The 64,084-nt window shown below is 41.5% G+C and overlaps 3 protein-coding genes across 6 annotated transcripts in view; 1 reads left to right on the forward strand and 2 right to left on the reverse strand.

Moving 5' to 3' along the window:
• perm1 (PPARGC1 and ESRR induced regulator, muscle 1) overlaps positions 1–9,409 on the forward strand; it is an 11,849-nt gene extending 2,440 nt beyond the window's left edge. The window contains exons 2-4 of one of the 2 annotated variants that reach the window (XM_012850433.3): positions 1,035–4,597; positions 8,150–8,266; positions 8,594–9,409. In XM_012850433.3, the coding sequence (XP_012705887.3) occupies positions 1,057–4,597; positions 8,150–8,266; positions 8,594–8,709 (3,774 nt within the window). In that variant the 5' untranslated portion in view covers positions 1,035–1,056 and the 3' untranslated portion in view covers positions 8,710–9,409. Of the gene's footprint in view, positions 1–1,034; positions 4,598–7,140; positions 8,117–8,149; positions 8,267–8,593 lie in introns of those variants that run through there. The other variant, XM_036136788.1, reaches the window with a different exon arrangement.
• A 2,612-nt stretch (positions 9,410–12,021) lies between these two features.
• Positions 12,022–27,644, reverse strand: plekhn1 (pleckstrin homology domain containing, family N member 1). Its single transcript, XM_012850434.3, has 16 exons — positions 27,438–27,644; positions 25,506–25,596; positions 25,182–25,343; positions 24,384–24,464; positions 22,906–22,996; positions 21,283–21,416; positions 19,955–20,101; positions 17,795–17,875; positions 17,633–17,708; positions 17,272–17,417; positions 16,501–16,656; positions 15,095–15,337; positions 14,623–14,778; positions 14,161–14,406; positions 13,872–13,932; positions 12,022–12,478 (listed from the first exon to the last, which is right to left on the reverse strand). Exons 1-16 carry the CDS (start codon positions 27,509–27,511, stop codon positions 12,294–12,296), a joined length of 2,130 nt encoding a protein of 709 aa, XP_012705888.2. The 5' UTR covers positions 27,512–27,644; the 3' UTR covers positions 12,022–12,293.
• Positions 27,645–38,923: 11,279 nt separating this feature from the next.
• On the reverse strand, positions 38,924–59,578 carry klhl17 (kelch-like family member 17). 3 transcript variants are annotated; one of them, XM_036136797.1, is made up of 12 exons: positions 59,247–59,578; positions 54,266–54,530; positions 51,752–51,873; positions 51,438–51,659; positions 46,252–46,368; positions 45,924–46,137; positions 45,676–45,820; positions 45,098–45,265; positions 44,239–44,327; positions 44,037–44,110; positions 43,712–43,893; positions 38,924–41,108 (listed from the first exon to the last, which is right to left on the reverse strand). In XM_036136797.1, the coding sequence occupies exons 2-12, from the start codon at positions 54,477–54,479 to the stop codon at positions 40,880–40,882; spliced, it is 1,776 nt and encodes a 591-aa protein (XP_035992690.1). In that variant the 5' UTR covers positions 54,480–54,530; positions 59,247–59,578; the 3' UTR covers positions 38,924–40,879. The 3 variants fall into 3 exon arrangements, with proteins under 3 accessions (XP_035992690.1, XP_035992697.1, XP_035992700.1); XM_036136804.1 differs by lacking the exon at positions 59,247–59,578 and adding an exon at positions 58,477–58,887; XM_036136807.1 differs by lacking the exon at positions 59,247–59,578 and having other exon boundaries at positions 45,924–46,368.
• Between the last annotated feature and the right edge of the window lie 4,506 nt (positions 59,579–64,084).

The following is a 64,084-nucleotide window of genomic DNA, read 5'->3' on the forward strand; positions in this document are numbered from 1 at the left end:
AGGGTTTCTCATGGGGAAAAAACTTTTTGGGACGGGGCTTACAGTTCAAACTAAACTGTGCTCCGTTCGAATTTGTGCAGGATCAGTGATAGTCCATTTAAATCTATAATTTTAAGGCAAACACGTTCTCATTCTCAGCTCTAATATTATCTATTAACTTGCGTAGATTGCATCAAATGATTTTTGCTGTTTCCAACCATTATATTGCTTTCCGGAGTTGATTTTAATACTGTGTGTAAGGGTTTCAATCTGTTGTTGGACAGTTATGAACATAATGGAGGTTCACCGTCTTGAACACGTTGACATAATCCAGAGCAGGGGATCAACCGGTGGTCATTCAAATGGAAGATGATTCATTGCTGATCTCTTCCAGCAAAGCAATGATTTCTAAGTTTGCTGCAGTAAATGTCAACATTTAAGATGTTAGTGTTAAATGTTGACATTTTTTAAATGGCTCCCTTCTTAAATGTTTTCCACTTATGAAAAGTCTTTCTCTCTGTAGAAACGTGGAGCCCAATTTTCTTTTTAAATGTCTTCTTATCCTTCTCAAACATATAGGGACCATCTTTTCTAGGATCGCTGCTGACGTCTTTTCATCTTTGGCACTAAGATGATCCACGTCTTGTGCATCAGACCAGTAAACAGGAATAATTTCTGCCTTTGACAGCAGACTTGGTCAAAGCATTTGATTTGCAGCACCTTTTAGACGCACCATCCTTGTGTGTGAGAGCACACGACTTAGTGCTTGTAAACTTTTTTTTAGCATTTTTGATCACTTAAAAGTCAACGATTGTATGTTTTTGCTACTGCATCTGCAAGATTTTCTCTGGTATCGTAGTCAGCTCGTTTTAGGAAAGGGTCCACATATTTTTCTTGTTTGGTCCTCATGCAGAAAATACAAAAGACATTTATTTGCACTACAACTAAAGACTTGCAATTTGAAACTTTATAGAGACTTTATGGAGAACATCTAGTACATATACCGAGTGTAGTTGAAGTCATCATAAAGTACTCAATATGCTTTTGTATTGCAGGTTCTGCTGAGCCCAAAGCCAGATGGAGGACTTTGAATACAGCTTGGAGATCAGCGACCGAGACTGGGAGTGCTTTTTTGCAGAGTGTGAGGGGTGCAACCTTCTTCCTCCTTCTTTAGCAGGTGTGGATGATTCCGGCATGAGTGATTTCGATGAAGCTTTTCTCGCCCAGAGAGCCCGAAGAGTTGACCCCACACCAGAATCCCCAGTAAATGAGCATCCTGTCGAAGGCCCCCCAGAGTGTGGTGGCTCTCCTCCTGTGAAGCGGCACTTTGGGCAACATGAGACCGGTGAATTTGACAGTGTTCTCTCAGGCAGTGAGGAGGACATACACCTGCAGTCTGTCAACATATTTTTTGAAAGGCTGAAAGGTCTAAGAGAGGCCGAGCCGAGCCAAGAGAGAGTTGAAAACAACAAAGAGGCAAAACAAGAGGAGCAACAAGTCAGTGGCAGGACTCTATCAAAAAGCTGCCCTAAGCTGAACACGGTATCCGATAGGGTGGAAAGAGCACTTGGCAAAGAGACCGAGAGGCCGGTCGACACCATCTGGAACAGCGACACAATGAAAACAGTCACAGCTGAGTCTAACTTTTCCTCCGAACCTGAAACCTGCAGCACTTCTCCCCTCAGTTTTTGCAGATCACCCGGAACAGAGTTGTTCATAACAGAGGAAGACTTCACGGACAGCGCAGTGGACGAGGTGGCACAGTGGAGTCGGCTTCACGACTCGACAGAGAGCGTCGTTGGCTCAGACACAAAAGCTCAGCCCTACAGATTGGAAATGTGGAGAAGTATGGACGACATCAAGCGAGACGATCTGGTGACGAGTCCGGAAACCTTCTGCAAAAAGTGCAGCTCCAGAGAAGACCAGATGTCTACCCCAGAGGGCTCTCAGTTGGTCTCCATGAGGAGGAAAAGGAAAAAGAAGAGGCGGTTCAGTCTGGAGGCAGGTGACGGTGGGCATCTGTGTGAGAGGCACTCGAAGGAGAAGCAGTTAGCGGTAAAAGAGGGAAGACGTTTGTTTCTATCAACAGAGACACTAGATTTAAAAGAGCAGCAGAACAATCTCACATATGTTCTCACTCCGAACCCCGCCACCATCAAGTTCCCAGAGAATTTCTCTGCTCAGGAGATAAAAATTGAGCTCTCCCTTTCTGTTTCCCCAAGTGACAATCAATGCCAGCGACTGCAACAAAGAACACGTACAGATGGAAATTATCTAAGCGACCACACAGCCAGAGCCCCTCTGAGTCAGCGGGACAACACTGCTAATGATGCAGCAGATTTACAGCTAAACGGCGAGTTTCAGGTCGCAGAATCACCCGGTTCGATAGAAAATCCCTGCTTGACGGTTTCAGCTGCTGACGTGGAGACAGAAAAGTCAGAAAGTCAGAGGCAAGAATTAAAATCTGCCGTTCTTCAGCCGTGTGATGAAAGAAATGTGTCAGTCAGTGACTGCGAAAATGAGCAACATGTAAAACGTTCAGCAGCAGAGGTCAACTCCATCAGCCCCTTATCGAGCGCAGAGTCATGTGCTCCTCCCATGGACGTCGTCCAAAATGGTAAACTATCCGCTGCTAAGTCAGACCTGGCCACGGAGGCTGGAAATTGTGGCCCGGACAAACGCGCGGCGTGTCAATGTGATTGTGAGCGTGTGGAACAGCTGGAAAGTTATGGTCCAAACATACATCAAGGCGGCCCTGCAGTGGAGGAAACTCACCTTTCTGTAGACACAACTGGAGGGATCATTTCTCAGCCAAGGCCATTCCAGGATGAGACTCTGGATGAAGCTCTCAGTGCTAATTCAACATCGGAGCACGTTGATAAGTTACCTAACAAAAGCTGCTTGTCAGGAAATGTTTCTGGTCTAGATACAGAACAACAAACAGACCCTTCAGAGGTTCTAACTTCAAATATCTTCTCAGAGAAGACTAAAGAAGAGGAAAGCTCACTGATTTTGGAATCAACTAGCAACAGTCAGACGGATAATGAAGCTTCCCAAAGCGAAAACCTACAAGGAAGTTCTTCAGATGTTATCGATGAATCAACCTGTTATATTCTGGATTGTACTCCAGAGTCTGTCCTTTCACTTTCCAATGAAAACCACACAGACAAGTCTCCAGGTTTTTGTTCATCTGTGATTGGCCATGAATCTGTTCAAGAAGGAAAAGAGAAGCCGGATCTCTTGGCTGATAAAGAGGTAAACCATGTTTCCTATGGACCCAAAAGCCAAGAAGAATTAAAGTTTGACTTGGCGAGCGAAGCAGACGAAGTTATCGCTACGTCCGTAGAGACCGACAAACCAGAGAAGGCGCCGAATTCTGTGTTTGCCATGTCGTCGTTTTGGAGGGAGATGGAGAAGCTGACAATAAACGACATTTTGGGTTTACGAAGCGCGTGCGAATCCGCTCCACCTGGTCCACTTCCAGCTGTAAAGGAAAGTGAGGAAACGGTGGTCGATTCAAACAGTTTTACAGGAGAGAATGAGTTCAAGTTGGAAGAAGTCACAGAAGAAATAAGTGAGGTCGTTTCGCCATCTTCACAAGCTGTTACCTGGCAGAGTGAATCTGTGCCAACCAGCCTATGTCCAGAAATGTGTCCAGAGCGCACAGTGTTGGAATCTGAGACTTATTCCTCCCAACCTGTCCTCACTGAAAAGGCTCAAAAATACCTTAAAAAGATTTCTAAAACAGTCAGTGTGCACAACTTGCAGGCTCTAGAATCAGAGTCTTTTAGCTACACGTTCAAAGGTGATGCACTGCAAACCTTAGACGAGCAAGAAACTGGAAACTTGACCTATCTCACCGGGACTGCGGCAGCAAAGAAAGAAACAAATTTACCTTCATCCTCTGCAAACACCTACAGGATCTCGTTCGCAGACATATTTCAGTATTTCTTTGGAGAAAAACCGTCAGTTTCCAGCCAGTCAGCGATGGAAGATACAACCAGCATCAACACGGGTGGAAACTCTGTCCCTGAAACATACGATCATTTCTTTTCCGAGTTTGACAACGAGAGCTTCTTCTACCCGCTCGTAACGGCAGCAGAGAAAAGCAAAGACAAGCCAGTTCCCATATTCTCCTACTCTCGCTCAACCAGTAGAAACTACCAGTTCCCAGAGGCCTACGAGCATTTCTTTGCGTCCTCCTCATCTGACGATTCCTCCGCCGAATCCGACGAAGAAGAAAACTACCGCCCTGTGAAGGTGGTGAGCAGGTTCAGCCGCAAAGTCAGCTCCACTCAGGTTACCACCGACGTATACGAGAATTTCTTCACAGACGGCGACCTCACAGGGAGCCTCTTCTCTTTGAGTTCGCTCTCCTTCCGGAAGATTAGCTTCGCAAATCCTGCAGCCCGGGAGGAAGGGACGACCTCGCTGGTACCTGTGAGGCAGAGCTCCAGACACCAGCTTCAGAAAAGAGGTTTTCCAGTCAATGCGCTGGGCAATCCAGACGTGATGTTTCCCGATCCGCTGCTGTACCAGCTGGAGGAGAGGATCTCCAGACAGCTCGCTCTGCAGCCTTGCAGATACGAAGGCCTGGAGGTGGCTGTTTCTAACCCAAGTAAGCAAAATGGTTTACAGTACACTCAGTTAACAAAAAAATACTAATTACCCCCTTAATGTTTTCTGTGCTGATGTTATAGGGTGAATAAGTTTCAAGGACCCTTTAATTCTGTTAAAATAGGTCAATTTAGAATGCCTTAAGTGTCCAATGATAATCACAGTGGAAAACAGATATTTACATAAAATGCATATATTAAATCAGGATAAAGATTTTCCATGTTAGGTCAGTTACCATTATTAAACTTATTTCTATTAGCTAAATGGCAAAATAGTAAGAGAGAGAACATTTTTAGAGAATATTTCATTTTAACTGTTTGGCAATAATATCGATTTTTTAGTGCAAAAAGTGGGAATGTTGTGCCCTGAGAACGCCGTTCCACCTGTGGTGGCAGCGTCATGGTGCGTGGGTGTTTTACTGTAGGAGGGACTGGTGCATCTCATATAATAGGAGGCAGGGTCTCAAGACATCTGCGAGGAAGTTGAAGTTTGGTGCCAATGCGTTTTTCCAAATGATCAATGACTCTAATCATGCTCCCAGGTTAGCTACATAGTGGCTCATGGGCAACGGAGTCACAGTTGTGGACTGGCCTCAAAGCTCTGATCTCAGTCCTCAAAGAAGATTTGTGGGCTGAGCCGAAAAAGGCCCGCATTAACGGAGCGGACAACAAATCTGACTTAGTTACACCGGTTCTGTCTGCAGGAATGGGCCAAAAGTCCAGCAAACTGTTGAAAGAAGCTTAATGAAGGCTAACCTAAATGCAAATAATACAGTTTAAAAAGCAATACTACCAAATACTAAGTAAACATATTTTATTTAATGTCCTCACAAATAAAAGCAATGTTCAGTGTGATAGATTTTTCCCCCCCTTCAACCATCCCAATATATTATTTTCTATATTCTGGAAAAGGCAGCGCCTTGAAAAGGGCAGCAAGGCCACAATGACCTGTCTACCCTGGTTTATCTTTCTCTTGATGGGTTGTACTAAAATGTAATTTCCCCCACGGGGGGACAATAAAGCATAAGCTATTCAATTTAATTTCAGAAAGTGAGGAAAAGAAAGACAGTCTGAAGGGATGAATTGCTTTACTTAATCAAGGAGCAATCCTATTGTATGCTTAAAGAAACAAGGGTCTGCATACAATAAAAATCTATTTATTTTAAAAATCAAAGTTGTCACTGTAAGTGTAATTGAATAAGAAACGAACAAGGTGCTAAATTAACCTTGTTCGTTAATTATTATATTAATAATTTATTATAGCCAAATTATTAACCTCTATAATTGACTTTTACTAACTGACTAAAAGTAATAAACCAGTTTGACTAACAATAAACTGAAAAACGTGATATTTCAAGTCATTATAAGGGAAATTTCTGAGGCAAATGACCATTCAACATGCCCTTTAAACTGATTAAGTCTAACTTGATCAGAAAACTCTGTCATTCTCTGACTCAGAAATTTAAAGCAAGGTTTCACACATAATTATTGTTATTAAAGTTTTTAGCTGACTTATATCTGAAGGAAAGGTTTAGAGAGGAAAAAGTAGAGAATCCAAAGGAGGAGCGCCTTTTAACAGTGCACCCACCTTACTGTGAACTGGGTGTTTTTGGGTCAGTTCAATAAATCAGAGCTCAGGCAGAGGAGTGGGGGTGGTCAGAATCCATGATTTATTTCAGGGTAGCCTAAACTTGATCCATGTAAATGAAATAGTCAAGAACACTGCATTCATTTTGGGCTTTTACTGATGTTGTTGAATTGCTATTTTTTCCAGGATGGGATGATTATGTAACATATGCAGCTTACACAGAATTTGCAAACAAGGACTGAGTGCAGAAGTTTGAATTTACTGTTATTTTAAATGGATAAGCCAGTATAGATGATGGCTGGATAGATGAAAGAATTAGCTCCTGAATAGATTTCTTCTATTTTGCTTTGTTTGTCTCTCATACAGGTTCTATTTAAATTATTTCTTGATTCTGCAGGTCAGGCGTTTGTCGTATGTGGATGTAGCTAGAACAATGTAACCAAACAATGTGCTTATTGGGCAGTAGCATTTCAACATGGGGGCAGGTTGCTTGCTTTTTCTTGTTAATCAAATCATTGCTTAGTTTAAAAGTTACTTTAAAATGCTTTGCATTTCCTGTAATTTGTTGCTTTTCTGATATTAAATTAGTTTGATGATCTGAAACATAAATGTTCAACAAAAATGCAAAAACAGAAGAAACCTGTGCGGGGGTCAGATACCTTTTTATGGCACCGTACATTTGGATTTGGATGAATGTCTTCAGCAAATTACAACATTTAAAAAAATGTCCATTAACACTTTTTGATCTTAATGCAAGCAGGATGTTGAACTATTCCTCTTATTAAAAATGCTCCTTTATAGTGGTTGTTTTCTCTGGACCCAGTCCTGAACTTTCACTCAGATTGAGCCTCAGCCTCTTCCAACTGTGTCAACCTTCCAGCTGCTGCAAAGTTTTAACCTTCTGATTGGAGATGAATCTGAAAGTCTTCACCCTGAACATTTTTCTTCTCTTTTCAGTCACATAGCTCAGTCTTTGTCCAATCTGACGATAAAACTTCTGTCTGAAAGACAAAGCTGCTAAGTCCAGTTTGAAGGTGCTGAGCCGTGGAGCAGGAGCTTCTTTCTTGTCCAGCAGCCTCTCAGCTCTTGGATATTTAAAACCACCTTTACTGTGGGCAGTGACCACGGTGCTCAGGAACTTCAGTCCTATGATTGGCTGGAGCCTTGCTGCTTCTCAGGTGCTTTCTGAACCTCTCAATCACTTTTTTCCTCAGCTTTGAGGTTGGGTGTTTATGCAGGGCAATGATCCCAAGTAAAAATAGCATACCTAGTCCTCTGGAAAACGAGTGGTTTAAAACAAATCAATATAAAGCAAAAGTTTAATCTGCCATTTTTGCCCCTGAGAAGTGCCTCAAAGCTTCTCAACAGAAATGCATCTGACTATGCTGCTAAACCAGACCAAATTTAGTTTCATCCTCTGGACAACGCAGCAGTAACTTATCTGACCTCTGCAGTCAGTCTCTCTTTGTTTATGTCACATGTGGGCGGTTGTGATGCAGGAATGTCATCCACTCTGCCGTAGCATTGGCGGCCGGGACGGATTCTCTTTCCTCAGCTGTCAGATGACACCGAGAGAACGTCATGTCAGAGCCAGGAGGCATGGTCCTACGTGATAACTCGACTTCACTCAATGAGGGTCTGCTCTAAGCTGCCAAGACCTCCGTGATTTATGCTTGGAGGGGAAGTCAGAACACCTCCTCTTGGAGGAGAGTCTGTTTCAAAATCCCTCTTTTACAAACTCAAGTAGCCCTTGATGAATGTTTGGGTTCAAGTGTAAGTTTACAAAAAGTGCCATTTTTATGAAAATAAACTTGCATGTGAGAAATTAGTGCAGGTTTAATGGACTTCTCAGCCAACCTGCTGAGAATAATGTCCTTTCCTGGATTAATAAATAGCGTTTTGTAAACCTGTTGTGCTGCAGTTCTATAAATACTGCAGTTATTTAAAATTGCTTCTATTGTTTCAGGGTTAGATGCCCCCCTCCTGCCTCTGAAGCAGTCGGATATGTGTTTGGTTTGCATTGCGTTTGCCTCATGGGTGCTGAAGACTGCTAATCCTCAAGTCGGTGATGCCTGGAAGGCCGGTAGGTGTATTATTACTGTGTGAGGCACCAACGAGCTTTAAATGATTCCTCGGAAAGAAAAGAAAGGAAGAAAGGATGTTTTTTTTTCTGTTGGATGGTTGTGTAAATCAGTGAATGTGGTTTATGTTTTAGTGTTGGAGCTCCTGCAAACATTACTTTGTAAAGAACTCTAAATGTAAAGAATTTGCTTCTACTTTTCATGTAAAATGCAATGGAAAAATTAAAATACAGCTTAATGGAGATTGCGGAGACTCTTTTGCTGACACTGTTTTGAAATGAAATAATGAGTGTTGCTATGACCTTTATTCACTTTCTGCTTTCTTTCAGTTCTGCTGGCAAATGTAAGTGCTCTGTCCGCCATCAGATACCTGCGTAAGTACGTCAAAGTGGAGGCCCCGACCAGTGAGACGAAGTCCCGCTATCCTGCTCTGACAGAGTCTTGATCTTTCTGCGTCCAAACACGTTACCTTTATCTATAAATCACTTTGAACCTCTAAAGGAGATCAGCCCTAAAGCGTTTGTCGATGTCTCTACAAATTCATCTTCAGCTTCAGATTATTAAACTTTTTGATCAATCTTGTAGAGTCTTTGACCATTAAAAGCTGAGAGAATTCATGTGAGGTTTAAAATGACCAAACACAATAAAAAAAGTTTGTTTAATAAAAAAATAGAAGGTTTGAGAAATTTGTAAATAATATTAGTGAAGGGAGAGGAGAGGCAGGGTTTCTCTGAGCTGTACAGACTTGAGATGACCGATGAATGTGTGATAAATAAATGTGAATTTGAGGCACTTTAAAAATTCAGGAGAAAGTTTTTTGATCCTTTTTTTTTCCTATATGGGATTTTTTTTTTTTTTGTAGCAGCTGCTTTTATTTCAGTATGTAAAATATTCTCATTACCAAGTACTTGTTGAATTTAAAGGTGTGGGATCCAACGTTGTAATAAACATGGCGGTTTACCAAAAGGAAATAAATGTTTTGTTTTAGGAGCAGCATTTTGTGCCAGTGTCTGTTATATAATAAATCCCCTGAAGGGCATTTTGTTCCTGATAAACCAGCTGTAAAAACGTGAGCTGTTGTTTTGCTGCTGTGTTTGTCACTCTTAGCTGTTGGTTTATTTAAAAGAAGAAAAAAAAAGTGAAAACAGTGTCTCTGAGTTTTGTTCTGGTTCTTCTTCATTGAGCACTTGTACGTCTTGGGGGTTTAAACACTAGAGGGCATCACTGGTTCAAAAAAAAATGAATCACTATTTTAATTTGCAGTAGGTTGAGGGATTCAGATCAGCAAACAAGCTTGAATATTAGACAAAAATAATCCAAGTAAATAAAAAGGCAGGTTTCAAATTGCGGTTTAATTCAAAAAGGGGAAAAAACAAACATCCAAATCAACATGGCTTTCTATGGAGAACTCCCCTAAAACTAATAATTGGTTAGCCCCTGTTTGGTGACAAGAACTGCCTCAAAGCAGTGAAGCTATTACCGTGCTGATTCCCTGTTGAATCATTTTAGTCCACTTCTCATTGCAGAATTGCTTCAATAAGCCACATTGAAGGTTTTTTTTAGCATTAATGACCTGATTAAGAAGAAGAAGTAGCACCTTCTTGTAGTTATGATGATCTGAAATATTATGTGAGTTACATGAGAGACGCAGTGGGACGCTCCCCGTCCAAACTGTTCCCAAAAAAGATGTTTTGGGGGAAATATGAGACAATGCTCTGTGTTCCTTTTTTGGTCAGCAATAGTTCTGGCTCTGAAACTCTCCACAGAGCCCATCTTTATCCAGTCTTCTTCGTTAGGTGGACTCATGGACACTGACCTTAAGCAAGTTATGGTCTGAGTGTGTTAGATGTTATCCTGGGCTCTCTTCTTACCTCCTGCATGAAGCGGCATTGTACTGTTGAAGGAATTTTGGTTTTTTTTGGCTACCTAATGACTCTCACTGTGGTGCGGTGTAGTCACAATGCCTTGGGGATGGCTTTGTAACTCTTCCCAGACGGATAGATGGCAGGGACTTTTCCCCCTGATCTGTTGTTGAATTTCTGTAGATCAGAGCATGATATGTTTATTTTTCATTTAGCCTATTTCGTGTTATCAAACAGGTTCTGGTCAAGGGATTTCTTGATTCCAATAACCAGGTGGTAAACAGGCCTGGTTTTAGTCTTGGGAAAATTAAACAAAAATGGGGTAAAACACAGTCAGCTGAAGATTTAAGAAGAAGTAATTGTGCATTCACTCTTGGCCAGGTTGGTTTGGAAAGTGCTGTTCCCTTTCTGAAATCATAATTTGATCATAATTTCTCTCAGGTTATCGTTATTTGATATCATACTGATTCTTTTATTATATAAATGTAAAGTATAAAATAAAATGTATTATTATTATTATTATTATTATCATTGTTGTTGTTATTAACATTTGTTTGACAATGCAAAAATTTAGATATTTTTATTACCCTACACATGATGATGTTTCTTTTAAAAAAAAGTTTAGACCTAAATATGGAAATTAAACTACTGATTAATTATATGGTACTAAAAAAATTCTCCAGTAGATGGCAAGCTTGCTCCACCCAGACTTTGATTTATTTCATTTCAAGTAAGTAAATTTACTTGGAAAGGTGCATAATTTAACCACAGGAGTTGGTGATTCCAGATCTGCTGAGACTCAACTCAGTTCATTGTTTACCTATATAGAGCAATTCACAAAAACTGGTCCAATTTACTTCACGGATAGAAATATAATCAAATCAATCCAACACCAAATAATCTCATAGCCAGGTCCAAATTAATTTATAATTTGATCCTTGTTAAAATACAAGGCAGTCGAAATCAGTTCACAATGCTAATTGGTAGGAAGTAATGTATAAGCTGATTGTATCAAGCCCTTGGCTCTGCAGCAATCCCTCATCCCAAGGAAGGAGATGGACGGTTGATTGCAATTTTAATGAATAACAACACCGTATGCAGAAATTACCGTAATCAAAGGGATTTCTAGGGATGAAAAAGATACAATGCAACATGAGCACATCCACCACAGAAGCAAATGTCTTATAAGAGTTAATATTAACAACTGCATCCCCACGTCATGTTACCTGAAGGCTTAATGCTTGTAAACTTGGCAGAACATTTAGAACCAAACTTAAATATGTTTGTTACATCTGATAAAATAAAACTAACATCTGTCTCTAAAATCTGAATGTGACGATCTGTCAATCGGATTGAGAGCTTTTTTTTTTCATAAAAACTGAAATTTTTATCACTCATTTAAAATATTTGTATTAATTTTTATGTTTATTTTACATTTGTTAAAATAATTTTTGACTTAAGTAAAAGAAACACTGTTTCTAAATAATTAAACCCGTTACAACAGTTAAACACAAAAGAATATTCAAAACAAACAGGGATAAACTTTATAAAGTTTCCACTCTTTTTTATTTTCCAATATTAATAATAAAAATAAAAAAACACACCAAACAAAAAATAGAAAAGCCACACATTTACAGTGCAGGGATAATTACAATATTAGCACCTTTAGGACAATCGGTTCAAGCCGCATCTATTTCCATCAACAATGCAGCTAAATACATTTACAACATTTACACAACATACTCAAATACTTTGCACCAAAACGAGCTGTAATGGAATGCTTTTACAGATTTAATTTAAAAAAAACAAAACAAAATGAAACACAGAGAATCCTTTTAAAAAATGCAAACGAAACAGCAACAGTGCAGTTAAATAATACATGTAACAGTAATAATACATGTAATATTATTAATAAAGCTACATACAATGCACCGTGAGGTCCAACCTTAAATGCTACATAAGACCCGGACAAGTGCAGCACTGCTTTATATTCTTTCCCACTCTTCATTCGCTCCTCTGCTTGACTCTGTAACATCTGACCCAGCACTTCTTCACATTTATACACGCCGGCAGCAGCTCTGGCTGCGACTGTTGGCTTTTATTATCCCTCTGATAGCGATCTGATGTTTGCGCACGTCCAGACGAGTGCCGGGCCTTTTGTTCGATTTTATGACCATCTCTGCTGAGTTACCATGGGACCGAGGCCCCGGGCCCCAAAGTCTAATCCCGTCCACTGTTCTGAAATTCCACACGCCGGCTGAATCATTCCAGTCTCACCGTCGTACTCCCAAATGTTGTCATAGTCCACTTCCTGGTCATCTGGGTCCGCGGGTTCGAGGTACGAGTGCCGATCTGTAGAGGTGAGAGAAAATTTTCCCCAACGGTTTAGTTTCATGTGAACTCTTATCCTGGCTGTGAGAGAAGTTGGACAACAAAGTAACTTCTGTAGTGCAACATGCTGCTACACTCTCGTTATATAATACATAAAAATGCAAGTTGACAAAAGAGATCATGTGTCAAAAGGCTTTCTGAGGAATGTCTTTGTAATAAATTCCTGTCAGTCGGATCACTTGTGAGCTGTCAGTCACAGAGAACATGTAAATCCTTGTCTGAACGCTGATCTTCTTATTCTGGGACATCGCACCTATAGGCGCCCCCCTGTTCCAGAGGCACGTTCTGCACACTTAACGCATCTTTACTTCGGTAACCTTTCAGCCATCTGTCAACTCCCCGACAGAAGCAAGAGTTCAAACAATCCAACCCGAGTGCGTCCGTCGTTAAATTGGCCTTTTAAGTGAGTCTCAGCGATGTTCTGGGTAGTGCTGACATCCATAAATCACGTTTACCCGAGGTTTCGCTTTAAAAGGCGCCGATTACTGTGACTGTGCCAATCATCGAGAACAGGCCCTTCGTCAGGAGTACAGCCATTCATTGAACGCGTGTGCCTTGCAAAAGTATTCATACCGCTTGACATTTTTCACCTTCTGTGCCGTTTCTCCCAAAGGGTTTAATGTGATAGACCAACACAAAGTGGGGAACAACCGTGAGAGGGGGGGAGGGAGAAAACACATGGTCTTGAAAAGATTTTACATACAAAATGTGCAAAGTGTAGAGTGCTTTTCTACTGAGCCCCGTGGGGTTAATCCTTGTTTGACCTCTCGCTGTGATTGCACAGCTGTCAGGCCGTATTTGAGAATAAAACATGCTTGCGTTGTCCTGATATTTTTGCAAAGCTAGCGTCCCGGCTGTACCTGAACACAGCATGTGTCGCTGTTGGGAAAATCCTCCTCATGAAAGGAGATTCCATTTGGTCTTCTGACTTCTCTCCAGTGTCTGGGACCTTTAACATTCAGCTTCACCTCGTCTCATACGAGTAATTCAGGGCAAAGTGAGCTACTGTAGAGCAACGTGAATATTTACCATCACTAATTGTGTGCTCTCTGAAAGTAGGTGCTTTTACTGGATTTTATTCAGGGGTGTTAGAACATAGGGGCTGAATAGAACAGATTGAATGCTTTTCTTAAATGTATTGGTGGAAAATGTTGAAATCTTTTTTTCTTCCACTTTGCAATTATGCATCACTCTGTGTCGGCATATCACATAAAATCTTAATAAAACACATTGGAGTCTGTGCCTGTAACTAGACAAAATGGGTCAAAGTTCAAGAAGTTTGAATACTTTTGTACGAGCAGTGAGTTGAAACTGAAACAAAGCAAGCACAGAGGGACTTTCCATAACTTCTTACCTGGTGAGTAACCATATGGCATGTGAGAAGTGTTCCTCAGGGAGCACGGTGGGAGCGGCATCTGTCAGCAGATGTGAAAACAGAAATAAGTCAGTTCCTGTGAGGAACTACAACAAACAATCACCGCCGTCCTAAGCATGTCTTTCATATGCAGCATCTGGTTAAATATATCCCCTTCAGCACAAGTACATAAACTAGCTCTACTTTCTTGTAGCTTGCTGGTATTTCTCTTTGAAGCATTTCAGAAACTGGAGCATCCCGGGAAGAGTGGACCTCTGTGATCCCTCACCTGCTCTTGAACTTGGCTGGGCATGGGCAGGAGCTTCAGCCTCGCCACGGCCTCTGCTCTCTGCTCTGCTTGGCTTTGAGGCGTTTCCACGTCGAGGCCCGGAGCCTGCGCCTGCGCCTGGGTGTTGGCCAGGACCAGGCTCCTCCTGGTGCGCCTGCCCAGGGGGGGAGTGCGTAGCTGGAAAGAGGAGGGCAGGAGATGGGTTTCCTGATGGTGGTGCTGGATCGGTTCCTTCCACCGCTGCTGCTGAGAGGGACACAGAAGTCTAAATAAATGGGTTTCTTTGAACATAACGAGACAAAGCGTCTACAAATAAGGCTGCTAGCAGTTTTATCTGACTTTTCAGGGCAATTTATCCCAGCACAAACACGGTCCTCGGGTTTGTTGGAGGACTGCTTGACCTCAGACAGCCCATTCAGGTGTAAGCTGAAACTAAAGATCCAGTGTCACTGGCCCACTTACCGCTGGGCCGTTGTCCTCCAGGCTGAAGATCTCCGGGGAGCAAGGCTCGTCGTACAGGGGAGACAAGGGCTGACGCGGGGCACACAGGTCAGAGTGACGTTGGCTGGAGCTCAAGGAGTAGTTCAGGGATGTCTGCGGCGTGCTCCAGCTGTTAGACTGATCCAAACAGGTGAACAAGTGTGGGTTAAAGAAGCAGCTCTCAATCGGTAAAATAACCTCCGACTAATATCTAGAGACCAGACTAGGTTACACTTTTGTTTATGAACCATAATAGATATTAAATTCTATGCATCATTAAGCTGATCTGATCTTTCAACCCTAGTTTGTATTATTCCCATCTGCTAACACCATAAGTAGAACCCTCGCTGCTGACTGTTTCTATTTCAGTCACTGCACACATGGCATGTAAAGCGAGGCGACGGTCTCAAAGGGAGTATTCGGTTACGGAGATCGACGCACCAGACCGGCTTACCTTGATGAGCGGCGCTTTCTCCAGCCGGCGTGGGCTGGCGTGGTGCAGGGCGGAGTAGGGGGTGCTGTAGATCTGAGACAACGGGGCGCTGTCGGCAGGCTGCTGGCAGGAGCCGTGCTGCGGCGAGGAGTAGCGCAGCGACAAAGGTCTATGGTCGTAGTCCGGCCTGGTTTGGGAGGACACGCTGTTGGTCCTGCTGCCCAGTCGGGCGGTCTCGTTGGAGGACGGCCGGCTGGAGGTGTACTGTAAGCAACGACAATCACATCCAGGAGGGCGAGTCAGCCATGAGAGTTTCCCTGACACCATCATTGGTGTTACTGACTGGACTCTGTGCTGTCGTATTAGGTTTTTAGTAAACAAAGTCATTTGAGACTGGGAGAAAAAACATCTCCATTAAATTAATTGGAATAGCGCTGGTTAGGGTCAAAAGTTTAGCGGCAACGTTACTTCTGGGCACTCGGCCCTCTTTCTAAGCTAATTGGATGGGCAGGGAGGATGCACAACTCCTCTCCTGGGGGAGTTCGGTCAGACGTCCTGATAATGCAGAGAGCTTCCCCGCTTAAAAGGACTCAATAGTTTACAATCAAACTTGTTCTGCTGAATCAGAACTCTGAGAAGTACATTCATGGGTGATTTTGTTGTTTTGTTATACATGTTTGAGCTTAACTCAACTGACTCCAACCACATTATTTGTTTGATTAGCTTAAAATTTTGGAACGGATAGTCTAAGATTTATTCAGCGAGTTTTTATTAAAAGATAATAAGCAGTTAATATTTTACCTGCAGTAGATAACTCGCTCGGTTCCTTCATTTAGAACGAACATAGATTAATTGGCACTGGAGGCTGAAGCTGAAGCCTGAGAGGATCCAAGGCCAAAGTGGGACTTTTACCATCTTAAAACAACTCCAACATCAAAATCATCCTGGTGGTTCATGCCAGTGCTTTTTATTTCTGTTTTCACATTTGAGTCACATTTGCAGAAGCTGAAGAAGTGGATTATTTACACAGGAAATGGAGTTAAGAGATGACACATGTACAGCTTTTCTGCCGAAAATGTTTTTTTATATCTCTGAACTTTAATATTAGATCAGAACCACTCACTGCCTCCAACGTCTAAACCTCCAGCAAATAGTCATCATTTTCTCTATAATCACCATAAAAGGCAAACTTGATGGTAGTGTAAAGGTTGATAAAATAGCATAACATGACATTGTGTTTTTAGAATTGGAGCTGTTTTAAGATGGAAGAACCCCGCTATGGTTTTGGCCCCTGTCGGCACCAGCTGTTAGCTTCAGAGTCTGGGACCAACTAATGTGGATTTTCACAAAGTGGAGACACCAAGAGAGAACCTCGCTTCAGTAATTACTGAGCTATCGTCTGAATGACCAGGACAAGGTGTACTCACGCAGAGAGGTTCAGCGTATCCGGGGGACATCGGGTTTTCCTCATGAACTGGTACTTGAAGGTTTAGGGACCCACGTCCGCTTGCCGGCTGGCTGTATTTCAGAGACTCCGCTCTTCCCTGGCTGTTTCCACTCCATCTGTCAAACTTTGTTGTCTGCTGGAGATAACAGAACAGAAGATATCGCTGTTTATTAACACAAAGGTTTCTAGAGCTGGCACAGAAAATTGTGCCTTGGTGTGGTTTTCCTCCTCATCATTGACAATGTGACGTAGAAGTAAAGCCTCGGCTAATATAACCAGATCAGGAACTTTTTGAGCTTTCCGAAGGACTGATAAAGTCATTGGCGGTTTTGAAAAGTGTCCTTGAATCAAACTAATCCCACAGAGGGAAAAGTATTTCTTTACTCTGTAAAAACACACTTCTCTCCATGTCTGAAAATAATATATACATCTATTTTTTCCCAGATGAATTTGGTGACATGGGCTTTAAAGAAGATTTTATATCTGCATAATGCATTTCACTGTATACACATATTTCTTTATTTAATCAGTTATTTCTATTAATCTCTGCATTCTCTGTAGGAACTTTAATGGCCTGCTGAAGAACCTTTCTTTCGTGCATGTTTAAAGAGTCGACCGAGGTGAAAAAGCCTCACTACACAGCGCTCTTCCCCAGTCCGTGGCTCCATTTGTGCTACCATCAGCTCAGCAGGACACTGCTCTTTAAACCCCCCATCAGCTGTGGACACACACATGATCGAGCAGCCCTCACCTCTGTGCTTGTTGGCGTGTATATGATGTCATAGACGGGGGGCGGGGGGCTGACGACGGGGACGTCAGCAGCTTTGAAATGCTGGATCCAGTCGCAGAACTCTGTCCTGTCCAAACAGGACACCACTATGGGGTTGATCAGCTTGCCTGTGAGGAGAGGACGGAGGAACAAAGCCCGTCATTCGGTCTGCTTGCTCACTGGAATGTGCTACATTATTCACCAGGCACAAAAAAACCCTCTCATTCATTGAGGGGTTACGCTCTGTGACGCAAGACGATTCAAGGGGGCCGCTCGGCATAAAACACACGTTAAGAAGCGCACTTATCAACATGCCGCGGTGTTAGTGATTCAGCGCACCTACCTTCGATCATAAAGGTGTTGGGCTTGACGTCCTGACAGGGAGTGGTGACTGTAATCATGTTGAGTGGAAGTTTGCCCTGTAATCAGAAGGACACTTATTAACACAAGTCATTTATGCAAACACTTACAGACTAATGGGAGCACAATCTGAGGTGAACGGTACCTTGTAGAAGAGCCCGTCGCTCTCCTCTGATAAGATGATCAGGGTCGCAGGGTACATCACCAGCAATCTGTCGCTCTGTTCCTGTGAAGTTATCATAATAATGAAATATTTTTTATTCATCGTGTTTCCTGACGGTGACGGTGACGGTTTTAAAGGGATTGTTCCAGATTCTTAAAATAGGGTTCTATCAAAGGATTACATCGTTAATGTTGTACCTACAATAGCTAACTCTCTTGGTCTTTAGGTATAAAAGCTCCAAACTTTAACAAGAGAGTCAAAAAGCACAGCAGACTTCCACCATCTTAAACCAACCCCACGTCACAATTCTTTTTTAAATCTTGAATTAATATTCACACAGGCTGGAGTTAGGATGCAGTGCATCATCTACCTAAATGAAACATGCACTAAGAACAGAATATGTAAAGAATATGTAACTATCTGAACGCCATGTTAAAATCAATACAATACCCTTCACTTAAACCAATGTAATATTTTTATTTTACACTGCTTTACTTTCATATCAGACGACTACTCTGGCAGGAAATATTTTACATGTTCCATCCTCAGTATATGTTTCACACAGCAAGATCATTGGTGGTGCACTGCCTCCTCCGACCCTAATTTCTCTGACATACTCATAAACACTTGATGCAAACATCACAAAAGATTAAGTGTTTATAAAATCTTGTTATAATAAACCGGTCAGAACCTTTCTGGATTATAATTGTTTTAAGACGGTTGAGGCCTGCATTGGTCCCTTGGCACCTCTTGGACTAGCTGTTAGCTTGAGCTACCCGGGCAAACTAATCTGGATTAACACTAAACAAAGAAACCATAAGAGTACAATCGCTCTAACCTCTATGATTTATTTTATTTATGGTGTTAGCATAAACTGCTGCACTGTTTTAATGCTGCAGTTGTTTTAAGAAGATAGAGGTCTGCTATATGGCTAGCAGCTAGCTTCTGCTTCCACGACGGACTAATCCAGATTAATCCTAAATGAAGAAACCAGGGGAGTTACATAATGAGATATTAATTGCTAGTAATCTTGTTCTTAACAGAACCTCTCTAACCACCCAACAATACAACAAGTAGCAAAAGCATAAGGTGATTTGACGTTCTTGAGATGGAAGTTGTTTGAAGATTATAGTCTACTTTGGTCTTGACCCATCTCGGAGTAGCTGTTGGCCTTTAAGACCAATTTTTTTAATTTGTACTAAATTCAGACAGCAAAAGAGTTTTCTTCTGCAGGAAAAAAAAAGAAGTGCGTATGACTTTTCAAACAGAACTTTATTTTTAAAAGTCCTGAACCTGAGGTTTAAGAGTTCTGAAAGATAAACCGGTATCAAACTTATTCTCCAGGCGAGAAAGCAAACCCTGAGAACTCCACGAACGATAAGACCATGAGATCCGGTGCAAACAATTGAAAAAAAAAAGAAATACCAGGCATTATCTCTTAATTCTCCGCTGAGACGCTCTCAGAGAGATCTCAGGTCGAACCAGTTCATGGGGCATTCAAAGGTGCGGCAGACCGACAGAGTTTATGTTTCCTCTCCCTCGTAGAGGGAGTGTCTCTGGACAGACAGCTGACATTCCAGCTGTGAGGTGAGTCGAGTCGCTCTGTGAGCCGAGCGGATGCCTCTCACAAGCCCGGGCCCTAAATCACATCAAAAGAGCTGCCGCTGCTTCCCACGGAGAATTAACAGATATTCATGCAAGACGTGTCCGGACATCTTCTTCGATTAACTGCTGTGTGACGCTGCAGAAGCCGTATTCAAAGAGATCTCATCTGATCGTGATCGCTGGAGGCAGATATGTGTGGCAGCTGGTTGCATGTCACCAACTATAAGGCGCAGCTCTAAGTAGATATATTTTGTATGGATAGATTGAGGGAAAAATATGGACTCCTCCCTTTTGCTTCACCCCTTTGCATTGTTTTGAGGTAATGCGTCGTGTTGTGCAACTTGAAAACTATGTGAGTCACCTGGCTTCAGAGCTGATGTTATCCTGCTTTTTATTCGCCGTGAGAAAAAATCCCCACACTTTGGAAACTTGTTTGTGTAATGAGTTACAGTCTGCTGTACTGTACCCTCTGTTTCCAGAGACACATGGTGACCGGTAACGGTGATTCACCGCTGATATGGAGCGTCAGAGTCGTACCTGGCAGGGCAGGTGCTGCAGTCGGACTTTGGTGACGTAGGTGATGGGCCCGAGGCTGTCCCGCTGAGAGCCCTCCCACTCATAGATGGGCTCTCTGTTGATGGAGTTCCTCAGCTCCTCTCTTCCTTCCGACTTGTTGGGGTTCGACTGCAGAAAGCACACGATGGACAAGGAAAGTGAAACGGGGGTTATCACCAGCGTCAATTGTTGATATAAGGTGGAAAGAAAAATGTAGATCAAGATCTGACTTCTATTCTTGGAGTTTCACGTTTCTTCCACTGAGGTTTTACAAAACCAAAACAGCTCCCGCTCCGTTTATTAGTGCCCCCTCGTACCATGCCCAAAACATTTTAAAATAGATTCATTTATTACAGTATAATCTCAAAGAAATATTCGCTAGTATTTCTTTGGGAGAATTTTTTATCTCCTAAGCATCCTGCTTACTGTGCATGGCGGCAAGCCAAAGTTGGCACCTTGTCCAGTCTTGTTTTACACTTCCAGTTGTTACATTTTTTTTGATGGTGTGCCCTGATGGGCAAGCTTCAGCGAGTAACAATGGTCTTGTTGCCAAATAAGGGCCATGCCAGGTTAACCTGCCAGGTTTTTAAAAACTATAGGAAAAAAAGGTATATTTGTCATATTACTCTAAGGTTTTAAGTGCTTTTAATGAGATGCCAGTAAAAGTGCAGGAGCGACAGAGGCTTTGTTTTGATGTTTAGTGCCCTTCCCCCACCTGCTGCTGCCCATTGCCAGTCAGCTGGATAAAAGAAGCCCCTTGTGGTTTTTGTTTGACTAAAACTAGAGGGAAAAGTCCCAGCCACCCCTCTCATCGTGGCAGGCCTGTTTTCCAACTACAGTAGGCGAGCTATGGGCAGAAGATTGCTGGATCAGCAGCCGACAGCACTGATTATACTCTTGCAACAAAATATGGATTTACTTTTAGGCTTATTACACATCTTTACCATGGGTGCAAAATTATGGTACAGAGTGCTTCTGCTGTTTTCTTCTGTTATGACACATCCATGCTTGCGTGTTGAAGTCCTGTGAGTTATGGGCCGGCATTTAAACCTTAAAGTAGGCCATCCTGCGGACCAAGTCTCACCCTGTTATGCAGGGATTCAAGGGAATCCAGCAGCGGCCTTAAATGACTCACCCTATTTACACACTGCCACATCCTGTTTCATCAGGAGTGGCTGGAAACAATAGCTAATGTGCCTGGTAGATTAACATATAGAGTCAAGTAATGACTTTCAATTTGGAAACAGACGTTTTGATTTGTCAAAGTTTTAAAGTAGGGCACTGCTTAACTTTTTCCTTGTACGACTTACTCTCACTCTGGTGTAATTTTCAGGGTGGATGGCAGTGCCTCCATTCTGCTCGATGCTCTCTTTAAGAAACCCAAACCAAGTGTCCAATTCTTTTTGGTTGGAGCAGTAGACGACGATGGAGTTCAGGCTGACACCTGCAAGGCAATGAAAAGAAAACAGGTCACCCCGCGTCTTTCTTTCTGTCATATTAGCATAAAAAAATAAAGTAATTCCATCTCTGACTTTGTTTACTGCAGGTTAAGCAACAAATACAGTAAAAGTGAACACATGTAGACCACATGTAAGCCCATGAAAGCCCCTGTTGACCTGCTGTGTTTGGTATTTTTAAGATCGGAGCAAACGCTCCCTCCCACAGGCTGCTCTTACCCAGGGGGGGTTGTACATGGCCCAGGACGATCCAAGCAGCAATCTGCTTCTACCTATCAGTCCTACACATACCACAGATAACCACCAGAGATATTCTGTTTCATTCCAGCCTGTGGCTTTGTACTCTAATAGTCTGGAACCAAACCGCAGAACACTGACCCCTCCTCGATGAGCAGTGGCTCGGCTCGGGGGTTGTTTTACTTTTACTGGCTTACTGGCAAAGGTTAAGCCCTTTCACGTCTATTAAAAGTATGTTTTTCCTTCTAAATTACGGCAAGATGTGAGTATTTAAACCTTTGGTTAGTTTACAGAAGTTACAAGCGGCTGTTACGAGCAACTATCCGTCATCAGCTCACTTTCACAGCCACATTATGTTAAACCACACAGGGGCTTCCGGGAATTCTTCAACTTCCTACAGCGCCTCCGTTGCTTCGTCACTTTCTAGCTTCCCAACACTCATCTCACAGAGGAGCTCTGCATCATATCTTTACTCTGACTCAGATCTCCTCGTCCTCACATCCCTCTGCATGTTTCCTCCCAAATGGCAAAAAAAAAATAGGGTTCATGCAGAAAAATGTGAGCACTGAAACACGATACTGGAATGTGAGATGTTTGATCTGAGAGACTTCAGGCCTAATTTACGATAAGGCAACAGCCGAGAGATTAAATATTTTGACAGCGGAGCAGGCAGGTGAAAATGATGAGGAACTACAATAACAGAAACCTTACACCGTCATGACTGGGGTAGATTTTTGTTTGCTTATTTTGGTAAAAAGAAAAAACATTTGATTCATAATTCCAGCAGATATTAGCCTGAGCAGTTTTTGGACTGTGTCGTAGATCATCTGAAGTGACAAGGTTAAGAACTGTTGCCGGGCTTTTCTTGACGACAGCTGGGCTGACTGAGGTGCACCTGTTGTCTAACAAGCAAGGCTTTTAAGACCAGTTTACCCCCCCTGCTCCCTGACCGAGGGGTGAAGGGGTCCTGGCTCTAGTTAGTCTGGGGTTTGACTGGAGTTGAAGAGGTGAGGAGGGTCGCGGCACCTCTGAATCACCGGAACAGCATGAAGAAGGAAAGAGCGAAGCCTTAAAAATAGTGCGTTTTAAGCAACAACAACAACCAAAAAGTCCAAAAGATGTTCAAATTTCCGATTTTTCATTGGGAATGATGAGCAATAAAACATAACCGATGATTATAGGACACCAGTGCTATGTGCCAGCACCTGCCTGGATTGTTTCTGGTGAAGACAAACTTACCATTTATTTGGAAGGCATATTCCTCGGGTTGGCTGTGATTACAGTTCTGCTGCAGGTTGCAGATGGAAAGCTCCTTCAATGGCAGAGTTCCCTGCACGACACAAGAACACAACATGTTAATGCCGAAAGCCATAAAACAACCGTGCTGCATTTCTGCATGGAGCTGAAACGATCGTGAAACGTGATCCAGTTTAAAAAGCTGAACAAAGACATGTAATTCTGTAAGATATAGGGAAGAAGAAGGATGTTGATGGACTGTTCTAACTCACTATTTATACATCATTTACTGTATGTAAATGAATAAGGTCATGCACACATGCATATTCAAGCTCCCAGTATAGCAACAACAACACTACTATTACTACTGCTACTACTATTATTATTATTATTATAGACATTTTCAAAATAAACTTATACTAAGACTGAGTATAACAGCTGTACCAACAACAAGACCTGGGACTGCTGCTGCACCATTGGTTGAACATACAGAGTAACTATTGGCTCCAGTTTTATTTAGATGATGAGTTTTCCAAGCTTGACGTTGGAAAAGGGAGTATAAACGTCCCTCGAATTTGGCAATTGTAGTGTGAACAATCCCCCCCCCCACACACACACACACACACACACACACATACATACATAGATACACCACACAATTCCCTTTTTAAACACCCAACATGGCTGCCTTGCATCCAAAACCTCGTGATAGCCACATAAAAAAATAGCTTACAGTGGATGGTATAATATGTGGAGTGATGTCATAGTTTCAACCTGTGTTGCTAACAGTAGTTAATTTGCTCAGTGAGAAAATATTCATTATCTCAACAGTTTTTCAACTTGAAACTGAAACACGTCTGAGTTTGGTGTCCTTCCCAGATTCATGTTACAACAAAGGTACGTTTAACAACTTCCTTAGTATTCTCCAACACTTGTGCCTAATCAGCAACAGCTATTAGATTAGTATTCACCTTACATTTAATCAAGCCCAAGGATTTCCACTGAGTAAAACTAAGGGCAGCCCGAGTGGCACCACTGGTGACGGCACCACGGTAGGGAAGCCATGGCTGTGACACAGTCCCCTGCTCTGTTTGCAGTGTCGTTCACCTCAAATCCCCGTGATACTGAGGTCAGACTGTGCACATCAGGGATGAATCTCTGTCTGTCCTCTTGCTGAGCTCCTCTGCAGTCTGACTAACGCTGCATACAGGTGTGTAGCCGTCTGCTTTTGGCAGGGAGCTGACTTCTCAGAGAGCTCAGTAAACGGATGATTAATGGCCGCTAACGCTTTACGAGACAGCTGAAGTAACTCAATCATACTTTCTGTTTACCAACATTGTGCTGGTAGCCAGGAAAGGGGTGGGGGGGGGGCACATCACAATTTATGAATTCATAAAATCAAACTTGTAAATGTTGAAAAGATATGCATGCATAGCTGAGACATTTGGTCACTGTGGGTGTAGAATTTGAAAAGCCCTCACCTGATAGGTTAGTCCGGTCGTGTTGTTGGAGACGAAATGAAGATGCTTTTCGAAGAGATCCAGGTAGCAGTCGTGTATTTCCTGCAGGAGGGTTAGAAAGTCCAGAATGAATACATATCAAACAGAAGGAGAGCTATACAAATTAATTTAATGAACTATTTGAAACAAAAGCCAAACCAAAGACTGCGTCACAGTTTGTTCATTCGGCATTGGGCAATTCATGAGATGAATGAGCTTCGCAACCTGGACCCTACATGGTTTTTGGTTGAAAATACAACGTGTTCTTTTGCCATCGTGACGCTAGTCCTTGCATCAATCTTTTCCCTTTGCTTTCTGACAGTGTTGATGTGTCACAGCTCTGAAAAAATTACAGTTCCCACCGCAAGAAGCCGGCATGTCCTCTATCAGCCCGTGGGATCAGAGCAACTCTCTCTACCCCGAGGTTCTAACTCGGTTGGGGAGGTTTCACAACTGCAGCAGATGAGAGCATGTCCAAACACAGGCTTGCAATCTTGTTTTGAGGAAAGCTGACTGGATTATTCACAGCCAGCCACCCCGTCAAGACCGAAGAAGCGTGCGCTCAAAAGTCGTAGAGCAATATCCTGTTACTTTCCCATTGTTTTGTTCAGATCTGGACTTCCCAGGGTTTGAACAGATGACTGGGAGAATGCGTCATCCTGGGTTTGGTCATTGTTTCAGACCACGGTGAGGATTTCGAGGTGATGTTGGTTTTCTTCTGCAGTTGCTCTCCTGATATGTCATCATGCAGTCATTGCCACATGCCTTTGTTCCTCTCACCTGGCATTGCAGGAAGCGGAAACGGACTTTGGAGCTGTGAATCATCCGTCCGAAATTCTTCACATTGATGCTGCTCTTCTTCCACCCGCTGGCCGGGTCATAGGCAAACGCAGGGTCCCACTTGATGTTCTCTATCGCCTGTAGGTCCTTAGGAGACATTTCCTGCAACCAGTCGACGGTATTAGTGAAATATAAACATACAGAAAGTGCTTCAATGTTAAGATAACTGAGAAATGTTTGCATGTTGATTGTTTTTTTTTTTATGTTGAAGGGATGAATTACTGTTGTGTTGTTGCTGTCGGTGGAGATGAAGGAGTTTCTTACCTTCCTTGGGGTGACTGTGCACAGGATATTTATGATGCTGGTGGATTTCTCCTGTCCCTCTTGGGGATTCTTCTTGCGAAACAGACGGCTGCTGCTCAAAAGACACAAAAAAAAATTTAATTCGTTAATGCTCGCAATCGGATGTTCACCGTGGTTAGAGTATCTCAGAAAGATTGTTGCTATTAAAATGTTGTACAAGTCGATGTGTGGAATCTGGTCCAGTCCAGATATGTATCTGTTGATGCAAATCTGCATGACAATTAAGATAAGTTCAAGTCAACAGAAACTGAGAAACTATCCAGCTTTCAGCGGGTCTTTGCCGTGTGCAGCAGGGCCTACGACCCAAAGTAGTTTGAGGTCAAATTAAAAAACAATGGTGCGCAAAGGAATATAATCGTCTAAAATCCGGATAGGCAGGTTAAAGCTGGACAAAACTAACAGTTGTAAATGATAATTTTCAGCCCTTGGTGGATAATACATAACACATGTAAATAAAAACAACCTGATTAATCATGTTTTGTGTCTCTTCTCTTACAGGTCAATCAGACAGACACTTGTTTTGTCTTCATTCAGTGAATGATCGCTGTTTAGGAGAAAAAAAAAACAATCAGGTCTTGTGCCTCTGATGGCGAGCATATGCACAGGAGAATCAGCCGTCAGTGCACCCCTTTGTTTTGCATGTGGCTCATCTATTACCATTACTGTCACATTTCTATAAGGAAGCACCCTCGCTGCAGAGATAAAACCGTGGGGCTACTTTTACAGTGTCAGCTTGTGCTTTATCTGCTTATCTGCGCACATGTGTGCTACCGTCCTCACCGAGCAACAACGCACGCTTTTGTTTGTGTGGTGGGAACCAAGGTCTGTCCATTCAGTAAGGCCACATCCAGCGTTAATCATTCATGGGTGTCAAGTGAATGATACTGTTCCTTCTTTCTTTTTTTTTTTTAAATCCGCCTTTATTTCGAATTGACTTGCACACAAAGGGAAAGCATAATAGCCTCACACTGCCGTGCAACTTTTGCAGTGGCAAAGCGAAGAAGGTATGCATTGCAGATAATAGACAGGTAATCGGTTTGCACGCCCAACATTCCCCAAGTCACTGCTGTGCCATTCAGCGGCGCTCGCCTTCATTCTTTTTGGCGAATACCTGAGCGTCACCTGATTCAGTGACACAAAGAGTGAGAATGCTACAGGAAACCTGAATCCTATATGGAAGCTCCTCCATGTGTTCCTCTTTGAGCCATTGAGTTTTTAATGTTTTTCTAGCTTTTTATCACTTGGAAATTCATTGACACGCCAGATCTTTAATGACCATCCAGCACAGGACTTAAAAACTGCATCTGCATAGGGATAATCAGAATCAGATGTGACGGTCCTACAGACTTGAGACATGCAGGCATTTTATCCAAGGCGCAGGAAAGCACATAGAAACCACTGAGAAAACAAAATATAATCCTCTTATGTTTTTGCTTTTTTCAAGTCTAAAGTCATCAGGGGAGGCTACTCCCTATTTGCAGTTACTTTACACTCATGGAGTCCAAAGAAAAACGAATTAAATCTTTAATTAATCGTGATTAAATAAGGTCAAACCCTGGTTTTTTTTTTGAGGGCAGCCAGATTTACTGGCAGCTGTGAGATCATCTTCACAGGGATGTAAAGAAGAGGCAAACGGTAACTGGATCACTGACACTTGTGTCCGGGCAGGCACCGCACGCACGCCGCGGCGTTACCATCTGATCCGCAACCAAGCCTCGCAAAACGCACAGCCCCCCCCCCCCCCCCCTCAGCTTAAAACTCTGTCAAATGCCAAGAAGTCCTTCCAGCTGAAACGCTGAGTCTAAAATAACAAAAGCGCGGCGAAGGACACGACATGTGCCTTGAGAGAGACGCAAGTTTGGAGAACCTGGATATGGGTGAGCTCCCCCTTACCTGTTTCTGCGAATGAAACTCTTGCTGGAGAACCTGAAGTTGTGCTGGGGGACGCATGAAATGCTGCTCCCCATGCTGCTCTGCTCTGTGGGGGCTGAACGCTGCTCTGAAGGGGGAAAGATGTGCCGTCCGTCTGTGATGGAGGAGCGCGATCCGGAGAGAGATGTGCGCTCCCGGCAGAAGTCAGACTTGTACTGAGTCAGGGCTGGGCAGAGAGAGTGACTTAAAGTCAGACTGTGTGTGTGTGTGTGCGTAAAAGGGGTGGAGTTCATCACTGTGTGTGTGTGTGTGTGTGTGTCAGAGGCTGGCTGCCTGGTGAATAAGCACCAGGATTCACACTCCCTGTGAGCTGCCTCTGTCTGCTAAATCAATCCCCCGCAACAAAGGCAAGGGGGGACTTGGGCAGAAGTGTGCCATTTCACACCTTTCATGAGCCAAACGGAGCTTATTGTTGGGTCCTCAGCGCTGCCAGGGGGTTCAAGGCTTGGTGTGTGTCAATCACAGGGGAAGAGAGGGGTTTACCGATGGCATGCCCAGACATGAAAACACATACGCGCGGGGGTATTCTATTTATTACCTGCCTTCCTCACATAAGTGTCATTTTAAAACTGAGTATCTGGGGAGTTTCGTTTTACTTCAAGGCTCTTTTTGTTTCTTTTTCCTGAGGATTCGCAGTGCCTCACAAATTTGTTTGCACCCTGGTGAACCTTTTTTTTTTTTTTTTTACATTTTGTCACATCACAAGCACAACCTCAGTGTGTTTTATTGGGATATTATTCTGCAGACCAACAGAACATGGTAATGTAGCAGTGAACTGGACAGAAAGGAACACGTGGTGGTCAGAGCGACAGCGCTGGCTTAGGTTAAATCAGATTGGACAGAGTATCAACTTTCAACCAAACTAGTCTTCTAATAGCTCCCTCCATCTTCTCAGCAATTTTTACTGAAAGCCCTGTCCCTGCTGATGTAGTATATCCCCACAGCATAATGCTGCCACCACCATGTTTCATCATGGAGATGGTTTGCTCCGAGCGATGTGCACCGCATGTAGGCCAAAAAGATGAGCTTTGGTCACCTTCGTCTATAATTCCCCTTCATGGTTTCTGGATATTTTTAACTCATTATGGAGTGCACAACTAATTGGTTTCCCCTCAACAAATTTACCCACCTGGGTTGTTGATTCTACAGTTCATCTGGAGTTACCAAAGGCTCCTTGGCTGCTTCTGAGATTAATGTTCTCCTTGTATGAAGATATGATATTCTACATAGTTTCACAATCCCACATTTTTTTGTTTCACTTGGGCTTTGAGCTGATATTTCCAAAAGCTTCTATGAGTCGCCCCTGCTTTGAAAGGCCTCAACATCTTTCTCCCTGACCTGTCTGGTCTTCATGGTGATGTCTGCCCACTTGTGTTCTCAAACAAACCTTTGAGGTTTTCAGACGATGGCTTGATTTATTTTTGAGATTATTATGCACAGAAGAACTCTGTTTAATAATTAGATGGCCCCTTAAAGGGGACATGTCATGCTTTTACATCCTTCCTTTTCACGTTGAAATCATTCAGTGGTGGTCCATATAAAGTGGAACTGCGATGCTTTGGTGTGAATTCTTTGTTAATTTACCCCCACACTCCCCCTTTTTTTACCCCTGTTCTGATGTTCGTCTGTGAGCAATTAGATTTGTTGCTGTCCCTTTAAATATAAAGGAGGCACTTAATGCCCTGCCCCCCTCCAGGTTACAGAGCATTCTACTCTATCCCGTTCAGATATTTTTGTAGTATGCTGGGGGATGGTGTAATGTAATGAACAACTTATCACTTATCCAATACATAAAGATGCCCGATGCGTAGGACTGGTAAACTGGAAGTCCATGACCTTGTTTAGCAGCTCCGCAGCAGCAAATACTGCCTTGCTTTTTTTTTTTTTTTTTTTTTTAATAAAACGTAATATAAAACTGAATGGCAAGAAAAAATATGACCTAAAAAGTATATAAAGATATTTACGCAGCACCTGGAGAGAATACATTCAACTTTTCTGCACTCCTAGAGACTCCAAGTACACAACAACATGTTAAGGGTTTCTAAAATGGATTTTGCATATGTCCCCTTTAAGGCAGCAGTTTGCAATAAGTTTTATTTGGGAGCAACAGAGTAACAAACAAATGTACACCACATTTTCCAAATTTTCATTTCCCCAAAAATTACATAAAAACTTGTGGCACTAATGTTATAAAATGTGATCAAGTTCAAAGGGTATGAATGCTTTTTAAATTTACTGTAAATGCATCTGGCCTGTCAATGTTCATCAGATCACCAGATAACAGATGTGAAATGTTTTGCTTATAATACCAGAGAGGGAGATGTGTAATTTAAACAACCAAAAGGTCAGGATTTCCACAAGGATAGACGAGTAGACAAACACAACTCGTTTGCATGTGGAGCACTAATGCAACTTTAGTTTGACCCATAAGCAAACTAATAATTTGAACATTGAAGTCAAATCAAATCATTTTTCTAAATCAACTGATTTTTTTAAGGCTTTTTATTTCCTAAACAACTGGACTAATACAGACAACATTATGTAACAGCCATCAGTATTTTACCAGATCAGCCTTTTTTACTTCCTCATCATGTCCACTAATAATAGATTCTAGTTTGCATCACAGAGGATCCTGTTGTGAGCCGATCTCCTTAAATAGATCATGTTCAAGCGGTTTTATTGATCAGATAAGTCAAATTGTCATGGCGCTCAGAATTTAGGTCACTGTCTTGCCGTCTCCTGCATTTTTGTCATCGCATGAAATGCATGCTGTGGTTTGTCAGTTAATTGTAACCAGTTCTACCTGTTGCCGGATGAAAGTCGATACACCTGAGGCTCCAACAGACAGACACGGGGGGCGTTAACAGAAGAGTCTTTGTCAGGCCCATATCAACTCCTTTTACAACCACATTTGTTAGTCAAAGTTATTTGAGCTACACACATTAGGTAAGATGAAATGTATTTCTCAACTAGCATAGTTTTTGTATGACTGATCACCTTTTAATAAACAAGCATGAGACTAAAAAGGCACCTGCCCCCCCCCCCCCCCCCACCACCTCTGTATGGATGTATTCCATTTTTGCTTTGTCTTATTAACATGTCGTAATCAAGGGTGCCCAAATCCAGACCTTGAGCTACAATCCTGCAACTTTCAGATGGATTCCTGCTGCAACACACCTGAAGCAAATGGCTAAAACTTCCCTTGTTATTCAGCTCAGCAGAGGTTTTCAGGTGTGTTGAAAAAGGTATGCATCTGAAAGTTGCAGGATAGATGAGTACTGGACCCCGTTGTAAACCGTCAAGCCAATTTTAATACCACAAAAGAACATACATATGATTAGAAAAGTAATTTTCTAATAATAATTTAATTTTCTTTGAGGATAAAAAAATATCTGAATCAACTTGGGCCTATATAAGGAAGTGCAATAATCGCCCTCAATCAAGGACTAAATAACTGTGAATAACAGTTTGTTTGTTTTTTTGGTACAATTTCTCAAGCCACATCCTTGTTTAATTATTGCCAATCCCAAAGAATCAAGAAATCACTGGACACAGCAGTACATTACTGACAACATGAAACAGACTAAAACATTTTAAAAAGCAACACATTGTGACCCGTTTAGCTCCGGCACTTCTTATAATATCCTATAATATCTTGATGATTCCCAAGACGTTTTGGTAAAACAGTCTATGGACTGATGAGACCAAACTGGAACTTTATGGAAGTAGCATGTCCTGTTACATTAGGAAAATAACTAACAGCATTCCAGGAAAAGATATGCCAGTATAATAATAAGAATAAGAATAATACTATTCTTAATGAAAAAACGCCTTTCAGAGCACTCAAGGACACTGTACAGATCAAGCAGCATTATAACACCAAAACCAGATTAAAAACAACAAACAATGAACTATGGTCCTCAGCTGCTTTGCTGCTTCAGAACATGGACAACTTGCTGTCATTGATGGAACCGTTCATTTTATTCTCAAGCGGAAAATCCTGAGGCAGGAGGTCCAACGACCGGCACAGGACCTGACGCTCAGGCTCACTTGAGTTATACTGAGGGACACAGAAAGGGGGGAATCACTTTGCATATTGCATCTTTTAACCACAAGATTATTATATAAATCTCTTGTCACACAAGTGCGTTGACATACTTTGTGTTTGGCATACCTAGAAAGCATTGCTGTGATACATGAGACCTTTTTTTGGATTCAGTTTGCCAACTATGCAGCAACTTATCATCGGAGAAGGATGAAAAATATTTGAATATGTCTTAAAACTTATCTGCCTGAAGAAATTCCCTTCTTAGTGGAGCCATTTGAAAGTCTAATGGTGCTCTGGGAACATTAATTATTAAATTATAAATTAGACATACAGTATTAACATGCTAATTAGGTGTAAAAACAGGAGCATAACAGCCGTTCTATCCATACTTATTGCTAGCTGGGGTTTTACAAAAAGAAAAGAAAAAAATTACCTGAAGAAACATTTGTAGTTAGAAATCCTGATTAAAGATGTCTGGAAGGAAATGGTTCTACAACTTTACACTTCCATGAACTGCAAAACTTCATGATAAAATTTTAATTTCATCATAGGTTGTGGATCCAATGTCATACAACAACAGCAAACACAATACATGAAAAATGTTAAACCGTTAAATCCCAGACAAAGTCAAAGTGTGCTTTGAAACGAGAGTAAATGTTAAAAACAGGTCATTTTAATGAAGATGTATTGGACTTGAGGCACTATGTTTACATGCTGAAAAAAAGAGGAATCAATGATTACTTCCTTTGTGGCCCGAAACGTAAAAAGTTTTAGAAAAAGACATATAAATTTGTTTGACATTAAAAAAGGAAATCCCACCTACACAAATCTGTCTGTTGAAGTTTAAATCTTGCTTGAATGTCAAATTTCTACTTCCAGTGTCTTTAAACTAAACAATAAACCTTTTCTTTTGAGTTTTCAATACTTGTCATTCTTCTCAAAGTTCAAAAACAGACCCATTAGAGCACTGCAGTAGTAATATATGGGTTGGAATATATGAGTTTAGATTAAATTTCTTTCGTTTTCGTCTGTGTTCTTGATTTTGAGTTAAAAATGTTGATGATTTTGGACATTTCTGAACGAAGCAGAATAATGTAATCAAGAAAATAAAATGTATACTCTTGGCTATAATTTATAGGCACACCTTGGTGCCAGCTCTTTAAACCGACATTTAAAAATACACCATTCGGACAGCAGCAGAATTTAATAAGCACCTAGATGCAAATGTTTCCTTCGGGAATAAAATCCTCTAATTTGTTGACCTAATTTGAAGATTCCCTTTAAGTGAAGCTCAAAAAATGACGAAATTAAGGAGAAAGTCTGAGTTCACATTAACGCATCTTTCTATTACAGCTGTGCAGTAGAAGCAAACGGAAAAAAAAAGAAAACACTGATTCACTTCTTCATCAGCTCATCGTCAGAAGTTCGTCAACATCAGCCGTAAATGATACCCGTCAGTTTCAGGCGAAACAAAATTGTTCTTCCAAAGAATTACATGTAGATGCAGAGACTGTGCTTCTAAGTAAAAGTGGATAGGCTGGCAGAAACAAGCCAAATTATTAAACATGTTGGATGTTGTAACATGCCGTTAGTCAAGTCTTCTTTTTTTTTTTTTTCCAGTCATATTGGAAGTAAACCAATTTGTGATCAGCAGACAGAGTACTGAATTCGTGCGGACAGATTAGTTGTCATTTACGAGTTGAGCTACATGTTAATGCAAGTCGAGTAAATCCTGTGTTTACGTTGCATCTGCTGCTTGGTTGAATAAACACCATTTTGTATTAGTCATACATTTAGAGTTCAAACCAGGTGGTTTAACCTAGACGTCATTTTTTTCTCTCTCCTCGCTTTCTGAATTAAATCAGATGAAAGATTTCCTGTTTTCAGTTGGTTAAGATAACCAAACATCTAGAAATCTGCTAGATGCCAGAATAAAAAGAGAGAGGCTTTTTGGGATATTTTTATTATTATTATTTTATTCAAACTCAGAAGTTTACATACTAGTTTATCCTGCTTTTGAATGGCAATCCCAGATGATGTCATGGATTGTTTGCACTTCTCATACTTTATTTCACAAAATGTAAAGCTAGATGAACTCACATCTGTGATTGTCTTTACAGGCAACACCTTAAGCACTGCTTCCTCTGATGTCACAATGGAGAGAAATCTGCCTAGATACCAGGAAGAGAACAGAGGATTTGCACAGGTCTGGTTTATCCTGGATTACCACTTCTAAATGCCTGGAGGTGCCTCAGTCATCTGTTCAAACACCATGGGAATGTCCAGCCTTCAAATGGGTTCAGTTTCCCAGATATGAGCAAGCTCTGGTGCAAAACGTGCGAATCAACCCCAGAAAAAAATCCAAATGACCTTGTGAAGAATACAGGTGAAGCTGAGGGAGTCTTACTATCAAACGAGCTTCTAGGCTGAATGGCCACTCATAGAGGAAGAAGCCAAATATGGAAAAGCAACATAAAAGCAAGAATACAGAAAATCTAGCCTGCCGCAAAGAGCCTCATTTTTGGAGACGTGTTCTGTGGTCGAAGTAAATTAATATGGCAGTAGTTTAGATTGTCACTGTTGGAAGAAAATCTGTAAAGTATGAGTGGGAAGCATCATTCTTCCTTTGGGTTTGGGGGGGGGGGGGGGGGCAAAAAGAGCATTATACGGAAATACTGTGAGGAGCTTCTCAGGACATCGGCCTGGGAGTTAAAGCTTTGGTGCAAAGGACTCTTCTAAATAGACAAAGACTCCTGAGCAAAGAGCCAGATTAGTTACAAAGAGGCCCATGAACAACATGTTTTAGTGCGCATCACAAAGCCCAGATTTCAGTCCTGTAGAAAAGAAGGTGTGTGAATAATGCTGCCTACAAATCTGCATAAAAACCAGCAGCTCTATCGGGAGCAAAGGGGCCAAACAACCTAGAAGAAAAGTAGAAAAAAAAATATTTTTTTTGGCCAAAAACAAAAAGAAATAAGCTTTTCCATCAGACAGTTACTGTTATTTCTTGAGTTCTAATTCATCATTATATAATTATGCTTTCCAACGGAGCTCGACATCCCGGCGGTGACGGCTAATCTGCTTCTGCAAACTGAGACAGTGATGGTAACCGTCTACATAAGATACTGCCTGCAGATAAATACCTCCACTGATCATTGTTCTCCCTCTTTATTCACTTCTGCCTCCTTTCCCAACAGCTCTTTAACGATCCTGTCCAAATGCTCATCCTGTATTGACAGCTATTTGAAAAACTGTTTCTTATCATGTATTGAGTACCATACAGTTAATTAGGATTTCCCTGCATTTTTATGTCTTAATTTGATTTTGTGTGCCGCATTTAACTGAAGACTTTAAGCTCACTGAACGTTAAACATTTAATTTTTTTATTCTCTTTATCCCTTTCTTCGTGTGTGGTGGGCTGAACTTTGTCTCTCCCTGAGAAATCGCTCGGCTGTGTTTTTCCAGACTCAGCGGGTAACTCCATCAGTGCTAAAGTGACACCTCAGGCCACTAAAACGGAGTCTGGATATGGGAAACCAAACATGAGGTGTCCAACTGAGAAGCCGAAGTGCTGAAGTTCTCACAGAAGACGACCGCAAAGAAAAGCATAATTAGAACCCAGGTTTGCTTTGAAGGGAAGATTAGTCTGATTTAATTTCAGTTCCTGATCTTTTCCCACACACTGCACAGAGAAATTATCAAAAGAAATGAATGAAACGACTAAACATTGAAGCTTCTTTCACCCGGTGGTAACAAATATCCATACAGAAGAAAAATGTCTTCTCAGACCCTCCCTGATGTTTACATTCATTTCCTCTGTGTAACAGAAGGCAGGATAGGTCAGTCAGAAATCAAAATTTGGATAAATCAACCAAAACTATTTTTTTTTAGGAGAAAGTTTAGCTAATAACTAACTTTGGCATATTCTCTACATTACCCTTAACATTTAAATATATTCTAAAGTAAATAGGCATGTACCGATCATAATCAGTTAGATTCCTAAAGATATGATAATGCCATGCTTGTTGATATCTCTGGTGTCACAATTATTGGCACCACTTACAATTCCTATAAATAAATGTTTTGATTGTAACCCATGAGTTCCTGTTTCAATGACAAAGAAGCACATTTCAAAATGAGAAAGATGAGAAATTGGCCTGTGTGTCACATCATATTTAGACACCAGGAGCACAGGGGGCTTTATAAAATGTCCTAGATAGTATTAGAAAAGGTTTACTTACATTTGTTTTATAGGAATTGTTAAAAGTATTGTGCCACTCATTATTGTTTAAAATACATATGTGACCCCCCCCCCCCACCCCCACTACCGAATAGATATGCCCAAATAAAAGGTTGTATTTCTCAATATTTAAGCATGAGATTATGTTTCCACAATATTAATTATACATTTTTTAAGACTTTTTGCACATTTTCATGGGGGTTTTAAAAAGTGTGAAGGGCAATGTCAGAAAGATGCCTGAAATACATGTTATAATCTCGAAAACTAAAGGATCAAATACCTTTTTTTTTTACTAAATATAAAAGACCAGTCCACAGCCATCACCGTATTAGTTCATAGAGAAATGTAACCATCCTCTTAGCTACTGAGGTCAACAAGCATAAGAAACTTAAGGTATTTAAAATTCAAATTCACTCTCAAGCAAATGGTACATTAAACATTTTTAAAATAATTTTTTTTCAGTCTTAATGTAGAAACTATTTACCTCTGGACACCACCAAACCAAATGAAAAGATGAGGCTTTGAAAGTGATGCAACCAGCACACTGATGCAGGTGTGGCACTGGTGAATACAGCAAGACGAAAAAAATATCCAGAGAGAAAAAAAAACATTTATTGAGCAGAAATAAAGCAAGATCTTGAAGGAAAAAAGACAGGAGCTGAAAAAAGAAGCAAGAAATCCCTTGAAAACGAGCCCAACGCTTAATAGGTGGGGCTTAATACACTGAGGAAAAGAAATTCAAACTGGAAAATCGCTTATTTAATTAAAGTTTCACAAAACATCCCATAAAACAAAAGCATCATCTATTAAGTGATTCGGACGTTTAGTCTATCTGCTTGTCAGTGAATTGCCCTCGGTTTGCATGCCCTCAGTGAGGATTTGCCAAAAAAGTAGATTTTATTAAACTGTAAGGTATTGGAAGTTTATATCTAATATTTGAGAGACGTTCATGGTAAACTGGAACTTTATGGAAGTAGCATGTCCTGTTACATTAGGAAAAGCATGTCGGCACTGCCGACATGCTGACAGCTACGACCTCCCAGCCTGATTAGGGCCTGCAGACGGGGGACCCCAGGTGAGAAAAAGGGAGGCTGAGCCAGATAAGCTGCAGCAGCTCCTTCAGAGTGAGAACACTGGTCTAGACAAGCTGTAACCTCATTAGCAGCGCAGATGAGCCACCGGTACAGACACTGAGCAGCTGATTCAATTCTTATACATGTGGGTGATCACATATTGAGGCGGCCCTGCAGTCTTATCTTGTTAAACCTTTTGATAAAATGCAGCGCAGTGATCACATCAGTCAGGCTTGTAGTGAGAAATAGAAGTCCCTCAGCCCTTAAACCTTCAGTGTGAAAGTCTTTTAGACGGATTAAATCGGGGAAAACTGCCTTGTTAGTTGATTTTTAAATTAAAAAAGGAAATTCTCATATCAAAAAGGTATGCAGCCTCGCGAATGTTTTCAGACGTCAAACCTGTTCACATTTTTTCAGACCTCTGTTTACTGGGGTATGAAGGGAAACATCTCAATGAAGCGTATAACTGGGAAGTGAAAGAAAGGGGGAGAATTTTAAGTTTTTAGCAGACAAAAACGTTGTTGCATGAATTTTTGTTCAGTTCTCTTGATTCCGTATTTTGTAAGCCACCTTTATCTGTAGATAGAGATGAATTTTGTTTTACATATAGATATATACCTACCAGCTTTAGAGATCTACAGACCGATTTAGGTCTGGACTTTGACTAGGCCATTCCAAACACAGATGCACTTCATTTCTTCCCTTGTAGCTCTGGCTGTAATTTCAGGGTTGTTGTCCTGCTGGAAGGTGAACTTTCCCCGACACATATCCCCCCCGCAGAAAATACAATTCTGGTCTCATCTGACCTGAGAAACTGCTCCCGACAGCATGACGCTCTCACCACCGTGTTTACAGGTGGAGATGGTGTGTTCAAGACAGTGTGTAGTTATTAGTTTTTCTCTACGTAAAAGTGTTTTGCATGTTGGTTAAAATATTTAATGCTGTTCTCATCAGACCAGAGCACCTTCCTTCACATCTTTGCTGTGTCCCCCTGTATGGTTTGTGACATAATGGACACATAACCTCTTAAGGTTTTCTTTCAACACCAGCTTTCTTCTTACCAGAAGATCCAGAGAGCAGATATTAAGCCTGACACAACGAGACACATGCATATGTACTTGTTTTGAATTTTACTAAATCAATGTAACAATTTTAAAACATTTAAAAGCCCTTTTTTTGACTGACATGGGTTTATATTTTTCCCCTAAATTTGACAAAAAAATAAATAAAAATCCTACTTTCCTGCCAGCCTCCTTATGTAATATTTGAGGCTAGATCTGGCCTGGATGGCTTGCATTAAAAATTCACCATCTTCTTCACTCACACAAACCGCTATAAATCGCTACCAATTCAATATTCTTTGTGGTGCTCTTCATGAGTTGAGCGAAACATTAGTGCAGTGGTTGGAGGACTGTTTATGTCAGAAGGCATGTAACTTTCACCCACATTTCTTGTTTTAGAAGAGTCACTATCTGGCAGATAGCCACGCTATAGTTAAAGCGAAATAAACCTTGAGCTTCACGTCTACCCTAAACACATCAGCCACGTGGAATGCAATTGTTGCATCGACATGTTTTCTTTCTTTTTTTTGTGCAAATCTCAGTGCCATGCCTTCAGACAGATGATCAGTTTTCCCTCGACGTGAAAGTGCTCAAACTCGTGGAGGTCCTGCACTTCTTCCGTCTGAACGTTTGGATTCGTGCGGTTTCGGCAGATCTGGCCAAGCGCTTCCAGGGCCAGCCACAGGTGTGAATGCCATGTGACTGAGGTCAAGCCGGGGAAAGCGAGAGTGCTCAGCTGTCCGCTTAAATCACTGTGATAGAGGAGTAAGTTGGAAACCTACCAAGGAAATGTGTACAGTGAAACTAGCAACGACCTCACTTTGCAACACAACCTCTACTGTGTGTGTGTGTGTGTGTGTGTGTGTGTGTGTGTGCGTGTGCGTGTACATTTCCAAGGAAATTCAGCTGCTCTTCCTCTGCTCAGCTGCAAACAGGTTTCACAGAAGCCTGCTGCTTTCAGTTAACAGGTTTATTCCCTGTTTTGTTTCAACCTGCAGGTTTATTCAAGCACACTGGGGCGGTTGTCACATCTGAAAACATCTTTATTTCCTTTTTTTAAGGGTACGGTATTGCTCCACTTCGCAATAGTGCAAAATTCAACATATTAAAGTCCGTCATAAATAACAAACGTATCATAAATAAACAAGTACCACAACATCAACCACAAACTTAGAAAATGAAAACAAAAGAAAAATACTACAGTCATATATAAATTGCACAAACAGAACTGAGAAACTGAGCAATATATGTACATTTCAATCCACAGAATGGAGGCTTTCGGTCTTGATGTGAACTTGTGCAGCTTTTTAAACTTATCACTTTACAGATTAATCACATTTTTATAAGGCCATCAGGGCTCCCATTCTACCGCACACTAATGAAACAGTTGGTTTTAGAGTGGGAGTAAAATATAAACAAAACGGATAAACTAAATCCTTTAAAAAAAAAGGAGAAAGGGCAACTTCTTAGAAGTCTGGAACGATATCACTGCACGACACATGAAACAAACTGAACTGGGACTTCTAACAAGGCCAAAATGATTCGAGGTGAATAATTCAGTTTAGACAAAGCAGATCTTCCTCCTAACATTTATGCAGTAAGAATGCATATTTTCATTCCAACTCCAAGATCAGACACTCAAAGTCGAGCCAAGGTTAAAACAGAGATGGATTTTGAAGAGGAGAAACTAAATAACTGAAATAGGACAAGTCCATCTGCCCTGAGGGGGAAACAATGCACCTAATGCATGAGAAACATACATTAGGCAAAGAGAATAAATGCTATCAGATATAAAGTGAAAGACAGGGTCATGTGGCAGTGAATAAACATTACTTTAAATGAATCGCTGCACATCATAACCCAGCAAGCGGTGCTGTTAAACTGTAAACCCACACAAACCTCTCTCAGACCGAGACATTCTTATTTGTCATTTCCATTCATGACACACGCTTAAATAAATATATTTAAACACTCTTAAATAGTCATCGCTTGGATCCGTCTCTTTCTCTGAGTATCTTTAAAACTGAATATATTAGATTTTATAAATACATATGCTTCTGTATTATTCGTTCTTTTAATATAAATAAAGATCCAGACTCATTTACAGTCCTGTAGGGCCAAGCTTGTTTGTGGTCTGTGTCCATGCTTTCTTGCAGTGCTTTTAACCGTTGCTGCCACCTAGCGTGGCCTAGCAGCACTACAACTACATTTCCTCATCTTTTTTTATTTTTATTTTTTTCTGGAGTGGGGGAGGTCTGTGCCGACAGGTAAACATGCATGGTACGACCACTAAAAAGCCACATTCCAAAAGTTAAGTCATTCAGTTTCTATTTATTTTATATATTATTGTAAAAAATAAAAACAACTCCTGACATGAAAGAAAAAAAAAAAGAAAACTTTGCAGAGAACGACGACATCTAGCCCAATAAGTTACAGCACACACTACAGAATTAGGTGCCTGCCTTGTTCTATGATATGTGTGTCAAACACTTATCCAGGTGGGCGCACCTTTTTTTTCTTCTTTTATTTCTTTTTAAAGTTTTGAAGAGTACGGCTGTGATATACAGGGGACTGTCAGGCATCCAGGCCAGATACGGTGCAGTTCAGAGCTACCAGCAATGTGGTAAAAGAGATTTTAAAAAAAAAGGGAAAATCTCACAATGATTTACAGTAAATAAAATAAAATGTATTTATTACAGAATAAAGTTTATATTATATAATTTTTTAAATCCCTTTATCTTTAGATATTTGTTCATTATTAATGTTGTAGGACCAAGTGAAGCATGTCTGGTTAGCATTTTACCAAGAGTGCTAATAATTCTGGAGTGTACTGTACCTAATACAGAGGCCTCATTAAGCTCCCCCTCCCCAATGTGCTCCTCTTCCTCCTCTGCGTCTCACACCGAACAGTTGCGTCTCTTCCCAGATCCAGTCTGGGCCGTAGCAGCGGCGGCCGACGTCAGCCAAACGGTGACCCCGTGTCAAAGGCTGGTGGAGGACACCGAGAGGGTGGGCGAGGAAGGCGGCGGGAAGTTGAGGAGCTCGAGCACGGCCACGCCGACGCTGCTGCGCCGCGTGAACATGCAGGAGGCCGCGACCCACTTGTTGCTGCGCGGGTTGTACTTTTCGATCGAGTTAAGACTTGAGCTGCCGTCGTTGCCTCCCACGGCGTATAACCACCCGTCCATAGCCACCAGGTCATGGGTGCTCCTAGAAGAATCAGAAGATGAAGACTTTTAATACATAGGTCAGCTGTTTTAGTCACAGATATTTTTATTGAACCTCCATATCGTTTAGTCCTAGTTATTCATTTTTCTCCTATAGACTGTTGCACATTTTTTCATCTTACAACCACAAAGCCATTTTATGTGACAGACTACTGTATAAATATAAAGTGGAAGAAAATAATTCATTGTTTTCATACATTTCTGCTAATTAAAATCTACAAAAAAATAGATGGAGTGCATTTTTATTCCCCCTATTTAAGGCATTCCCCCCCCTTTAATCCCCTAAAATAAAATCTAGTGCCACCCATTGCCTTCAGAAAACACATGACTATTAAATATAAGTCCATTTGTGTTTAATGTAACGTCACTATGAATGCAGCCGTCCTGTGAAGACCGTAAGAAGTTTGTGAACAAACACAATCACAAGGAACACAGCAGACAGGTCAGAGATAAATAAATAGATAAATCCCAGTAAGATACACATAAAAAGGTTAGTTTGGACAGGATTGGACACTGATATGTCTTGGATAGCGTAAAAGGAGACTCACAGGAGCTAAATAAGAAAAGCCCTCAGATACAAACATGAGTTATTCATGGGCTGTTATCAGGTTTTGCTTCTCTCTGCGACGTGCTCACCTCCGGGAGTGAACCTCGGTGTCTGCGTAGGAACGAGTGAATCAGCTGATGTGCTCAGAGGCTGCTGTGTCTAAATTTCCCACCACGAGGCAGATCCGAGGCAACACTGTGAATGTGTGCTCCTACATCTGATCTGTCAGTGTTTTATGCTCAAAGACAGAAAAAAACGGAGACTTTTTCTGAAAAGGATGTCGTTTGATGTTTATGTCTTAAGAAAGAGAGCAGTAAAGGAGATGTGGGGGGAAAAAAAACTGAAATCCCTTGGTTGAACTGAAGATATTTCCTTTTTGAGACGCAGCAAACAGGCAGAAGGCAGGAGCTCAAAGAAATGACTTTACCTGATATTTAGTTAAAAAGGCAAAACTCTAAAGAAAGCCTCTTGGTATTTGAAAACATATCAGCGCGCTTTAAGTCATCTGACTGAGACAAAGCTCACTCACCCTCACCATCCATTAACCCCGTGGTGAAATGTGCCAGGGAAGCCACCATAGTATATCATGGTCTCTACTGAAGCTTTATTTAGAAACTTTACCTACTTTGGGATGCAATTTTTATAACATTCTGATGGAAAAATTTTACTTTGCTTGGAAAGTAATCAGATTTTATCATCTCTAGGTTCTAAAAATCAATAACCCCAAAATGCTGAAGTTGGGCTTATTTGACTGTTTTTTTGGCACCTGGGCTAAAATGCATCAGCTCTACTTTGTTATCTTTAGAATCTGATGTAGATTCTTTAAATCGCAGTTTGTGAACATCACTAACTTTATCCCCTTTATTACAAATGAAAACACTTTTATTTAATTTTTGTAAGTTGTTTGGCATGTTATCTACAGGTCCAGTTCAACCAGAATTTAACATTGTCCAAGCAAGTAATGCAATCTTTAGATGTTTCAAAAGCGCCTATTTCTCTCATTAGGTAGAAAAACAAAACAAATGCTGACAGGTAACAGGATCAGGCTAACACACCCGATCCACATGTCTTTATTCTCAGCTGAAGCTCTACTAATGTGTGATGTGGAAAATCAAAGATTAACCATAAATCAATACAATTATTAATTTATTCATTACTATTGCTATCTTTTAGAAAATGGAAGAAGAAAAACAGTCAGACATCACTTCATTTTCAGCTCATTTGAGTGAGGCGCAAATCTTTACTGCTTATTGCAGTTTTGTTGTTTCTGGTACGATGACAATAAAGTGCTATTGTATTTTTGTCCTACACAGTTACTAAACCCTTCTTTAAAATGTTGTCCTAAAAGCCACAACTACTAAAGTGAATGGACAAATTGTCAAAAGTTATTTTACAGAAGCCCACAATATTTATCGGATTAAACGACTGAACGGTTTTCTGCAACTTTTGTTTAAAAGGACAAAACCTGGATAGCTTTAAAATGCTAACGCCCGATCCACGTGTCTTTACTTTCAGCTGAAGCTCTGCTACAGCAGGAGGTAGAACTGGGTCATCCAGACGGTTCGGCTCGCTAGGGTGTGTCTCGTTTAATTACATTTCCTAAAACCAATCCAGGTTATTCATCATCACTCCCACATTCTTGCTCTCAGTCTTTCAACAGTGCAGCGCGGTGCCAAAAACAACTCGGAAAAAGAGAAAAGCACCGAGTATTGAGCTTTGGGTACATCTAACTGTGATATTTTGTAATATTAAAAAGCAACAATGATGGGTTATGATGGACTCAGCTGGTTTTATAACCAGAACAGTCTAGTTTATTTCAAATGTTTTGTTTCATTGATTTACAACCTTTTTGCACTAATTTGTAGAAAATATAGAATTAATGTTTTCTCATTTTGTTATATGCTTTTATTCATCTAATTAAATAAATAAACTGAGATAAATAATGACGGAGGTATTCTAAGTGCGGTGGTTGCTACGTTTTGGCCATGATGCATACATTTTGTGCATTTCGCCTGTATTTAGACTTGACATTGGCTGACCTGCGTATGTTCATCGGGGCGACTCCTTCCCAGGTGTTCGTCTTCGGGTTGAATCGCTCCACTGAGTTCAGGCAGCTGGTGCCGTCGTTGCCTCCCGCGACGTACAGCATGCCGTCCAGCACGGCCACCCCAGCGCTGCTGCGCCGGCTCAGCATGTTGGCGATGGCAGTCCACGCGTTGCTCTGTGTGTCCACACAAGACGCTGAGAGTCACTGACATGTTTACGCCGTAGATTTAGCTGAAGTGATGTATTCAGTCTGGGGGATTCGGGGAAGCTAAAGCAGCCAACATTTCAAACAAACAGACACATTTCTGAGCAGTTTACCTGCGGGTCATATTTCTCCACTGTTGCCAGATGTGAGGAGCTGTCGTAGCCTCCCACCGCATATAAGCTCCCGTCTGGAGGGAAGATGGGAGGCGGATAAACACAGAATGTAAATATTAGCAGAGACATACCAATGCAGCGACTCCCTCTGAACTTCTAAATTTTAAATAATATAAACATGCAATTAAATCCCTATTCCTACCCAGAGTTGCTACTCGAACATATCTCCGTCTGGTACTCATGGCAGCAATCGACGTCCATGTACTGGTCAGAGGGTCGTAACGCTCAGCGCTACAAGAGAAAAAAGATGCGTCTTTACTAAACTTACTGAAGATAAACATCAGATTAAATTTACAAAGTCATTAATTCTCTGAGTAATGGGAGTTTAGCTGAGGACTGTTGGCAATGGTCACAAAAAAATTGCAAAAAGAAAAATGTTTGTCTATCAGCTTTGAACATTTACAGTGGTTCCTAACACCCAGGTCATGGACCTGCAACAGGACGTGTGTCTTTTGGTACCGGGCCGCCAAAAAAAGAAGAAAGAAAGAATTCTGTTTCATTTATTGAGTCTTAAGCTTTTATTTTGGAAAATGGCCAAATTCTGTCCATTACATCCATCAACAAATGCATTGATAGCATCAGACTTGGTGGCTAACCGTGTTGCTAAGGCTCTGAAACCATTCACTATAGTTTTAATCATGCCCCCCACTAAAGACATTTGCTGTACCTTCTAGGAGAGGATGTGTATTATCTTGCTGAAATGTGCACCTTCCACCACTTAAGGCATTTTCCATGTAATAAAAAAAAAAAAATGAAAGTCTGGTCTCATCTGACCAAAAGAAAAGCTTCACCACAGCATGATGCTGCCACCAACGTGCTTTATTGTGCAGGAGGTGTGTTCACTATTGCGTTCACTGCACAAATAGCGTATTGCATGTAGGCCAAAGAGTTCAACCAGAACACATTCTTGTACATGCTAGCCATGTCCGCTACACGGCTTGGGACAAATGTAAAAACCTTTTTAAAGAGGTCCTGGATTTAAAATATCAAAGAATGTGTACCTGTTGAGACAGGAAGCGCCATCATAACCCCCCGCAGCGTACAGCAGGCCATGGAGCACAGCTACACCCAGACAACTCCGCCTCGTTCCCATGGAAACCTCGGGCTGCCAGGAGTTGGTGATGGGATCGTAGGACTCGACAGTTGCGAGGTCTGAGGTGCCATCATACCTTAAGAGAAACGTTTGCAATGGAAGTGTCAGCATTCAATCTGAAATTATATTCAGGTTTACTGCATGACTTTTACTGCCTACAGTTTACAAAGATGTCAGCTGATCATTATCAGAATCGGGGCAAAAAAAAAAAAAGAAAAGAAAAAAAAGACTATATGGCGTGGCATTTTAAGCACGTCTGACAGTGAAAAGTCTAAACGTTGAATACAAAGACTAACATTTGAAGACCGTCCGTGTTTATCTGTAGATCAGCCATGTTCATCAGACCAGTTCAAGCTGCAGACGTGTGTTTCAGCAACAAACTACCTCCACTAAAGCTGCTCAGCAAAGATCAGCCACTAGGTCGTATATTTGCTGGCACCAGTTCATGTTTTATTAAAGGTCATCCTGGTTGGTATTCTCACTCACCCTCCGACAGCATAGAGCCTGTTCCCGATGGCTGCCACGCCGACTCGTGCGCGCCTTGTGGACATAGATGCCACCATATGCCAGCGATCTGTCCTGGTGTCGTAGGCCTCACAGTCTCCGTGGATAGCAAAAAGGCTCCCCCCGCCTGCAACAGAAGTTAATATGTGTGCGTTTTAGAAATAAAATTAAAAATACAGTGATGCGTTTTCTAGATGTACCCTAATGGGTACCTGCAGAGGCACACTGACCAACGGCAAAGAGCACAGGGCTGGCGCCCTCACAGCGTCGAGGGCGTGTCCGGCTGTTGCTCAGGACTCCCCGCTGCTCGGGCATCAGGTGGTACTTGAGAGCCTCGATCAGCAGATCTTTGCACTCCGAGTGGTGACGCACCAGCAGCTCAGTGTCAACGTTGCTCATCAGGAAGTCTCGCCTCAGCAGAGGCAGCCGCACACACTTCATCAGCTGGAGAGACAAAAAAAAAAAAAAAGGGTGTGTGGAGGATGATGGATAAGGAGGGGGGGGGGGGGGAAAGTGTCGTTTGGGGGCAACAATATGTGGTAAGAAGTCCTGACGCACCCAAGGCACGTGTTGCCTGCGTCCGTCTATGTCATGCTTCACCCAGCTCAACACGGCCCGGTACACCTCCTCCTCAGATGGCACATTTAGATTATCACTGGAGATCAAGTCCAGGACCTGAATAAACAGGAACAACGGTTAAGATTATGGTTAATCACAACCTAAAGAGGCATCCTTCCTAAATCGAAATCTGGAAAATAAAAAGCACTTGTTTAAAAAGCATATTGTCAACCCCTCACTCCATTGTAGCTCTGGCTGCATGATTGGTGCCATTGTCCCACTGGGAGGGGAAGCTCCACCAACGCCTCGAGTCTTTCTCAAGTCAAACAGGATTGATCTAAATTTAGCTCTGGTCCATCGTCTCACCACTTTAAACCAGCAACCCTGTCCCTGCCAAAGAAAACCATCCCCACAGCATGATACCGCCACCACCTTGTTTCATCATGGCGTGTTCAGGGAGATGAGCAGCTGGGAGTTTCAACGTAGAGCAAAAGTCACATTTTGTTTTTGACCTAGTTTTAACAACTATTTTAATCCAAATGCTCTTCCATGGATGCCAGATTTGTAGACTATGTGTATAACAGTTGTTCTGTCATTACATTCTCCCACCTGAGCTTTGGATCTTTGCAGCTCTTCCAGAGTTACCATGAACCTCTTGGCTACTTATTAATGTGCTCCTTGCCCAGCGAAGCTGTAACATCTTAATTTATATAATGAAGGATTGAAAAGGCAATTGGCTGCACTGCATTTTGTTTAGAGGGTAAAAGGGAGCGGCACGCCTTTTCACCAATTTCTTTTTTAATAAAAAAAATAAGCACATTTTTAAGAAATTATACATAATTTCCTTTCCTCTCCACAATGACGAAATATACATAAACCCTCATCGAACACACTGCAGTTTGATGTTGCAATGCGATGGACTGTAAAGAAGTTGAAGGGGCATGAATTATTTTATTACTGCTGAACTCCTGCCTCTCCTCCTTCCTCCTCGTCTTTGCTTATCGTTTCAAAACGCCACGCAAACAGAACGAGTCCAGATCAAATACGGTTCAACTTCCAAACACATAAACCCTTCTGTTTTCATACTACGGTCTCTGTGCCTTCGCTGCCATATATTTAAAGCTCCCATTATTCGGGCCCATAAAACCAAACGCAGCAGTCTGAGTGGCTGGCTGGCACCGCTCCCAGGTCAACACTAAGCTGGCCGGGCTGGAAGGGAACAGAGCAGCCAGCTGCCATCGTGGCCGCCGTCTTTCCTGGCCACAGCAACACTTTACAGCCGCTGAGGAGCACAGCCTCTTCTAATCCGTCGTCACAGAGCGAGAGAGAAAGCTCCTGCCCCACCCTGCAGTCACTACTGCATCTGCATAGACATACTGCATCATATGAGTTTACCAAAGAGTGCACAGAGGATGCTCTTAAAAAAATAATAAAAAAGGCCATTACCGAGCTCTTACTGGAGGCATGGTGGTAAATGAAAACATGAACAACAGGAATTTCAGCAGCCATTAAAGCGGAGCCATCATGCTTCAAAATGTCATGCATGTGATGCTAAAGCAGTGACCCGCCAGCCAAGCTGACTAATCACAATCCTGTCACGCCTTCTGGATTTCCCCTCCCACAGATCGTATAAAGAAAAATGGGGCATATTTCACAGCGCCGTTAGGGCAGAGTCTTTTTAAAGCGGCGAGTATATAAATCCAGATCTGGTGCAGATTTGGAACAGCTGTGGACAGAATGGGTGAAAAAGCCAGAGGAAACAGAGGAACGGATCTGAAGAAAATTGTGGGTCTTTAATCTGTTTTAATGTAGCTTAGCTGTTGCTGTTTTAGTGGAGTGTTCCCACACACGAAGAGCAGATTCAGTCTAAGGCCTTTGAAGGGCAGAATCGTGGTGAGGCTTAGCGTTTGACTCCTGTGGCGCACCATCGCTGCTTCACTGCTGCAGGAACAGTGCTGGAGCAAACAGTGAAGATAATGAGAGAGCGCCGTGTTTTAAGCCACTGTCGTCTGGAAAGGCTCAACAGAGATTTAATGAAGCGCACCAGAAATGTTCAAAACATTTTGTTGAAGACCCACCAAAATCCAAAGACACTACTGTTGGGCTTTTACCTCTTACAATATTACAGAAAAGACTAAACTAACACGTCCAGCAGGATGCACAACAGGAAATACAACATCTAAATAAAATCCAATCCAGTATCCACAACAAAGTTGTGTCCAAAGTTGTGTCAGAAGTCCGATGGCGGTCACATTTAATTAGGACCATGAACGACCTTGCAACATTAAAAAATAATAAAAAAGTAAAAGTCAAACTTCAGCAGAACGTCAAAACTGAGAATCAGACTATCTATGTCGTTGTTTTTGAGGGGGCTTCAGCTGCTCTGTACCATCTCAGCTGCAGTGTGAACATTGGCTTATGGACCATTAAAGACAGAGAACATTTCTGTCTGCAGATTTTTAAGTGACAGTGTTACAACACAGGATTATTGACACGCTAGAAGCAAAAAAAAAACAACAAAAAAAAACACAAATGTCTTTGCAAATGTGAAACTTCTTATTTTAACAGCTTAAAAGTTTAACCTGTCATATTTATAGACAGATTGTGAATACAGACATTTTAGAGGTTTTAGAGGTCCTGCCAGACGACCTTCAGACCTGCATCAGTTCATGTGGCTACATGACAACAAAAATCAACCTTACTATCCAGCGCAATATTGTGCATAACTATATGCACAATATATTACAATATATTATTCAGGCCAGAATTATGTTCTACGCTTACTTTGGGCGCAGAGAGCAGAATCAAACCATCTGATCTGAAGCCGATCCATCTCCCCTTCAGAAGTGGTGTTCCTCAACGTTCTGAGTTTAAAAGTGAAATGTCCATGTTTCCAAAAACCTTGAAGTGGAGAGTCCTTCTATTGCCATGGCTTTGTACCGTAGCCTTACAGTGCTTTAAAAGACAACACCATAACTTGCACAATAAAGAAAGGCACTTTTACTTTCACTTTAAAAATCACTCTTTTTCTAAACCCATTTCATCTTGTCCAGGGTAAGAGGCTGAAGTCCATCAGAAACCAGGACAGGTCTCCAGTCCATCAAAGGGCTTTGAGACAGTTTATCATGTTTAAGCGGACCGTGTAAGGTCGTCCTCAGGATGTGAGCTACCATTTACGGCACATATCCATGAAACTCACATTTATTTTTATTTACTGAGCCCCCTGTGTGTCAGTCAATTAACATACCATGTATGCATCATCACGGATCCAGAGAACAGCAGCTAACTCATATTAGTTTAATACAGGACTCATTGTATATTATACCACTTGAACAAAGCACAAATATAAATGCATTGGTTTATCCAACATAATAGACCTTCAGATGAGCTCAGCTTGATGAAGCTGTTTAGCTGCTTTGCAGGTTAACTTGCTAATATGAGAAGCAAACCAGCTGCAGCAGCTGATAACTTGTATAAGCTGCAGCCCTTAAAGTACAACTAATAAATCAATAGATCCATCCCTTTTATCATTGGTTTAAACTGGAGACAACAAGCTACTAGAGCCAGAATAGAAACCCTCATTGATATGTAAGCGGCGTAAACATGGTTGTTTGCTCTATAAACAGTAGAGCAGCTGTGAAAATGTCACCGGCTTTGCCTAATTACCACTTCCAGTACTGGAGCAGCAGAGCTGCTGCAGCTGAGCCCAAACAGGAAGATGAGGTGGTTCAGCTGAGTTGATATACCTGATAAACTGGACAACAGGCCCCGAGGAGTGATAATCCCACGGCAGTAAAGGATTAAACTGAAACGCAGGGAAAGGAGAGTATTTTTAAAGGATGTCACACCCACAACCAATTATTCAGGGCCAGTTCCACCAGAGACACACTTCTTACCCACATCCCTGAAAACAGAAGCCCACGGGGGAAATATAGCAGTGGTGGCAGCATGATGCTGTGGGAATACTTTACCTCAACAGAGACAGTAACGCTAGTCAGAGCTGATGGGAATACATGACGTTCCTGGAAAGAAACCGGCTAGTAGGGCTGGGCGATAAATCGATTTAATCGAATAATTCAAATTTACATTTTTTTAAGATTTCATTTTTGGAAAATCTGGATTTTATTTTGCCAATACACTCATTGGGTTTCCATGAAGAGAGCAGCATGTGATGCTGAATATATGTTTAGGCAAATATATTGTCAAAATATTGTTAAGTAGAAACTTTTTTTTACCATAATACGAGGTACTTCATTTACTTATTGACTTTTTTTTAACTTAGTTCACAAGTGCAGTGAAGCCTGTTCTTAGCTCAATGTGTAATACCACTAGCAGCAAATGTTTTGTTATATTTTCATTGTTTATAATGGCACGGCTGCCATCTTGTTTTACAAGCATGTTTCACAGCTTGTTTTTAGTTGCACTTTGAATTCAGGTCAACTCCCTGACGAAATACTTGACATAAAAGCAAGGTTTTAAAATAATTTCTTTAATTTCTTTTTATGAAACAAAAAGGGGGGTAAAAAAAATCGATTACTCGGATTTGGTATGATAAAATCGGAGATTTATTTTTTTAATCCATATCGCCCAGCCCTACAGGCTAGACTTGAGAGTGTGGTGAAGGGTCCCCCGAGCAGCAGTAAGACATGCAGCCAAAGCTACACTGTAACGGTTTGGACCGAAGCATATTCTGGTGTTAGAATGGCCCAGTCAAAGTCTACACCTAAATCCTGCCAGGAATCTACGGCAAGACTTAAAAACGGATATTCACAGATGCCCTCTGTCCAGTCTGGCTGAGCTGGAGGCATTCTGCTGCCTGTAAATGCTGCATCTGTGAACTCAGTGGAGGAGAATACAAATCCCCCATATATCGCCTGTTCTTTCACTTCAGTGCGCCTCCCTCCTTGTGTTGTTCTGTCAAATAACATCCTAATGAAATACATTCAGGTTTGTGCTTTTGAGATGAAATGTAAAACAAATAAATATAAAATATGGACGATAAAAAAAGGGGAAGACTTTTGCAACGTTTTGCGTATTGCTAGCCGTCCAAATCCAACATAGCTCCTGTATAAACACAGGAAAGGCAGGAAGAGCTTTACGCCCCGCGGTGAGAATGCCATTATTAAAATTCACACGCATGAGTCAGCAGAGCACGCAGCCGGAGACAGAAACAGCAGCCCACCCACCTGTTTCAGGGGCAGCAGCATGAACTCCTCTGTCTTGGACACTTCCACAAAGTGCTGCAGCACGTACTTGTGCGCCGACTTGAGCAGGTCGCTGCAGGAGTGCGTGTCTGCGAAGCCTCGGATGCCCAGGCAGTTGGAGGGGTCCAGCTGGCTGAGGAGGAACTTGCAGCACGCGTCTCTCACCCCGTTGAGCTGCAGCAGGCTCGCTGCTGGAAGAAGGGTCTACAGAGAAGGTCAATTACAGGTAAAAAAGAAAAAAAATGAAAGGTACATTTATATATTTATGATAAAGTTGGCCAATGATGCAACCCCACCTGCACGTTTCCTTCCCCGACTACGATCTCTGCCGTGTAGGCGTACTGGACGAGCTGCTCCAACGCCTGAGAGTCGATGTCATGGAGGGTCACGTGAGTCTGCCGGCTCTCAGACATCTCATCTGAATGCCCAAACAGAACCAAATCAAGTAACGTCCAGCGGGTCATTACTCGTGGAGCTTTGCCAGATAAACATCAACTCCCCTCGTCAGTCGTGCTGAAGTACAGCATCTGCTAACGTACACAAGCCTGCGGCTAAATGTAAGCACGGCTCATTCCTTCCCATCCATTTAATGAGATGTCTCGAAGGAATTTGTGATACAGACAGCAGAACTATGCAGCAGCTCCCACAAAATACTTCTAGGTATGTAGGTGTTGATGAACATCTATGGGGGGAGAAGTTTAGCAGCTCAGTTTAGAAAAATAATAGGAAGTCAACTCATCTGAACACTTGTACCGCAGACAGGATCAGGGCTGAGGAAATGATAAGCTGACAGAGGATGTCGGGGCTTCAGCTCCAACAACTAAAGGAAATGCTTGAGGCTCGCTGTCAGAGCGTGCCCCGTCTCAACCATCCTCTGATTGGCCGTAACACATTTCAGAGACTAAAAGCACACATTTGCCTTGCGAAGTTTCCCATATTTGCTCACATTATAACTGTAAACTTCAATGGATCATTTGGATTTTATGTGACAGACCAACTTACAATAGTGCAGAACTGTGCAGTGGAATTAGAGGTGTGCAAAATAATCGTCAAGACGATGCATCGCGATTCTAATTTTCGCGATCTACTGCATCGATTCTTGATGTCAAGTATCGATTATTAATTTAAAAAAATTAATAAATAAAATTGCATGAATGGTTGGCGAACATTAGCCAAAAACAAGTGGAATACAACTTCACTGGTTTAAAGGACCACTGAGGCCATGTAAACGGCACTGATTATCCTTATTTTGTTATTTTAAGTTTTATAAATCCTAAGCACTTTATGTCAGTGTGTCCACTCCAGTAATAGTAATATTTGTGTCCAGTAATAGTAATATTTGTGTCCAGTAATAGTAATATTTGCTTTCATGGCAATACCTCCAAAAGTCGTTTCAATAAATACAGCTATGTATGAATTCAGTTGCTTTCAGTTATGTATCAATTTAAGACACTATCCAGATCATAAACAGCCAGTCAGCCACTGGTAATTGCTGTATTTTTTTCTAACAGTGTTCAGTGAAAATATAGCAATGCATCGCGATACATCACAATAATTGAAGTATTGTGATGCATCGTGATAGAATCGGATCGTGGCATGTGAATCGTGATTCAAATCGAATCGTGACTTCTTTGGCAATACCCACCCCTAAGTGGAATCATTTTATTTTTACAGTAAAAGTCTGAAGACTGTGGTGTGCATTGGGTATTGGCGACTCTGAGTCAACAGTAGGACCACTGATCCATCCAGTTACAGCTGCAAGCATTTTTGGGGTGTGTCTCTACGTCTAGAATCTGACATCTTGGCCCGTTCTTCTGGGTGAAGCTCAGACTGGAAGAAGATCATCTGTCAACATCAGTTGTCCAAGTGTTTCCACAGATTCCCAGTTGGATTTAGGTCTAGATTTTGTCTGGGCTATTTGAACTTAAATATGCTGTCAAACCCACTCTTGCTCTGGCTGCTACTTCAGGCTTGTTGTTCTTCTAGGAGCGACTTTCGACCGGTCTCAAGTCTTGTGCTGCAGCAAACATCTTTTCCTCCTGGACTGCCCCAGCATTTAACTCCATCCATCTTCCCATCAAGTCTGACCAGCATCTTTGCCTCAGGTGACATGATGCTGCCAACGCCGTGCTGCGCCATGAAGTGAACCTATCAATTTGCTGCCACAGTAGTGTTTGTTTGTGCACTAAAAAGTTTACCTTTGGTCTCGTATGAACAGAGCACCCTCTCGCTCGTGTTTGCTGTGCCCCTTATAGGGGTTGTGACCGTCTAAAAAACTGCTTTATTTATGCCACTTGAGCACAAAAGCCTGATGTGTGCATTGTAAGCAGTTTATCTCACCTGAACTGTGGATCTCTGCAGCTCCTCAAAACTTATAGACCTTTAGCCTGCTTTTAACATCAAGTCTCTCCCTGCCAGTCTGCATGTCACTTTAGGGGGACGACCATGTCTATGGAGTTGTGCGGTATTGTCTTACAACCTAATCCTGCTTTAAACTTCTCAAAAAGTTCATCTCAGACCTCTCGGCTGTGTTCCTTCGTCACCCTTATGGTGTTTTTTGTTTTTTTGTGTGTCCTTATTGAGATTAAATGAAACGTGCAGAGAATATTTTCAGATTAAATGACATCTGTTGCGCTGGGTTTTATTGACGGGTGTCAAAGTAAAGGGCTCTAAATATATATGCACACAATATATTTCAGATTTTCATTTGTAAAAGAAAAAAAAAAGATGACAAAAAGATTCAGGAGCGATGAACATTTTCACAAGCACCATATAGTGCAGCATTAAAGCAGATTATCTGGTCAACTCACTGGTAAACATGGCATGGAAGTAAGGGCTGCAAGACGCCAGCACCACTTTGTGCGCCTTGATCTCTTTGTTGGAGACGTGGAGCACGATGTCACACAGCAGGCCGCGCTGTCGCATCCTGTTCATGGAGACGAAGGAATCGTGGTAGTGCCGCTTGGAGTTGTGCGAGATGCTGTGCCCATCGCGGTTGAGCAGCTGCATGCCCCCCTCCATCATGATGGCTGGCGCCGCCGTGGTGGGTTTGTGTTCGGGCGGCACACCGGGCAACTGCAACATTAAGGGGAAACAAAACAAAACGGGAGTTACCTACTATGTAACCGAGGTTCTAGGAACTCCTCCTGACCGCCAGAGGACCGTGCTTAGCACCTGGGTATCGACATGTGCACAGGACAGAGGTCTACCAACAAAGTCACGACAATGGACGTGAACGGGGTGACTTCAACTGGGTGTCGATTCAAATTTTAAGAATCGATTTGATTCTCCAGATTTGGGATCATTTATTTTCGATTCGATCCCAAATTGGATTGCTGGAATTAAAAACATTTCTTAGCTGTTAACTGAATTTCATGACTGTGTAGTTATGCAAAATATTGATACAACATGCACCATATATTAACATTTAACTGCATATTAATAAAGTAATGATAGGTAACGGAGACTGTAAGGACCCCACACTGCAAAAACGGAACTTAAAATAAGTAAAATGTTCTTAAAATTAGTGTATTTGTCCTTGATTTGAGCAGGTAAAAAAAGATTATTTGCCAATGGAATAAGATTTTTGCACTTAAAATAGGAACAAATCATCTCCATCACCTTATTTCAAGTACAGGATGTCTAATTATCTTACTCATTCCATTGGCAAATAATCTTTTTACCTGCTCAAATCAAGGACAAGTACACTAACTTTAAGAACATTTTACTTATTTTTAGATCAGTTTTTGCAGTGCACCCTCTCCCTGAATGTTGAGACAATTGCTTTCATAAACATGCTGTGGGGCAGAAAACCCAAACAGATCCAGGGTAGAAAACGGAGAACACCAGAGAGATCTGCAGCCGCTGTTCCTATTCAATTCACTTAAAAATACTTTATTTAACTAAAAGGGACACTAAATTCGGACACCAACCTGGTGCATTATTAAAAATATTACATTAAAAATTCACCTCCCGGTGTGAAGTGTGAAGGCTCCCACATAGTTGGGCGTGCTGTGCGCAGATCTTTTACCTTCATAGTCGAGCGTACCTGTTGCCCACATTTCTTGCGTCAAATTCCTCTAATTCCCACACTTTCCCCCAGAGGGACAAAGTTTGGGAAGGAATGGTTAAACTTTTAATTAGCTTAGCTAGTTGAACATGTAGAGCCGTTTATTTTCCAGCAGGAACCCACTGCACAGCTGTCAGTATGCACGGAGAGGGACTGTGATGCCACGCGACCTGAAGACCGCCTCAGTGCATCAAGCTCGGTGTCACATACCCGTCATGCCAGTAATGCTGACTCACACATTTAAGTTTACAGTGAAAATTAGATTTTTTAAAATTGATCTTTGGTTATATGAATCGATTTTTATGAATAAATGTGAGAATCGATTCCTAATTGGAAAATAGATTTTGCTGATGTCACCCAGGTCAGGTCCAATGCCATGCACGTGACTTTGTTAGTATATATTCTCCACCTCTGTGCTGCACACATGTAGATATCCAGGTGCTCAGCATCGTCCTCTGGAGGTCCGAAGGAACAAAATAGAACTCCTTTGTATTATGAACTACTCCTTTTATTCATCGAGTCTTGAGGTATTTGCATGTCTTGCATGGAGGCAGGTGCTGAGCCATCATCATAAATATTGTCACAGTTATAGAAGCCATCCTGTCAGCTACGACAGGAGCCCCGACCAGCATGACAGAAAGAGAAGTATGACAACAAAGTGCAGCTGAATGCAAAGTGCTGACGTGGTTTTATCCCAGTCAACTTTAATCAGATCTTACTTTGACAGCTTAAAGAGCCCAAAAGGTTTTTATTCCCTAAATGATCTTAAATCAATGCGGGGAAAATCATTTAGTTGATTCTTTTTACATTTTAATTTCTTTTAGCAGATTTAATGCAGAAGGTGAAAAAGGGGTTTACTGAATCTTGAAGTATGGAGATTTTGAAGGACGGCCGCAGCGGAGGACACGAGCTTTCATAAACATAAAAACAGGTACAACACAAGAGCGCTGCACAATATATCGTCATTACAATATCAGTGTGTGGAATAATGTATTAGAGATGCACAAACTGATCAATGTTCCTTTGCTTTGGCTGTTATCAGAGATCTGCATGTCAAAGACTAGAAAACACTATTAATTTTTTCTATTTATCAATTGGACTTTAATCATTTTTGCTCTCCAACCAATTCTGATGCACTCTTTAGTTTAATAAAATGAAATCAGATAACTGATAGGGACATGTGCTTCAATTTATAAATGGGGATCCATCCATCCATGGATGGATGGATGAATGGATGTTAATAATAATAATAATAATAATAATAATAACCTCATGATTCTAATATTGCACAGCACTATAATAAATCTGACAGAAACGGCCATCAAATACACCACGATGGATACTTTGATACCTCAAATAAAAGGTAAAAAATAAAAATTGAATGAGCATAGACTGCCTCATAGGTTTTCTGAGAGCCCAGCAGGCTAATCACAAATCCTTACACAGAATCAGGCCTCTGCTGCAGCCCAATACCAAGAACAATCACCAAGAGTCAGAAGGCATATATCGAAACACAAAGAAGAAACAGTTAATGCCTCGAACAATACAGCACACACATAAAAGCAGAACACACCAAGTGTATCATTTGCCTTGTCACTTGAATGAGCAGCACAATGGCGATATGTAAAATACTTCCTTTATCAAGATATATAAGCTTCATTTTGATGTAATCTGATTTAACTTCAATCCCTTTTAAATGCAAATAATTCGGGGGAGTTTCAGTTTGTGTTTCGAAGCTCTTCACAACACAAACTGAACGTTTTTAAAAGCTTTGAATGAAGACTGAACTGTTAGATTCTTATGCTTTTAGACCTCACCACTGCTTTTTTACACTGTATATCTCAATGGTTTGCCTCTCATGTGGAGAATTAAATCTCTACACCTTGGTAAGGGAAGTCCTCTCTTCTGGCATTGCCGGCCAGGCCCATACTATGCTGACTCCACAAGCTTCTCCCTGCCTCTGTTTTAGGAAACATTACATGTCTATCAATAGCAATGCCAATTATAGTCAGATCTTTATTAGAATAAATATCCTCTTGCTCTTTGTTTGGCTCACTGAAATCTAAACCTGGATGGAACTAAACTTCCTTAGCTTCAATGAGGATAAAACAAAAGCAATGCTTGGTTCTAAAGGTAGTCACAGAAGTACTGCGTTGGATCCAGATAGACCAGAGCCTGGTTTCAAAATGGCCTTGCACGAACTCCCACTAAATTGTTAGACAAACTGGCACGACATGTCTGACAGACTCTAACACCGACTCTTTAAATTGCATCTCAAAAGGCTAGAGAAAATCTGTTTGTGTCCCGTGGTTATGGGGATGTTTTGCAAAAATGTCTTATTAGTAAATTTCAGTCGAAATGCTCGTCAAAAATAAAAGGAGACTCGTTCGCGGTAACGCCAAGACAATCGGAGCAAATTCACAACCCCCACAATCTACTCCTGAGAGAACATTGACCCGTCTGAAGTCCAGGTTTTACATACGAGGGACACACAAGCCTATAATTGCCGCTGCATCTTGAAAAATATCCACCAGCTCTCTTAACTGCACACTCTCCTCCACCGTCCCACTGGCATCTCAAATGTCATCACAGCTGAGTGGCGACCGGCTCCGGGTCCCATTTTTCCAAAACACAATAGACCACAAAAAAAAGAACAAAAACGTATTCCCCCAGTCAGAAAGGCATCCCCTCTCAGGGGGGAATACTGCTACAAACTAAAACAGCCACACACCTGATCTGACAGCACTGTCACAGCCAAACTAAAGACCAGATCATATGTCTCTTCCCTCCTGTCTCCTGGCTGCTTGACGCTGGAGAAACCAAATGTTTTGTTGCAGACTAGTTTGTCTCTAGGGCGATGTGAGGAAACAACAACAATAACCCCGCGCCGCATCTATTTTAAACAACAGCACCCATCAGCTGCAAGGAACAATGAACGAGCAGCTTCTTTACCGGGGGTCGTGCTGCGGGTATCCTTGGACACCGTGTCCTCTTCGAAGTGATGGGAGACAAATCAGCAGCTGTCGCAGTCAGGCTGCCTCAAGATCGGTACCATCGTCTGGCTGCTGTGTACATAATCTGACCGCGGCAGCATAGGAAATGTGAAGAAAGCCTCTGTTTTGTGCCGTATGCGCTGACGTCAATGCAAAAAAAAAAAAAAAACTGCATGAAAGCTGACATCGTTTTTTTTTTTTTTTTTTTTTTTTAAAGGTGGAGCCACTACGGCTCAAGAGTGTCAGCACAGGCGGCTACAGTAATGTCCATCCGCAGGAGTAAAGCCGCCGTAATGAAGCGGTGTCACATGACCGGCCCCTGACCCACGCCATGGTGATTGGGGAAAAGATAACACAACAGACCGTCTTGAATGCCACCTTTTGTTGTGGCTGAGTACGGAAGTGCGTTTGATAAATACTTCCACGCTTTTGCGAAAGGCGGAGCTTACCATGACCCCACTACGGTTGGCCGTTCCGGTTATCCCTGTGCAACAAATCAAACAAACACCAACAAACTCAAACGTCTGACTGAATATATGCTTGTCTATGTAAATTATCGCATAACGTTAAAGGTTAAACATTCTATATATATTTTTAGTTTAAATGAAAACAGCATCAAGTTATCGAGTCAAAAATCTATTGTTTCACTCTGCGCTAGCTAGCTAAACCGAGCTAGCTTTGCCTGTACTGACGGTCGGGCTGGAGGAATAAAAAGCAGGCAGTGCTCACCCGCAGCCGCCTCCGGTGTCGATGTGACAGCGCTGGTTTCTGACGATTTGTTAGCTTGCCCAGGTTTGTGGTTATGTAAAGCAGTGGCTAAATAAAAAAAAAAAACAAGAAGTAAAAGTACTACCCCCCAGCTTCGGATAATTACATTTAAACCTCACGTGCCGCACCAAAACACCGCTCGCTCTTGCGTGCAGGGCGGCGGGGTTTAAACATGAAGGTTGGCGTCAACGCTTCGATGGGTTTTTGTTTTCAGAGCTGGAAGAATTATTTTTTTAACGGTATCTTTATCTAAGCCATTGTGCCTAACTGTGTTACAATGAAATTATTTTTGCTTTCAGGATGGCTAGTTTAAGTTGATTAAAATTGCAAGTAATGATATCCGGATATAAGAAACGTAAAATCAATTCAGTGGGTGCGCACCATTTGTTAGCCCGCGAGGCAAGCGGGGCGCCCAGTGGGCGTGGTTTGCACACATTTCCAAACGGCGTATCATAGTCGGTTTTCATCCTGCATTTTAGCTTGACTAACCTAATATATTACAACAGCGTTGTTTGGTTGCAAGATAAGAAATATATATTAAATGACGAATAATAGAAATGGAGATGTATTTCTAGCATTAATGTCTTATCATATGACTTATCTTATGACTTATCAAAACCATGACAATTTGAAAGAAAATGTGGATTTTTCTGATGTTAAAGCTCATTCTTTATATCAGTAGACATGGATTTAAAAACAAAACACTGTTGTATTTTGGCAAATCGTGTCAAAGTTCCGTGTGAAAGCTCTCAGTTCAGGTCTAATCTTGAATTTGATCAGTGTACAAGTGGTTGTGAGGCCTCCAAGGTGGTCAATGGGTGACAGATGGGGTAGACCGCGGTCAGGACTCCATTCCACCGCAAGGCAACAAAAAACATTTCAAGAGGAAACCCCCTTCGTCCTCGCTTCTCTGCGGTTCGTTCCCCGGCGCACTGTTAAGGAACGTGACCATTCTCTGAGTACCAGGGGATTATGGGTACTGAAGTTCTGCGTCACGCCAGCGTCACGTTTTCTAATCCAGCATGGCAGCGAAACAGAAAAGGTTGGTTACAAGTTTACTAAGTTTGGGGGATGTAATGAGCGGTTTATATGTTAACTCCGGTTCTGATTTGAAGGTTAAGTGCTTTCAAACTCACTGGGTCATTTAGGGTTTATTATAACGAGTTTAAAATAGTTTGGTTGATATGTTTGCCGTCCATGCTGTTAGCATAGAGCAGGCATGCTAACCCCTTATTTTTATCTGCTGTTCTTCACGATCGTTTTAGCACGTGTTTGGGGCTAATTGTCTAATCGACATTTTTCACTGCTTCTTTCCCAATGTAAACATGTTGCCCGCACACACGCGTGTCAGTTTCTGATTTCTGTTCAATAACTTGTATCTACCGCAGGAAACTAGAAGACCTCAGTTTGGACGAGTTCCTGGTATCAGGTTTTGAGTCTCCAGAGGAAGATGATTCTGAAGTAGAGACTCCAAAACAGAAGAATAAGAAAGAAGCAACTCCTTCGAAGTGAGTGTTTAATTATTGCTGTTAAGTACTTTACATCTTAAATCTCCCTGCAACTTCACAAAAACAAACTTTGGTGTGTTTTTGGTGTGAATTATATTGATGTTCATGGGCCTGCATCCTTCACACTCTAAAAAGACATTTTGCCTACAATCCATTTGAATTAAACTCGTTCAGAGCCGCAAATGTTGCCTGGCCTTTTGAAAAAAGACAGGTTATAATTTTTGATAAAGATCTACTGTAGGAAATATGTTGTCATCGTTAAAGAAACACTCTTTTTGTCTATTTTGAGGTTTTTTTTAAAAAAAAATAGGATGGACGTGATGTTGATATTTGTGGATAATGATGTAAAAAAATATCATAGTTTCCAACATAATAAAAAATATTGATTTAAAATAAAATATTACTGGCACATTTAGCATCATTCTGTTGTGAACATTAAAAGCAGTTTAAAAAAAGGTGCTAAAACCTGCATTTGTTATCATTATTACATTTAAATACCACAATAAAAATATAATTTGTGGCCAAAGTTATTAAGAGCCACTTTGGAAAGTTCAAAGAGCCACTTGCGGCTCCAGCACCACAGGTTGCAGACCCCTGTTCTAGACCTGTTCTAGACAAAATATTGCATAATTGTGGTGTAGTTGGAAAATTGTGTATAATTTTGAAGTTGTTACAAATAAAGTCTGACAAATGTTGTTTTGCATCTGTAATTGGGCCCTGTTACACTGGGTTTTGCCAAAGAAGAGTTAATGTACAAAACAGGAGATGGAAACACATTTTCCAAATAAGTTCTCACTAAGGATGTAAGTTATTGATTAATGAGTGAATCTAAAATGGATTGGTCCTATCAATCAACTTATGGTTGGTTGATTAGTTAAGCGGCCATTTTCTTAAAAAACAGTTTTATTTTCTTTTATCAAGAGTGTCTGTCCATAACTTGAAGGGCTGTTTTTTTGGGGGGTTTTTGTTGTTGTTTTTTATACAATATGCTGAATTTTGAATAAGGCACATCATTATTTCTCCACCGGGCACTGTGCCACCAGTATTAAATACTGACTGAATAAGCAACAGATTGTGGTTTTCTCAGACATTATTAAACTTAGACATATTTATAAAATATTACAAAACAGGAACCATTAAGTTACTGACTGGAAACTAGATGAATATAATAAAGAAACACTTAAAATTGTCATGAAAGCTCTCACCATCAGCCGTGCTTTTGGCATCGTGTCTTTTTCTGTCTTGTTAGAATTGCACAATACCTTCTGCTAATGCATCCAGCCTTGCAGCACAGCTGAATGGGAGCAATTCAGGTCGTAACTTAAGGAGCTTAGTGTTTATATTTAAAAACAGAACATTTTGCGTCCTTGTTGTCATTAAACAGTGTAAAATAATTCCACATTGGACTCTGTTTGGACCGCTTCATGCAGCCTCCACTATGATTGCTTTTTTTCTCTTACAACTGTGGTCTGACTCCACATTAGAATTAGTGGCGGCGCTCTCTTGTGGATGGCAGCCATACTACAACACTGAAATAAGGTCTGTAAGCTGACATTATCAGTTAAAGGTAGATTTTCCCGGAAATGTCCAAGTCCCTTTTTGAATAACTGGGTCTACGCATGAAAATCTTACCTCCTCTTATGCCTCTCAGGGGGATCGTGTGAAAAACATCTCCCAAATCCACTTTGGTCTTATTTCTTTCTGTTGAGGCCTTTCTCTTCTTCTCATAAACTTGTACGTGGTTTGCTTCTTTTGACTCTCAGCAATTTTCAAACTATATAATGAGAGTAGCGGAGCTACATTGAATGGCTAACACCGAAGCTAGCTGGTAAGCTAACCAGATACATAAACTCTAGAAGTGTACATGCACAGCCAGTAAGCGGAAACTAACAGGGAACGTGGACGCACACTGGTGTTACGCGAGCACGTCACAATGATTGGCATGTGGGACAACCAGTAGTTAAGGGAACCCCCCCCCCCCCCCAGTACAACACGTGTTTCTGAACCAACTATAGCTTTAATCAGATGGAACAAACTTTAATCTAATAAACCGTTAAACAACATTTATTTGTAAGTGGAGTTTTCTATTTTTAAGCATCCCTAGTTCTGACGTAGCGAACATTTACCTCATATGACTGCGTCTTGATATCACGCATATAACAGTACTTCTTTCTCTACGTCTCTGGACTGCAAGTAACATTGCCAGTACAAGTTGACATCATAGACTAATTAAACATGCCTGAAAACCTCTCTCCGTCTTTGCTAGTTTGCAACCTCTACTTCCTGTTTACTACGATCGTTCATAACATCAACTTTTGACACGAAGACGAGTTGGGTAGCCTGGTTAATTCTCTCCAAAACTGTGGAAAGCGCGTCTAATTAGCATTTTCTTTTTTGCGACTTGTAAAAAGTTTTGGATGGAAACATGGCTATAGAGACTTGACGCAGATTTGTGTTATAAAACTATTCAAGACATCAAATGGAAAAAGAAAAAACAGGATGGCACGAGTCCAAACCTAACAAGACATGGCCGTCCACCTAAACAGATTATGGCCCAGGATAAACAGAGGAGGAACTGTGGAGATGGACAGTTTTGGAGAATCTGTTCACAGGACATTTAACTCTGATCCACAAGTATGGCCTTAATGATAGAGGTGAGACTGTCAGAGGCTACAATAGACTTAAGACTCAGTCGGAGGTTCCCCATCATGTAAGACAGCGAGCCTAAAGATGCAGCCAGAGATGCAACAGAATTATTTAGATTCAACTATATTTGTGTTTTAAAAAGTCAAAGTCCAGAGCTAAATTCATTTGATAATCTTTGGCATGACTTGAAAATGGATCTGGGATCTTTAGCCTTTACATGTGCAAAGCTGGTAGAGACCTTAAAGGAAAAGTCCGGTCAAAATCAGAATTCAAGCTGAAAGTACTTTAAATATAAAACTATTACATACCGTGCAATAAATTATACGTTTTTTTTTTAATTAAGAATCATTTTCATTTAATCAGGTTTATGTGGCGAAATCCATCTTGGTCAAGAATAGTACTGTCACCTCCCATTTTGTGACGTCACTCAGCGAACCCGCTGTTAAGCAAGCGACACTGCCGCACTACAGCCGACAGCAGAAATATCCCTCCGCCTCATAACGCAAAACAGAAACAGTCCGTGGACGGCAGAGGCATTGTTCCCCTCGCTTCTGAAGCTCTCACTTAGGCGGATGCACAGGGAAAACCATTGCAAAACAGTTGTCTGCGCATTGGTGTGAGACTAAAACACACAGACCAGCTCTG

Source organism: Fundulus heteroclitus, chromosome 1 (genome assembly GCF_011125445.2).
Source record: "Fundulus heteroclitus isolate FHET01 chromosome 1, MU-UCD_Fhet_4.1, whole genome shotgun sequence".
NCBI lineage: Eukaryota > Metazoa > Chordata > Actinopteri > Cyprinodontiformes > Fundulidae > Fundulus > Fundulus heteroclitus.

Bases quoted from the DNA above. Each gene is read 5' to 3' on its own strand.
- klhl17 (XM_036136807.1), bottom strand. From the start codon at position 54,479: ATGATGGAGGGGGGCATGCAGCTGCTCAACCGCGATGGGCACAGCATC. The intron at 44,328-45,097 runs GTACACATTCTT...TTTCTCTTGTAG, and splicing joins GGCGCTTCCTGTCTCAACAG to CGCTGAGCGTTACGACCCTC. The intron at 41,109-43,711 runs GTCAGCCAATGT...TGATTCTTCTAG, and splicing joins GCCCCGATGAACATACGCAG to GAGCACCCATGACCTGGTGG.
- plekhn1 (XM_012850434.3), bottom strand. From the start codon at position 27,511: ATGGGGAGCAGCATTTCATGCGTCCCCCAGCACAACTTCAGGTTCTCC. The intron at 21,417-22,905 runs GTAAGTTTGTCT...ATTGCCTTGCAG, and splicing joins ATATGCCTTCCAAATAAATG to GTGTCAGCCTGAACTCCATC. The intron at 17,709-17,794 runs GTACCGTTCACC...TTCTGATTACAG, and splicing joins GCGACGGGCTCTTCTACAAG to GGCAAACTTCCACTCAACAT.